This window comes from Panicum hallii, chromosome 6 (genome assembly GCF_002211085.1).
Source record: "Panicum hallii strain FIL2 chromosome 6, PHallii_v3.1, whole genome shotgun sequence".
Lineage (NCBI taxonomy): Eukaryota > Viridiplantae > Streptophyta > Magnoliopsida > Poales > Poaceae > Panicum > Panicum hallii.
In genome coordinates, this window is record NC_038047.1 from 1,356,816 (window position 1) to 1,422,660 (window position 65,845).

Below are 65,845 nucleotides of genomic sequence, written 5' to 3' on the forward strand. Positions count from 1 at the left end.
AATCACTGAGACGCGTGCCGTGTCCCAGCTGCGTTGGGTGCTCGCTGCAGCAAAGCATCCTCGATCATCCACGTGTTCATGCAGTTCTGCAGCTCCTGAATGATTGAGCTTGCTACCTCGCTGTCATGTCGCGGTTAGCAGCAGCAACGAGCTCGCTCGAGCGTGCAAGATGCGCACGCTTTCTGCGGGTGATTTCTCGGAAAGGGGGAAGAGGGAGGAGTTGGTGACGGAAGGGGGAGGGAGGCGCGGCGCTGACCAGATCATCGCCGGAGTCCTCTGTCGCGGCGGCTCCCGCAGCAAGCCCGAAAGGCCGAGTCAGTGGCGGAGGTGACCTTGGGGGCGCCGCGCGGCGCCGGCCGCCGGTGCCCTCGCGCCTCTCTTGCTGTCGCCGGCGACAGGAAGGGGATTGGATGCGGCCGTAAAGCATGGCGACACGTTTTGCAGATTGCTCCCTCATTATTTACATTTAACCCCCTTATTAGGATCGTCATATTAATCGCGATCCGAATATTTACATTGAACCCCCTAATTCGGATCGTGATTATGAATCGCGATCCGAATGTTTACATAAAACCCCCTAATTGGATCTTCTATTTTCCAAATTAGTCCCTATTTCGCACCCGACATCCTCAGCGCCCTTCCTCAATGGCCGTCGCCCCCTTCACGTCCGCCGACAGCCGCCGCCCTCGCCGCCCCATGGCCGGAGTGCTGCGGCCGGTCTTGGAAGGGTATCTTCCGGTCGCATCTGCCTCTCCTCGTGACCTTCCTTGTGATTTCCTCGGCCAAATCTTGCAATCATCCCTGTTCCGGCGGCGGCGAGGCGCCTTGGTGCGGACGCTCGACGGAGCTCAGCTATGGTTCATCTCTTTATATAACCAAACAAGATGAAGAAATGGCATCATTGAAAGTATTAACAGCATCATTGACAATTTTTTTTTTTTGAAACCTGCTATCTGCGCGACAAGTTGATGCCTTTTCTTGTTGTTCAGGTAAGCGGCAGAACGATGTGCACGAGTGCCCAGTGTAATGCTGGGTCCAGATCGCGACAACGGTGAGCAAGCTATGCAATGGGATGTGAAGAGTTGTGCTGACGCTGGTTGCTACATGCTGGTGGAGGGAACAGCTGACTTCATTGTTCATGCCTGCTGCTCTCCGGTGCCTTGCAGCTATCTGGTTGCTAAATACTTGCCTATGCTAATTTACAATGCATCAGTCAAGTTAAAGTTTTGTCTGAAAGAACCATAATAGTAAGAAAAATATAAAATGAAATATCCATCAATTTATTTTGGTAGGTCTGGTTATTCTGGCAGATTAGCCATATTGACAAATAAACTAAAAGCAGACAGTATAAATTCCTGAGGAAAAAAAAGTATTGGTAACTACAATGTCAACTCGTAGTTTGGAGCTGGCATGTTTTAGCTGTGGAAAGCAAGATCCACTGTATCAGGATCTTGTGCTTGCTGTTGAGGCACATCCTCATGTGAACCAGAACATCATGACCAACTCGTAAGTTTTTCTTTTTTGAGTCAACCAACTCATTAGTTAACAATTAACAACCTGTATTCCTATAACAGTGGTGAGCAAAGCCATCCAAATTTTATTTATTATTTGGTTCCCTTTATATGATGTAAAGAGGATAGGAATCACAAGCAAGAATGAACACCATGAAATTAGTCACAAGGGAAATATGAACCGACAATAACAGGAAATGGACCAAAACTTTGCCTCTCAATTGAATAATTTTCTGTACACTTCATCTCATATGTATGTACATCAAAAATTTGCTTGGGTGATCAGCTAATCCTCTAAAAGGCGGATGCTAATCGCAGGGGGTTAGAGTTGTTGTATGATCTGTCTACAAACTAAGAGTGTTCAGAAGAGAAACTCTGCTCTGGATCAATGTCCTGAACAAAGTCCCAACTCCACCCTCAAGATCAACAATGTCCAACTCCAACTCCTGCAATTGCTCCTCGCACACAACTCTCTTCTTTTGCAGTGCCTTGGAGACAAGTGACCACTTGCTAGAACTCGGCATCACAAGTTGCTTGGACAGGATGTTAATTGTCGATTCAAGAGTTGCCATGGCAATCTGTCTTGCTTCAGCAAGTAGCTTGATCACCCTGCATCCTTCAATGTCAGAAGAAGCCTTGTTGCTGATCTTCTTGCACTGCTTCTGCGCCTTCTTGGCTAAGCGGGTGTAAGACTGAACCCTGGCTTGGACAGAAGCATCGTCTCCCCTTTTAAGAGCCAATTGCATCTCCTGGACACTGGCCTTGAGGTCCGCAAAGCTCTCTTGCATGGCGTTGCAGAGGTCAAGCAGAACGAGAGAGCGGTCAAGCTCCTCCTCCACTGTCTTCCTCTGCCCACGCTGGCTGCTGGGCAAGCATGTGAGCCCGTTGATGCGGTTGTAGATGCTCCCAATCTTGCTCAGATCATCAACCATGGTTTCGATGGTCGCTGACGGTGAGCAGACTATCAACTTGAAGCCCTGAAGCTGTTCCTCGATGCTGACTTCGTTGGAGCGAGGGCTTGAGGGCACACTCACAGATCTCTGGTGGCAAGCCATGCTTGGTATGGAAGAAGCCGTGAAGCCTCTTGTTGATGGAAATTGAAGAGGACGCAAGGTGCTGCAATGCTGTCTTCCGGGCTTTGGCTTCCTTCTTTATATAGTGAAAGAGGTGGTGGCAATTGGTCAGCTGAACCAGCAGACAAAAAGAATCATTCTCATGTGTAATCAAGTGCTCATGCACTGCAACCGAAGCCTCCCAAGAATCGAATCACACGGCTCGTTAAGCTCGATTACGAGGCTGTCATGTCTGCATTATGGCTAGCAATCTCGCCTGCACGGGTGAAGAGCCGTCGGGATTAGCATCTGATCAGGATTGTGAGATGGATCAATCAAACCTGCAAGTTGCCGGTGGAAGCATGAGCAGCTAGTTGACTTCCCTCACATCCAGTTCCAGGTTCCCAAGCATTCTGATCTGGTGGATCAATGAGAGGGCGTGCCGTGTTCCCGTGTCCCAGCTGCTGCGCCGGGCACTGGGTGCTCGCCTGCAGCGAAGCATCCTCCATCATCCACATGTTTCTGAAATTCTGCAGCTCCTGAATGATTTACTTGCAATCGCGCTGTCATGTCGCGGCTACCAGCAGCAACGAATTCGCTCGAGCGTGCAAGATGCGCACGCTTGCCGCGGGTGATTTCTCGGAAGGGGGGAAGGAGAAATGGTGATGGAAGGGGGAGGGGGGTGGGGCTGACCGTACATATCATCGCCGGAGTCTTCTGTCGCGGTGACTGAGAGCGGCGGCTCCCAGCATCCACCGAGGTCTGCGGCAAGCCCGAGAGACCGAGTCACCGGCGGAGGTATCTCGCTGCCGCCTCCTCATCCGGAGCAATGGCATGGCACCGGGAGTCTCGGGCTCTCGGCCTGCGCGACTCCTGCCGCCGCCGGCGACCAGAAGGGGATCGATGCAGCCGTGGAACATGGCACCCAATCAGAACACATTTTGCATAAAACCCCCTTATTATTTGCATATACCCCCTAATTTGGATCGCGATCTACTATTTACATAAAACCCCCTTATTTGGATCGTGATTGTTAATCGCTATCCGATTATTTAAAAAACATCCCCCACATCGGACTGACATTTTTCAAATTCGTCCCTATTTTGCGCCTGCCACACTCACAACGCTCTTCCCCCATGGCCGTCGCCGCCTTCACGTCCGCCGCCAGCCGCCGCCCCGCCGCTGATATGGAGTTGCCGGAGATCTGAGGCAGGCCCTGGAAGGTCCCGTTCGCATCTTCCTCTCTTCGTGGCCTTCCTCGTGCTTTTCTCGGCCAAAGCACGCATCCATGTTCCGGCGGCGGCGAGGTGCCTTGGTGTGGATGCTTGGTGGAGCTCAACGGTGAGGTTCTCCTGTCGTTCTCGTCGCGCATCCATCTCAGAAACTACATCTCTGGTTTCAGCAGAGCTGAAGCTGCTAGACTTCTATGCTTTCTTGTGAAATTAGTCCTGCAAACGCTTGGTAACCTGTTTAATGTTTATACACGGGAAAGATGAGCTGGTTCTGCATAAGTTCAGATGCTTGGTAAAAGAAAATTCTTATTTACTTACCTGGAATGTTTCGCAATGCCAATGGAGCGCTTCTAGGATTAGTTTTATGTGCTGTAAGGGGCTTCTAAGATTTGAATCATGTTAAATGGCAATGATACAAAATGTAGATGGCAGTGACATCTTCAGTTGGGATGCCTGGCTATTTACCTGCATTTACTGAAGAAATGGCCTTGTTGACAGTATCGACAGCAAGAATCTCATCGATAGAAGGTGCTGTGCTGCTGCAACAAAACCACCCATCTGCAGGACAAGCTGATGCCTTTTCTTTTGTTGTTGTTCAGGTAAGCGGCAGAATGATGTGCCTAGTTCAATGTTGGGTCCAGATCACGACCCTGGTGAGCAAGCTATGCAATGGGACATGATCATATGAAGAGCTGTGCCGACGCTGGTTGCTACATGCTGCAGTGCTGGTGGAGCAGTTGACTTATTGTTCATGGCTGCTGCTCTGTTGCCTGGTTCTGACCTCTGATGAATCCTCATGCAGCATAGCTGGCATCTTTAGTTTTTTTCGTTCCTAAGAAAAAAGTGTTGCAGCATCAAACATCTTTGGAAATCTGAAGATGATCCACGTATCTGCTGTAGAAAGTTTTTGGATTTCCTAGTGCATTCTGTGCTCCAAGTTAAGATTATCACGTTGTCATACTCCAGTTGCCGGCAAAAATAATCACCATGAAATTCAGCCTAGCGCATACGTTTTCTGTATTTTTTTTGCGATTGGTGTCCTGTAAGTTATCGGGTTGCTAAACACGTGGCAAGAATGCAATGATCATCCTTTGGTGGGAGAATTAATTTGATCAGTTGTAACCTCTACTTCCCCTTTCCACCCCCTTTTCCCAAAACAATGCATGCAAAAACTTGGCATCAATAAATTTGTTCAGACCGGCTTCTTGCCTGCAGTAGTTCCCCTAAAAAAATTACTATATGCGCCAGTCAAGTAAAAGTTTTGTCCGAAACAACCATAATAATTAGGAAGGGTAAATGTAAAGATCCATCGATTTATTTTGGTAGGTCTGGTTATACGGATAAAGAATTAGCCATATTCATAAATATACCAAAATAAATAATAGTATAGTTTCCTGAGAAAACAAAACATTTTGAGAACCACACATTTTTATTTTCCAAGGGATTCAACACTCATTAGTAACGACAATATCAACTCTAGTGATTGTAGCTGGCATGTTTTAGCTCAGGAAAGCAAGATCCAGGATCTTATGCTTGCAGTGAGCAAGAATATCATGACCAAACTCATTAGCTAACACTGAACATCCTGTATTTCTATAACAGTGGTGAGCAAACCATCCAAATTGTATTTATTATTTGGACTCCCTTTAGATGATGTAAAAAGAATAGGAATCTCAGGGAAGAACGAACATCATAAAAGTAGTAACAAGAGAAAATGAGAAATACGGATTGGCAACAGGAAATGGACAAAAAAACTTTGCCTCTTAATTGAATAATTTTCTGTACACTGTCTCATATATATATGTACACCAAAAATTTGTTTGGCTGATCAGCGAATCCTCTAAAAGGCGGATGCTAATCACAGTGGGTCAGAGAGTTGTACGATCTGTCTACAAGCTAAGAGTATTCAGAAGAGAAACTCTGCTCTGGATCAATGTCCTGAACAAAGTCCCAACTCCGCTCTCAAGATCAACAATGTCCAACTCCAACTCCTGCAATTGCTCCTCGCACACAACTCTCTTCTTTTGCAATGCCTTGGAGACAAGTGACCACTTGCTAGAACTCGGCATCACAAGTTGCTTGGACATGAGGTTCAGAGTCGATTCAAGAGTTGCCATGGCAATCTGTCTTGCTTCAGCAAGTAGCTTGATCACCCTGCATCCTTCAATGTCAGAAGAAGCCTTGTTGCTGATCTTCTTGCACTGCTTCTGCGCCTTCTTGGCTAAGCGGGTGTAAGACTGAACCTTGGCCTGAACAGACGCATCATCACCCCTTTTAAGAGCCAATTGCATCTCCTGGACACTGGCCTTGAGGTCCGCAAAGCTCTCTTGCACGGCATTGCAGAGGTCAAGCAGAACGAGAGAGCGGTCGAGCTCGTCCTCCACTGCCTTCCTCTGCCCACGTTGGCTGCTGGGCAAGCATGTGAGCCCGTTGATGCGGTTGTAGATGCTCCCGATCTTGCTCAGACCATCAACCATGGTTTCGATGGTTGCTGACGGTGAGCAGACGATCGACTTGACACCCTGAAGGTGTTCCTCAATGCTGGCTTCATTGGAGCGAGGGCTTGAGGGCACGCTCACAGATCTCTGGTGGCAGGCCATGCTTGGTAATGGAAGAAGCTGTGAAGCCTCTTTTTGCTGGAAATGGAAGAGAAGGCAAGCTGCTGCAATGTTGTCTTCCGGACCCCGGCTTCCTTCTTTATATAGTGAAAGAGGTGGAGGCAATTGGTCAGCTGAACCAGCAGACAACAAGAATCATTCTCATGTGTAACCAAGTGCTCATGCTCTGCAACCAAAGCCACCCAAGAACCTCAGCGCTCATTGATCTCGATTACGAGGCTGTCATGTCTGCATTATGGGTAGCAAACTCGCCTGCACGGGCGCAGGGCCGTGTGAGATTAGCATCTGATCCAGATCGTGAGATGGATTAACTAACCTGCAAATTGCCGGTGGAGGAACGAACAGCTAGTTGACTTCGCTCATCTCCAGCTCCAGGTTCCCTCGCAAGGAAGCCGCGTTCCATCACCCGATGCCGATCTGGTGGATCGACAACAGTAGGTGACTATGTCCCAGCTGTTCATCTCTGCGTTGTGCTCTCGTGTCCTCATTCATCCACGTGTTCCTGCAATCTGCAGCTCTGAATGATTAGATTGCCAAATCGATCTGTCATATCGCGATTAGCTGCAGCAACAAATTTGCTCGAGCGTGTAAGGTGCGCACGCTCACAATGGATAAAATCTTTTTTTTTTGGGGGGGGGAAGCGAAAGGGGAAAAGGAAGAAGAAGAGAGAATTTGGTATTGGAAGGTGGAGGCGGAACTGACCAGATCGTCGCCGTAGCGTAATGCTCGGTTGCGGCGACTGAGAACGGCGGCAACCACCTGACGAGTTCTGCCGCGAACCCGAACAGCGGCGACGGCGGTCATGGGGTCTTCCCGCCGGTGCCCTCCCTGCTTGGTGGCCATGGGGTTGTACCGCCGGATGTGGTGACCTTGGCGCTAAATGCATCTCCATCCAGAAAAGGGTCAGCGGAAGCCTCCGCCTGCGCCGCTCTCGCCGCCGGCGACCGGAGGGGGAGCGTCACGGCCGTAAGAATGTGATTGGTACTCGGTTACGTATTTTACAACTTGCCCCCTCATTTGGATCGCGAATAATAATCGCGATCCGAATATTTTCAAAACAAACCCTATGTTGGATCGCGATCCGAGTATTTGAATCGCGATGGTGTTTAATGTAAATATTAGGGTCCTAAATTTACATAAGAGCCCTTATTTTGGGTCCGAAAATTTTCAAATGAGTCCTCTTTTGCGCCTGCTATCTTCCACGCTCTTTCTCCCCTCCGTCGCACCCATTCCCGTCCGCCGCCGCCGCCGCCCCCGCCGCCGGTGACAAGGACTTGCTGGAGGGCTGCCTTGGGTCTTGGAAAGGTATATTCCGGTCGCATCTTCCCCTCCGCGTGACCTTCCGTGTGCTGTCCTCCGCCAAATCATGCACCGTTGCGTCCTTGTTGGTGTGGACGCTGGACGGGAGGCCTCGGCCCCACCGCGCCCTACACAACCGGCCTTCTGGAACGGGATCCACTCCGTGAAGTTCCTTCAGGACTGGAGGTAAAGACTACACAGTTCAAATTGCTAGGATTTGGATGCATTCTGCAGCTTTTGCTTACTGCTTGCGTCCTGTGAATTGATACAGCCGATATCTGGAGATTGCTGCAATTGGTAGTATACAGATGTGCCTATTTTCGTTTCATCTCCTAAACTTGCTTCGTTGGAGGAAACATGGCAAAGTGTTCTCCAAACTGTAAGAAGTTTTTGCAAAAACAAGAAATTGAATATCACATCAGGAAATGGACCAGAAACTTTGCTTCAGAATTGAGTAATTTTTCTGTACACTTTGTATCATATATACATCAAAAATTTGTTTCATGATCAGCAGATCCTCTAAAAGGCGGATGCTAATCGCAGGGGCGTCTTACTTGGTTGCATGATCTACCTACAAGCTAAGAGTATTCAGAAGAGAAACTCTGCTCTGGATCAATATCCTGAACAAAGCCTCAACTCCGCTCTCAAGATCAACAATGTCCAACTCTAACTCCTGCAGTTGCTCCTCCTCACACACAACTCTCCTCTTCTGGAATGTCTTGGAGACAAGAGACCACTTGCTAGAACTTGGCACAATTTGCTTCATCAAGAAACGTGATGACATTTCTAGCATGGAGATGGCAACCTCTCTGGCTTCAGACCATAGCTTGATGATCCTGCAGTTTTCATGACCAGCTGCAATGGACTTCTTGCTGATCTTCTTGAATTGTTTCTGCGCTTTCTTGGCCAATCTGATGTAGGAATGGATCATGACTTGGACTGCCGCATCTTCTCCTCTCTTGGGAGCCATCTGCATGTTCATGATGGTTGTCTTGAGCTCTCCAAAGCTCTCTTGCATGGTGTTGCAAAGATCGAGCAACACAAGTGAGCACTCCAGCTCTTGCTCTACTGCTCCCCTTTGTCTTGTAACTTGGCTGCTGGGTAAGCAGGCGAGCTCAGCAATGCAGTTGTAGACTTCTCCAAGATTTCTGAAACCATCACACATAGTTTCAATGGTCACAGATGATGAGGAGACTGTTGTCTTCATGCTTTGGAGCTTCTCATCGACATCGATTTCGTTGGAGCGAGGACTGGAAGGCAAGCTAGCAGATCTGAGGTGGTAAGCCATGGCTGTAGTGGAAGATGAAGTGCTTTGTTTTCCTCTAAGAATGGAGGAGAAGAGAGCAGAAGAGAAACTGTTGTGATGGTGTCTTCTTGGCTCTGGTTTGCCTCTATATATAATGGAACAAGCCAAAGAAGTGGCATCTCTGACCTTGCAGACAGCAAGAATCTCATTGATAATGAGGTGCCGTGCTACTGCAACAAAGCATCATATCTCCATGACAAAGTGAGGCATTTTTCTTGTTATGGTCATAATGTCTCGTCTCAATTAGCAGGGGCAAAAGCATCTGCACGGGTGTGTTGTTTAATGTTAAATTTGGATCATGAGATCTGTCAATTAGCTTTCCATGGAGGCTAGTCTGGTCGATGCATGTTATGCTAGCAAGGAACATTGACTTCATAATCCATGATTCTTCATGTGGAAATGCATCACTGGCTTGCTTAGGGTGTGTTTGTTTCCTAGGGTCTAAAGTTTAGAGGTGTCACATCAAAGAGAATCTTGTCATTTAGAAGTATTAAATAAAGTCTAATTACAAAACTAATTGCAGAACCCCAGGGCTAATTCGCGAGATGAATCTAATGAGGTATATTAGTCCATGATTAGCGGATAATTACTGTAGCATCACTGTGGCAAATTATGGATTAATTAGGCTCATTAAATTTGTCTCGCGAATTAGCACCCATCTGTGCAAAAAGTTTTATAAACAGATTTTATTTAATACTTCTAAATAGCAAGATTCTCTTTGATGTAACGGGTCTAAACTTTAGAGGGGGGAAACGAACACACCCTTAGTCTGCCTGTTGTATTTATAACAATTAGAATTTGAATTTTACAATTTCAGGATGATCCACATGCTGTCCAAATTTATTATGCATTGGGTCTAACCAAATCGCATCACCATGTTCCAAGTATTGGCAGCAAGAATCAGCATGGCAGCTTACTCTAGTGCTGGTTAGTGTCATATGTGTCCTGTATGTTATTCGACCTGCCTGAAGCAGTGGAGCTGGCAGGCTATCAGTTATTGAATTTGAAAGCAAGATCCACTTTGTATGGATCTTCCGCATGTTGTTGAGCCACATCCCATCTATGATTTGCAAATACAAACATGAACTAGTACTAACTACTTTCACGATGCTAGTAATGATTAACATCTACTGAGGAAATTATTTTTGCCCTGACCAGACTCCTAATGAAGCCCCTGATTTCAGATGATTTTTAACTGTTTAACTGCTATCCATGTAAAGTTATGGAAAAATTAACAAAGCGAGCACAAGGACTAATGTCATGAAATAGATCAAAACTCGCTTTTTTAATTGAGTACTTTTCTGTACACTTTGTATCATATATACATTAAAAATTGGTTTCATGATCAGCAGATCCTCTAAAAGGCGGATGCTAATCGCAGAGGCGTCGGATTTGGTTGCATGGTCTGTCTACAAGCTAAGAGTATTCAGAAGAGAAACTCTGCTCTGGATCAATGTCCTGAACAAAGCCTCAACTCCGCTCTCAAGATCAACAATGTCCAGCTCCAACTCCTGCAGTTTCTCCTCACAGACAATTCTTCTCTTCTGGAATGTCTTGGAGACAATGGACCACTTGCTGTAACTCGATACTGCAATTTGCTTCGTCAAGAGACGTGACGATGTTTCCAGCATGTAGATAGTAATATCTCTGGCTTCAGACAACAGCTTGGTTACCCTGCCGTTTTCCTGATCAACTGCAATGGTCTTCTTGCACCTCTTGAACTGTTTCTGCGCTTTCTTCACCAATCGGATGTAGCACTGGATCATGACTTGGACAGCTGCATCATCTCCTCTCTTGAGAGCCATCTGCATGTCCATGACGCTTGCCTTGAGCTCCCCAAAGCTCTCTTGCATGGCATTGCAGAGATTGAGCAAGCAATGCAGTTGTAGACTTCTCCAAGCTTTTTGAAACCATCGCAAATGGTTCCAGTAGTAACAGATGATGATAAAACTGTTGTCTTCACACTCTGTAGCTGCTCATCGACATCAATTTCATTGGAGCAAGAGCTAGAAGGAGAGCTAGCTGATCGGAGGTGGTAAGCCATTGTAGTACTGGAAATTTTGGTGCTCTTCAGTTCTCTAGAAATGTAAGAGAAGAGGGCAGACAGGAAACCAGGCTATGGCTTGCCTCTTCTTTATATAACCAAACAAGGTGAAGAAATGGCATCGTTGACAGTATCGACAGCAAGAATCTCATTGATAAAGGGTGCTGTGCTGCTGCAACGAAACCACCTATCTGCACGACAAGCTGATGCCTTTTCTTTTGTTGTTGTTCAGGTAAGCGGCAAATTGGTGTGCACGAGTGTGTAGTTTAATGTTGGATCCAGAAATGGACATCGATGATTAAGCTACGCAATGGGATATGAGGAACTGTGCTGGTTGCTACTTGCTGGTGGAGGCAGCAGTTGACTTCACTTCATGACTGCTGAACCATCATGTGCCTCCTTTGGCAATCTCGAGAGAATCCTCATGCTACCAAATTTTCTGTTGTCCTGAAGATTTCATTATTCTAATCAGGATCATCACGTTGTCAGGTTCCACTAATCGGCAACAGGAATCATCAAGAAAATTCAGCCTAGCGTTTACGTGCCCTGCTCTAACACTTCTTTAATGGAAATTTTTTTCTAAGATTATAATTTCCTGAGAAATACAACTCTAAAAGAACTATTGCTCCGTTGCACAGGATTTGACACACTTGTAATAATAGTTAAGGTACTGGTTTCTTGGAAGTTGCATACTTGCATGTTTTAGCTATGGAGAGCAAGATCCAACATATAAGGATCTTGTGCCTGCTGTTGAGGCACATCTCATGTGAACAGGAATATTATTACCAACTCATTTTCTCTACTAATGATGTGTATTTTCTATTGTTTAGCTTCCTTTATATGCTGTAAAAAAAACGTATAGACAACATGGGCATTGGGCAATCACAAACAAAGTAAAAAATCTTCACAGGAGGAAGAAGAATGGTGAAATGCAACAGGAAATAGACCAAAAACTTTGCTTCTCAGTCAAGTAATTTTCTGTACACTTTCTCTCATATATATATATGTATACACAGCCAAAATTGTTTGGGTGATCAGCAAATCCTCTAAAGTTGGATGCTAATCGCAGGGTTAGGGTTGTTTTATGATGGATCTACAGGCTCAGAGCATTCAGAAGAGAGACTCTGCACTGGATCAACCTCCTGAACAAAGTCTCAACTCCGCTCTCAAGATCAACAATGTCCAACTCCAACATCTGCAATTGCTCCTCCTCACACACAACCCTCTTCTTCTGGAACGCCTTGGATACAAGAGACCACTTGCCAGAACTTGGCATTGCAACTTGCTTCGACAGGAGTTGCAGTGTTGATTCGAGGATCACGAGCGTGATCTCTCTTGCTTCAGACAACAGTTTGACCACCCTGCCTCCTTCAATGTAAGAAGCAGCCTTGCAGTTGATCTTCTTGAACTGCTTCTGTGCCTTCTTGGCTGCGCGGGAGTAAGACTGAACCCTTGCCTGAACAGCCACATCGTCTCCTCTTTTGAGAGCCAACTCCATCTCCTGAACACTAGTCTTGAGCTCCGCAAAGCTCTCTTGCATGGCATTGCAGAGATCGAGCAGGACGAGAGAGCGCTCAAGCTCCTCCTCTGCCGCCTTCCTCTGGCTGCTGGGCAAGCAAGTGAGCTTGTCGATGCAGCTGTAGATGCTCCCCAGCTTAGTCAGACTGTCGCTCATGGTTTGGACAGTTGCTGAAGGCAGCGCAATGGTTGCCTTCAGGCTCTGTAGCTGTTCCTCAACGCTGGTTTTGTTGGAGCGAGGGCTAGAAGGCGCACTGGTGGACCTCAGATGGTAGGCCATGGTTGCAATAGAAGCCGTGAAGCGTCTTTTCGCTGGAACAAGAGAAGGCAAGCTGCTACTGCTTTGCTGCAATGGTATCTTTCTGGCCATGGTTTCCTCTTTATATAACGATAGATGGTGAAGCAATTGAAGAGCTGAACCAGCAGACAACAAGAATCATTCTCATGTGTAATCAGGTTGGGAGCTGCAACAGAAGACACTGCCCAAGAAGCATCCTTAATTGAGCTTGATTATGAGGCTGTCATGTCTGTGTTATTGGCGACAATCACCTGCACGGGTGAAGAGCATCAAGATTAGAACCGCCGCATCAGATCCAGAATATGATGGATTAATTAAGAAGCAAGTTGCCGGTGGACGAGTGAGCAGCATGTTGACTTCCCTCATCTCCAGCAGTCCAGCTCCAGGCTCCCAGGCAAGCCGTGTGTTATCATCTGATTCTGATCTGAACACAGAGTGATTTCGCTCATGCCATGTCTTGGCTCTCTATTGCATGCTCGCAGTCTCCTCGATGTTTCTCCAATTTTCTAGCGCATTGGGTGCAGGTGTGCGGCTCCTGGCTAACCAGCTTATCGCGCTGTCATGTTCAGATTGCCAGCAGCAAAGAATCTGCTCAGGATCGTGCAATGTATGCGAGCTTTCCGCAGATCCCCAACCCTTCAAAACAATCTGAGAAAAATTCAAGCTCTTATGAAGGGAAACAAGAGTTGGAAAAGAAAAGGAGAAAAGAAATTGTTAGTTGTTGTGTCAGCTTAACCCACTTGTTTCCCCTCAACTTTATGGGCCGAAATGTTTATACTCTCTGAAGGGACAAGCAAAAAAGTCCATGGGCTCATGTTTAGCTAGGAGAGATTGCAAGAGCAGGTCCTCACTGTCAAGTTTCAACAGATACTTTCCTAAACAAGGGCACACCATAGTACCATACCAGGGTCTAGTTAACTAGATGGCATTTTCTTTGCACCTCCCTGATAAAGGACAAGATGCACTTACCTTCCTCCAATATAGGCGGTGGACACACTGATATCTGAAATCTTTTTTTTTTCCTTAATGCTGGGAGGTATTCCAGTGCTCCACCTGCTTATCTTCATATTAATATATGCTGAATCTTTCCATAGAAAAAGGTTACCCTTCAAATAACTAGGCTTAGACTTTATTTTGTTTTCAGTGGGTTCTGGTCACTGTTTTTTTTTTGAACATTCTGAATCTGATTGGAATTCCCAAGTATTTAGGACAGTGAGCACCACACTCACAGGTAAATATTACCTCAAGTTGCATTTGATTTCCTAAGGCATCAGCTATGCAGAATATTTCACTCTAGAAAATTTATCTTCACTTTTGATATTCAATAGCTTTTCGGTATCTACGGTATCTAGGATCAATGCTTCAGAAAGATGGAGACATTGATGAAGATATTAGGCATAGAATTTCAGCCGGTTGGTTGAAGTGGCGGCAGGCTTATGGCGTCCTCTGTGACAAGAAGGTGCCACAGAGGCTAAAAGGTAAGTTCTATAGAACGGCGATTCGCCCGGCGATGCTATACGGTGCTGAATGTTGGCCTACAAAAAGGCGACATGTCCAGCAACTGAGTGTAGCAGAGATGCGTATGCTGCGTTGGTTCTGCGGGCATACAAGAAGGGATAGAGTCCGGAACGAAGAGATTCGAGATAGGGTCGGGGTGGCACCTATCGAGGAGAAGTTGATTCAACATCGGTTGAGATGGTTTGGACATGTACAACGGAGGCCTCCCGAGGCGCCGGTGTATAGTGGAGTTTTAAAACGGGGCGATAATGTAAGGAGAGGTAGAGGTAGACCTAGACTAACTTGGGACAAGACGGTCAAGAGAGACCTTAAGGAGTGGAATATCGCTAAAGAATTAGCTATGGATAGGAGCGCTTGGAGATTAGCAATTAACGTACCTGAACCGTGACCTTTGTTAGCTTTTGTTTAACTCTTAACTCTTCCTTTGGCTTGTACCCTTTTTGTGTTTCTTATTCTTGTTTTCTGTGGGTTTCATCTCTAGCCTACTCAACTTGCTTGGGACAAAAGGCTAAGTTGTTGTTGTTTTCATATTCAATAGCTCTCCAAATCATTTTGTACGGAGAAATTGTATGATAGACATACTCACATACAAAATGGCAAGTCACTCATCTACCAAATGTGGGATTAAACCCTTCAAATGCCCACAAGTCCGTGTATTTTAAATAAAAATTGCTAAAGAACCTGCAGCTAGATTATAAGAAAAAAAGGGATCATTGACCGCGCTAACTGAATCCCTTTTGAGTTTCAACTCAGAACTTGCTTATAAATAATTTTGCACATTTCCTCCTCTGACGCCAAACATTAAGTCATACTTGGTAAAACAGTCAGTATATTTCTTTTCATGCTATTTTTATGCGCACCAAAATCTCACCTCTGTTTCAGTTGATCAGTTCAATACATCATTGAATCTCAGTTCACTCACAATTTTGTCTGAATCCTAATCTTTTTTTAGGCACTTGTGATCACAAATTTCATCAGACTGTGGACACTTTCAGTCTTCGAAAAGATGCAGCTCTGAAATGAAAAGCAGAGCCAGGGTAAACGGAAAGGGGGAGGTGGGCTCACCAGATCGTCCGCGTCTTCCTCGCCTAAGGCGGCTGAGGGCCGCGAGTGACGCCGGCAGCGGCACCGGCTTTGACGGCGGTTGCGCCCTTGGGGAGTCCGTCCTGTGTAGCCTCGGCTTCCGCTGGCGTGCTCCGGAAACTCCGGTGAAGAGCTGGAACAACGAGACGGCGTGATGTCGGAGACGCTCTCCATCTGGAATAAGGGCGGCGGGAGCCTCCGCCTCCGCTCAGTCCGCTGTTCCCGCCGGCGGCGGCGACAGAAAGGGAGTACTGACGTGGACTGGGTCAACTATTTTTGCAAATTGGCCCCTGTTTTCGATCGTTACTATTCTCCATGTCTAATTATTTGCAGAAAACCCCTAAGTAGTATAAATTATTTGTAGAATCTTCTTGCCGCGATTGTCGAATAATTTTTGCAAAAACCTTCAGGATTGGATTACAACCATTAATTGCGATCTAAATATCTGCAGTTCAGTCCCAAAAAATAATTGCCTTGGATATTAGAGTATAGCTATAGTACAACAATACATTTTTGAGGGTTTTTCTTCCTAACAGTATCATATTTTGCATCCTAAATGGCATCCTTGGATATTTAAGTATGATACTCTGAATTGTGATTAGCCTAAGAGCTTCTTCTTCTTTTTTGAAAAATAGAGAACTGCTTCCAATTCTGAGTACAACGATTACTCACATTTTCTTTGTGCATAATGTCCCGTGCCATGCTTGCATTGAGAGCCTCCTAGCTCCGTTTTTTTTAATTAAGGAATAGTTCCGGTCTTGATTATTCACAGACGAATAACTACAGTCAAAGAACCTCCTATCTCCTGCGTTTGCTTTTATTTTTAGTCGGCCTCCAAACCCGGAGTAGGTTTCAGACTTTCAGTTAGTTGCTCGTTTAAGTTGCAGACAAAGGCGCACATGGTTTTGAAACGAAACGGCGGCCCTGGTCTCGCAGCGGCTGGTTTCCGTCAGCCAGGTATGGAGGTGCACTGTGGCTCAAGAACTTTGGAGCACAAATCCAAGATTGCATGAAATGCACCCCATGTGGTCTGCTCCTCTGATGGTCCATCCAATGCCACTCACTTGCAGCTGCTGTTCTTGCAGGGCTATAAACAATTCGGACAGTTTGCACACATGCTTGATGGCGGCCTTCAATCTATCTCCCTGCAGATGAGATCATCAAGAATTGAAGGTAGCAAGCACACACACTTACATGAGCAAGTGGCTCTGCAATCGTTCCTGCAGAGGCAGTAGTCGTATCTGGGATTTCTGGCCCATATCTCTGGGATAGATTCTACTAGTGCATCCGTCTATCTTCTATCTGAAAAGATTGGATTGGTGGATGGCTAGGCATGTGTACGGTGCAGCATGTGACATGTCCAACTTACCAGCAAGTTGCTGATGAGCAGATGCTCTACTTCTTGATTGCCTAAAGTTTTGCTTTCCTTTTCTTTTCTGGAGAGCACTGAATTCCTAAAGGCTGGCTCCATGCCGATGCTCAGGTGTACAGCCTTGCTTGGCTGTCACCGCTGTATTCATTCGTTACTGTTCATGCTGCGTTGTTACTGTTAGCTGTTGCCCACATGACAGCCTTCAATCGCTGCAGTCATTCAGGCAGAGGCAGTAAGTAGTCGTAAACAACCAGGCCGTTCTGAAGGACCGTTTGTCAATTGTAAAGACGAGCCCTCACCTGGACACCTCACACTCAGAGGCTCAGATCAGTATAGAGCATCTGTATGAGCTCTGCCTGTGTCTGTGTGTGTCCTTTGGATCAGTGTGTGGAACAGTGGAAGGCATGCCCGGGAGGCCAGGACAGGAGCTGGACGGGCGGTCGGCACCTGATCCACTCCTGTCCGTACGTGGTCGGCCTCCTGCGGCGGCGAGTCACCGGCTGCTACCAACTTACCGTGCAAAGTACAATGCACCCGTGCTGCTACCTCCCAACACACTGGCCTACCATTTATCCCTGCACTAGATTCCAGTGCTGCATCTGTCCATCTGAAAGAATGGTAGATGGCTAGGCTTGTGCACAGTGCAGCATGTGACATGTCCAGCTCCCCAACAAGAAACTGCTGCTGCAAGTAGTAGATGCCCTCGATCATTCTTGGTGGCCTGAAGTTTTTGTTTTCCTTTTTCTGGAGTGGCACTGAATCCCTAGATAGAGGCTGGTTCCATGCCGTGTGCTCACTCAGATATAAGTATCCTGCCTTGGCTGTCCACCACACTCCAGTTCACTCACTCTCGTCGAGTAGAGAAAAACTAAGAGCAGCAACAGCTCAAGCTCAGTGCTCGGTAGCCTTGTTCAGTGGTTCTTCGTGTAGAGAGAGGAGAGATCGAGAGAAGCGGAGGTCGATGGCGGGGAAGCTGGGACAGCTGCTGACGAGGCTGCACCTGGCGAGGAGCCGGGCGTCGGCGCCGTCGGCGGCGGCGGACGTGCCGCGGGGCCACCTGGCGGTGTACGTCGGCGAGGGGCGGAAGCGGCTGGTGGTCCCGACGGCGTGCCTGAGCCATCCGGCGTTCGTGACGCTGCTGAAGCGGGTGGAGGACGAGTTCGGCTTCGACCACCGCTGCGGCGGCCTCACCCTCCCCTGCGCCTCCGAGGGCGAGTTCGCCGACATCGTCGGCGGCGTGGACGGGCGCCACTGACGACGACGATCGCCGGCTTCTAGGACAGTTTTGTTTTTCTTTTGTTTCGGCTGATGATTATTGATTCTTCTTGGGATGAAGTAAGATCAATGCACAAGCGATTGGGTCTGCTTTGGACCCTGTAAAGATCATGCATGCTACCCACACCATATGGGGTTTGTGTCCTCTTGAATGGAAGTAAAGAATCGATTTGAATCTGTAGCAAAAAACTGAATCTGACTGAATTTTGCAATGTCCACATATCTGATGTAACTCAAGAGAAGGAAGGAGCAGCAGCAATACAATGCAGTCTGCCAACTTCTCCTGTTTGCACATACAACAAATACGTCAAACAGAGAGATCGGAATGCATACCGCGCAAGCAATGAAACTCTAGCAGATTAGGGACACATGCAAGGCTACTGGAACACAACCAGGCCATCTGCCGGCAGTTTTATTTGACAATCTAAGAACCACGACAGAGAAAGAATAGCATCACTGTGATAACCTGCCATCAAGAGTTGAGCAGCATGTTAAGAGATATGAGACAAATACAGCACAGTTCAGTTGCATGCACAGCAACTGAAATTTGGCGAAACACACACATCCATGCGCAGCAAACAGAGTAGATAAAGTTACTAAATTAATCTCGTCACAGATCTTTCAATTGCTTCCAAAATTGGCATAACAAAGCCGTACTTCCATTTGCTCTGAAATTTCACGTCAAGGCGTTTGTAGTCCAACGGTTAGGATAATTGCCTTCCAAGCAATAGACCCGGGTTCGACTCCCGGCAAACGCATATTTTGTTTTCTTTTCCATTTTTCATCTCAAGATAATCGCCAATCTCAAATTCTTTAACATGGAGTTTAGTTTTTTTTTAACATAGGGATTACATGACTATCACTGATCTGACAAACTCGATAACTTGATCGATTGGGGTAGCTCAATAACTTGACAAAAGGAAGAGCATAAATCAATACTGGCCTACTGGGTATGAATGCCTCTTGTTACTTCTCATCACTGTGTTTACATCGTATTCTTTTCCATTTTCATCTCAAGATAATCGCCAATCTCAAATTCTTTAACATGGAGTTTAGTTTTTTTTAACATAGGGATTACATGACTATCACTGATCTGACAAACTCGATAACTTGATCGATTGGGGTAGCTCGATAACTTGACAAAAGAAAGAGCATAAATCAATATTGGCCTGCTGGGTATGAATGCCTCTTGTTCCTTCTCATCACTTGTGTTTACATCGTATTCTACTTTCTTTTTTATCCCAAGTGGTGATTATCAAGTAACTGAATAAAACCTCGTATCATCATGGTTTTGTCCCAACCGTTGGATAATTGTGGAAGTCTTTTTTTGTTGTTTTCCCTCTTGTTATATGAGTTTTTCATCAGCAGAAGGTAGCCCCCGGTGCAATGTTGTGTGAATAGATGGAGGGAGGAATAACTCCTCGCATTTATATTAAGTGAAAGCCAGATGCCTCTATGCATGTATTATCACACGATAATACTTAATATGATTTTGTAAAACTGTAATATATTACACTGTATACATCTTTTTATGATGTTTTTGGAAAATTAAAAGGGTAATAATTGTAGTTTGATTAGAATATTGTATGGACGAATCGAATCATTGATAAATAGATCAAAATCGACATTCCTTCTACTCTTGATAATATTGCGCAGAGTATTGACTCTATTCCCAGTAGCCTAATTTTTCTTTAAAAAACTAACCTAGGTTTGTCACTCCCATCCACACAATTCTTTGCCTATTAATTATAGTCGCTGCACAATGCCATTAGGGTGCACCTTCCAGTGGGCTGAGCAGGCTGATTGAAGCCCTATGTTCATTCTCTCAATGATTTATGATGCTTCGGACAAAGAACGGCCTGAAGGTGAACACAATGCCAATGACAGTGACCACATTTAGCATAAAGAACACCAAGTGGTCGCCTGCAAGAATCATCAGAGCTGATGTTAGCAGATAGGCAGAGCCATGTTTCGCATAGAAAGGCGCATGATCTTTTCTTGCTTATGTTGTGTAGTAGGGATCAGCATGATAGTTCATCTACAGGCAGTGTTTCAAGTTCAGTTTGAACTTCGGAGGGCCATCTGAAGAATGTGTACGGTATGGATTCAAATGTTGTCATACTATCACGATGTGATGTCTGTTAAGCAAATTTCTCAAATAAAAACTATGGCTTAAAGTTTTCAGTGAGAACAGATGCAACCGTATTTATAACCGAGAAAAGAGTACCAGCCGTCCATAAACTTGTTCAGGGGTGTTAGCTAGGTCCTGAACTATTACTTGGGTCCCTAAACTTCTTAAGTGGTTTATTTGAGTCCAAACCCCTCAAATTAGTGTTGATCCGCTTACTTGGAATTAAGGGAAATACACAGATACAAAGATGGATGAAATAAATTTGATAAAGTGATAACTACACCATTCCAAAAAAGTAGAAAATAAAATATTTCATCACTTACAAAAAAGAGTTAAAACCCCTTGCACTACCTGGAAGAAATGAAGCTTTTTGACGCTTTTGAGCCCATGAAAATCTGAAAAGTGGAGAAACAAGTAAGGTGGCATTTCACCACTGAATTAAAAAAACGAAATGCACCATCAGGTGTGCAAATTGGGGATGTTAATTCCAAGTTGAATACCAGCTTTTGCTATGGAAAATATTTCATAATTGTAGAGCAGATCTGGAACTAATTTTCACACAACAAATTTTTTATATCTGACATAATCAAAGTGCCTAATTGTTAAAGAGAATATAATGAATAGTGAATAATACTCACATGATTCCTGCAACAGCTGGTGCGATAGCTTTAGAGATGGACATTATTGTTACAGCAATACCATTAGCTTGACCCCTTACATCTTGAGTCTTTTTTTTTTTTTTGCATAGTCACGTTAAGAAAAAGAATTTTAGCATTACCAATATTCACCAGGCATTAACATAGGAGACAAAATTATTTATTGTTAGTAACTTACCACAGCATCATTAATTAAGACATTGAACACGGTAATGGAACTTACCTGAAAACAGTTTAGAATCATGAATAATTTTTTAGCAACTAATAGAGACTGTTTTAGATGAAATATATATGTAAGCATCACATGTTAAGCAATCACTCAGATATAAACAGAACCTTGAAAGTTTGAAATATTTGTCAAAATATGGAATAACGAGTAGCTTCAAAATTGCCTCTTAGTTATGAAAAAACAGCAATAGTACGTACTAGGTCTTGCATACACAGAGGAAATTTTGTTTAGAAAATTTTTATGCGATATGAATAACATGAAATGGTTATCGGCACTAAGATGAGTAGTGTTAAGCTGTACTAGTGAAAGCACGATTTTGCACTCACTGAGAAAGCATTCTTCAGAAAAGATGCGCAATTTACTACCAAATGTAGAGGGAATCCTGATAGTACTGCTGGCATGATCGCATAGCTAGAAAGAAGCGGTACAGTCAATATCTGCATACCAGAGTAACTAATAAGTCCCAGTGTTAGAATAGATCAATAGAATGAAGCCGAACGACTAATGAGTAGTGTCTTACTGCTGTTATGCGAACTAATGTGATAGGTGCTACAAATTTTGCAACTGATGGATAGATAAAAAGTTGATATAACATGAGGAAGAGACCTGATAAAAAAAAAGGTTTGGTCAGTCTACTTAACTTCGAATGAAATATGAGTAACCAAGTTCAAATAAGTTTACATTATAAAATTATTTAATTTAGCATATATTACATCATTCGCAGTTATGGGCAGTCGGCTGGGCCGACTGGACCTATTGGGCTCGCTAGGCAATATTATCCATTAAGGTTAGGATTAGAGCTATAGCTTAGGCGTCCAGTAAGCCTCTCTCTATGATGATGAGAGATGTATCAATCAAAAGCAAGCAATGAAGATAAATCAATCTAGTCTCAATCCCCAGGAACCAAACGTTCCCTTGGTCCCTATAGATTTATCTATGGGCGGTAAAGTGCCCTACATTTTAGCCCAGATAATCTAAGGGCCGGGCCTTAAAAGAGTCGGGCTCTAATCTTATTCAATTTTAAGCTAAATATACATAAAGGCCAAGTTGGATTGTGAAGAGAGCACTAGGCCCATGATCCGTTACCACCCCTAGATTTATCAGGCCTTTCAAACTCTGTTATTATCCCTCAGGCTCAGATTTCAGAAGCAGTCTCTATTGGATCATAAAGGGCACTTTCACCCCCAAAAGCAAGTCACTGAGATGAGGCAGTAAGGACACACTCGCTCAATTTTAAACAGGGTCGCATCCCTCTCTGAAGTTGTATTGGAGTACTCCAACACAAATTTTAGTGAACTTTCTTCTTGGGCGTACTATGAAATACCTGAAATTGCAAGAACGTTGCCCACATCTGTAGTGGAAAAGCTTAATCCACCATATCTCCTGTCACTGATAGCCCAGAGAGAAAATACCTGCAAGGCTTTTTCTGATTCAAATACAGAACAAAACACAATGGAAGCAAGACTAAAAAATTATACATTCCAATAAAAATGACACGGAACTGAAATAAAAAAAAGACGAGACAACAGACGTCTGGTAATTTCACCTCTGCGTAAGCCACATCTTGGAGAGAGAATATAGAATATAAAATTATAGCTGACATCAGCGGCCAATTTTTGAATAATTGTAGAAACGCACCACTTCCACCCTGGCTCTTTTCTTGAGCATCTGTACTAGCAAGAGGATCTTCTACAGTTTCAATTGAATTGTTGGTAACATCTCCGGTGTGTTTATGCAGAGTTTCCTGTATGATGGCAAGCAAATAATAAATAAGTTGTTATTGTTATTAGTAGATGCAGTGCAAGAGGTGGAGACGTTCTTAGTTTCATGAACCACTATTTACTTCTTAATTTTTCATGTAGTTCTTCTCCCAACATCGATGTGAAGCATTTACTGACCTTCACTAAAAATGTGTTCGTACCACGCTGACAAAGGAACCACTATTTTTTTGGTAATTTCAGAAATTCAGATGTGCTGGTTTTAATATGAGTAGAATACCCATCTGCATGAACCAGTCATAGACATATGTATAGGTTGACCCTGCTCCCCTTTCTATCGCAACAAAACTAAGAGAAATTTCAATCGAACAACAATGCATGAATATTTAAGATAATGTACTTGCATTTACTTATAAACAACAACACTGAAATGATACCCTTATCATTATCATATACTTTGTCTCAGCTAACCATCACATTCCTAATTAAATTGTGGGTCAATCATGAAGAGATATGGTCTCAGAGTTAAAAGGGGTGGCATTTCATCCAAGTGATCAAATTATTAGTTTACAGATGTATGCCTTTATGTATTTAAAGAATTACAAAGAAGTGTTCATTCTAGATCCTGCATAACGGACTCATTGATCAATTGTTTTACATCTAGGTGCAGAATTAATTTCATAGAGTTTACTAGAAGTAAAATATTTCAAATTATATCATTTTGCATTAATAGAATAAGATAAATACTGAAAAAACTAGTACTCTTTACAACACTAGTAATCCCAATTCACAGATATGGTACCTGAGTAGTTCATCCAAAATCTAGAAAAGTACAAGAACAATGGCTTCAACAGGTCATCTATTGATGTGGACCCTGATGTACAACATTGATACAACAACGTTGTTGACATATTCTCCTAAAATGATGTTTTTTTCCAAAGAAAATTGTAGGAATATAGGAACAGCAAACTCACCTGAAGCCAAAAGCAGGAAAATAGAGCGACAAATGCAAGGATTGATACGGATAGGCTGGGTAGAAAATATGGAAACCTAGAATGCTGCACGTTAGAACATAAGCAGCATTACAGAAGTACTGACATGAGAAGGATGCATAAAACCTGCTCACCTCCCAAATATGGACTTCTTAGAGAATATGCCTGGATATTTATCTGCTGGCTGATATACAGGAACAAGTAGACAGTCATGTAAGTTCAAAAGGATCGTATTGTAGATTTTTTTTACTCAAAATTACATGCAAATACAATAATAAAATATAGAGTAAATTTGTGCAAGATCATCCTAAATGTCTATAGGTTGAATAAATCAGCCTATATGTATCAACATTGTTGTCTGTAGAATATTGAATACTTGCCATATTAAGGTCACTATAAGTAATCACTAATGTAGATCAGATAAAATAAGAACTCAAAAATTTATGCATAGTGGATAAGTGCACGTTGTAAAGGATCACCGGAAACAAAAAAGAAAAGTGCATCCATGAAATCCCTTGGTCATTTATACAGTTATTATGATTAGGTTTAAATAGATTTATGGTCAAAAGAGGCAGAATAATAATATCACATACTATATCATAACAGGTTTATGTACTAATGCAAAGATAAATTTTCTGCGGAGATGGCAATAAACTGTTACCTGTGCAAGATAACCACCAATAGCTGGTCCAACAACGAGGCCTATGCCACGTGAGGAAGAAACCTGGTCCATCCAACAATAGAAACTCGTTAGCCATATGTTGCGGCTTCAGGTTGAAAAATTGAAATAGAAAAATTCGAACATCTTACAATTGCTAACCCCAAATGACTGTATTCTTTTCGGCATGCCTCTGTCGCGTAAGCCTGAAGAAAAAGAGGTAAACAACATTTAATAACATGATTTTTTTTTGTTCTACCTAGCATGCACCGTACTGACAAATTTCAAATCGAGAAATACAATTTCATCTAATTAGTAGCAGTACATTTCAATCATAAAAAACTTACTCTTTTAAAAAAAATAACAGTGAACTATTGTTCTATTTGAGGTGGCCATGACAGTTGTCAAACAGGAGTGAAGCGTAGTGCTAGAAGTGATCCATTGAGTAATCGAAGACCTCAGCCTTATGTTTATTGGGTTAGTCCACAACGGATGGGTCTGCCCGCAATCTGGTTGCGGGTTGAGCTACACCTTTAGAAAACTAAAATAGTCCAAAAATGTTGATGGGTGGTAGTCTGGTAGACGTAGGGATCATTCAACCAAACCCGAGCAAATTGTGGGCATATAGTAGTTATCGTAGAATATCAACAGATAAAATTGAATCTGAGTATCTGAGCAGTCTGTGAGAACGAACCTTGATTGGTCCGAGCATCCCAGACAATAACCCAAGCAGAGCTCTTGTGAATATTGCCATCCAATACGTTGAGCTTAGTCCAAAAAGAGTATTGAATATAACTCTGAAACAGATAAGAAAACATGCCCAAGCTCTGGATGCATCAGCCAAAGAACAACTCATATATGACAGCCTGAGACTATTTTTTTTGTTGAAAGGAGATCCTTTTACATTGCAGCAAGTGTGATTACAATAACTTGTTTTCGCCCATGCTTATCAGCCACCATTCCCCATATTACAGCGGTGAGTGCTCGACCAGCCATAAATGAAGCACCTTCACCAATAGCAAAAATTCAGTATGTTTATCACGATACGTAAAGCATTGGCATAAATCATTCACAATGTTATGCGTTATCACCCTGCTCTGTTCTCGTTGTTTGGGCAGAGAACAGGAACTGTTAGTAGAAAACTCACCAACAAAACCAGCATAAAATCCAATATCCTTTTCATCTCTAGCAATATGTAGGTCCCTTATCTGAAGCATAAAGTCACGGAGTTGATAAACAGAGTTGATAAACAAGAGAAAAATGTTAAGCATAGATCTAAGATAAATTAACCTGAAGAGGATACATAATTTGAAGACCATTCCTAAACACTAAAGGTTCAAATCTAGCTACCTCTCCATATAAACATTGCATCATTTGTTGTTATACTAGACCATTATGACATAAAAAAACGTTATGATATATCACCTCTATTTCCTGCACAGACAGTTGCAAGTCACGACTGCACATGAATTTAGTTATATGTCCACAAGAAATGGGGATAATTCGACGGGTGAACAAGTCACGCCTGACAACTCGTTCCCTAAACAATCAGCTAACCTTGTTGAGCCATACAAATCATGAACAATCTAAATAATGAGTTGTCTTATATAACTAGTGTCCTTTATTTGCAAGGATCATATTGTGATTCATGTATTTACTTAAATTGGTCAATTGCCACAGTACCATCAGCACAACACTTATTGATTAGTTATATTTATGTAAACAATTCCTATAAAAATTCAAATGCTACTTGCAGCTCTTTTATTTTTTCGATGAAACAAAAGACAATCATGTTGCATGCAAGTCATAAAAAGGAAAGGAAAGTAATGTTGCTCACCATAAAATACAAGAAGGGAAACAGCATCTGTATCGGCAAGGCTGCAGGTAGCAAACAGATAAAACTATGTGAATTTCTGGGTATTACAGATAGTAATGTCAGGATAAAATTTCAGAGATTTACAGTTAATAGCGACATTGTCAATAGCGAGAATACAGTTAGCGAGCCGAGAACTCTTTAACTGTTCCCGTAACAGACGCAACGAACAAGTTGGATTGTCGGCCGGTGCGGTAACGAATAAACTGGCATGGGAGTGGGCGGCGATGGATCACGCACTGGAGCAGAGGGTGACGAGCCATATGAGGAAGAGCTCCTTGTAGGGGAACATCCCCTCCCGCTCCGCCTTCCGCTGGTCCAGCCGGCACCCAGGGCACCGCAGCCTCCTCCTGGCTTCGCCGACGACAGCGTTCGAGGCCGCCGGGACAGCAGGAACCATCCCGACGGCGGCGTCGGGCGCGGCGGCCATCGGTCGGTCCATTCGCGCGACGCGATCGTCAGAGGAGAAGCAGCTGATCGAGAGGAGTGTTGTTTCAGTGTTGGTGCGGGGGGGGGGGGGGGGGGGGGGCGCATGAAGTCACTCTAGTGCGAGCGAGCCAGCGAGCACGATCGTGTGGGGGATCAAATGAGATCCTAACAGACTCCCTAAACTTAGGAGGCGCGCATTTGACCATGATCTCGTACACGCCAGCCAGACGAATCCTAACAAACTGCTCCAGATTCTACCTGTGATCTGACTTCGTCGAGACGAGACAAATAATGTCTCTACCTGCATTCGGCAATTGGAATGTCACTGACAGTCGCGTTGCAAATCTCGAGCAACTGGAAAGGAGCGCTTGCCGAAGTGTTTATCTTCGCAATTCACTCCACACGGCAGTATCCCTTTTGTACACAATTCCTAACGCAGAACGAACAAAGATGCAAATCAACACGGGTTCCCATTTGCATGGTCAGCAGAGACAGCAAAAACACAGCAGCGAGTATAATTATTCTCGTCCAACAAAAACAACACATAACAGCAGGTTTTTACGACAGGGCATATGCGCATGACACAAATACTATTCCGAGACATAGCAATATAGAACGTTTCCCCAAAATATGCAGCTCTAGATAGTAGCAGCAAAAAGAAAAACACTAGTTGGGCCTCGGCGTTGCCCACTCGACGCGGAGGATAAGGTTATCATAGCCGTAACCGTTGAGCTTGCTGATCGCCTTCTCCGCATCCTCTCTGTGCACAAAGTTGACGAAGCCGAACCCCCTGCTCGACCCAGTCTTCTGGTCCACCGCGACGTAGACGCGGCTGACCGGGCCGAACGCGCGAAACAGCTCGAGGAGGTCGGGCTCGCGGGTGTCCTCCGAGAGGTTGGTCACACGGACAGAGTTCTCATCGTTCCTGCGGCGCATCACATCTCCAGCACTCCTATCAGCGCCACCTCTCATGGTTGGGGGGACGTACGCTCCCTTAACAGGACCGCCTGCGGCAGGAGGGCCGTCAGACGTCGGGGGCCTGTCAGTGAAACTTTCAGTTGGCGGTGCAAGGTCCTTGTAGGGACACTTTGAGGTCCAGTGGTCGCCCTTCTTGCCACAGGTTCTGCAAACCATGAGAACAGCACCTCCCTTGCTTGCCATAGCCAGTGGGTCACCAGATGCAGCTGGCTCATCAGCTTTGCTCCCTACAGTCGAGTACAAATATATGAGCACAAAGGCATAAAGATAATAAGATTACCAAAGTTTAAAACAGGCCACAGTCCAGAGGCCCCACAACCAAAAAGAAGATGAAAACTAATGCAGATCGTTAACAATGCCTGAATGACATGTCTGTATCCATAAGATGTACGTTATTTAGATGTCAAATGCTTTAGCAGGTATTGACAAATGTAAATATGCCTGAATTTGTGAATGTTGGAAAGAGAATTAGTAAGCAAATCGAGAAGAACTGGTGTGAAATGTGGCAGTCACGCTAGATTTTTGTGGTACCGGAGAATTCAGGAGCTCATGTATGTTGTAACATAACAATCCTTAATACTGAGATAACTTGCAGTTGGTGCTACAACTGCACCATATGGGGATCACAATCATTGAAATATGGGGAATTCGAGTCTTTGAGGCGAAACAGAAAAAAAAAATGATCTGCCACAATTTTGTTGAATGGGTGCTGATTGTAATTCTATTAACATACTAAGCAACAACAGGTGTCACCAGTATGAAAAATAATGATCAGCAAGAATAAAACGGTAATTTCAAGTGCTCTATGACACTATTCTTGCATCACTCAAGAGGCAATTGCATAGAATGAATAAAATCATGAACAAATTTCGTGCTCCTACACATTCTAATTAGAAATGTTTGATACCGCAAACCCTATGTACCTAGATTAGAGGAACATGTGAACAAAGCAATCAAAGGTCCCCAAATTTCATTAAAAAACTGCATCTTTGCAGTAGTAGAACTATAAGATGACTCGAAACATCTGAGATAGACTGATCGCGTCTAGTTGCTACCAATAGAAAGAAGAGATGATGAATAAAAATACGATGCAACAGATAAGTGATGGGGGCAGCGGATCAAGGAGGGCGGGGGGATCCAGACCTGGGGCGCGGGGGCGCTCGAGGAGGATCTCCTCGGTGGAGACCATGGTGAGCCTGGAGCCGGCGTCCTCCTTGACGGCGTCGCCGAACTTGGGCCACTGGCGGCGCTCGATGGCGCTGCGGGAGAGGCGGGCCTTGGCGAGCTTGCGGACGCGGGTGGTGGTGGTGACCTTGACCTTGTTGCCGTCGTCGTCGAAGCGGTACTCGATGACCTTCTTGAGGCCGTTCTCATCGGGCCCCACGACGATGCGCGGCGGGAGGAGGAAGTCGAGGTCGCCGCCGTCGTCCTCCTCGAGCTCGCCCCACCGGATCTTCTGCTGCGCCGCCGCCGCCGCCATGGTGCCTGCGCTAGGGTTTGGGGGTGCGCACGGCGGTGAGGGGGAGGGATATGGGTCGGCCGGGTTCGCGGCTTGGTGGAAGGAAATGGGTAGGGTGGCCCGAATTGTTTTATGGGCTGGCGTCACATCTTCCGTGGGCTTTCAGCCCCGAATTGGGTCTCGAACCGACTTACCGACATACACAAATTGGTCAAGGTCAGCTCAGCTAGAAACTCTAGTGCTTTCAAATTCTTTTTTCTTTCTGTTTGAAAAAGGAGCAAAATCAGCCGCCTCACTGTTTTGAAAACCTAGAAGATTTATTTTTCAAGTTTTCAAAATAATGATACAGTTACAAATATGGAAGCACCATACATTACTGCCTCACATGCATCCGCATATGTGCGCCTCCTACACGCGCTAGAAATTCGCACTGATTTAAATTGCTCATGTCCCAATTTTGCTCTATCGGTCTAGCCGCTCTAGCACCTTTATCCCGCGGCATAGATCCTCTCCTGATCCCATTATATTGTCGCGCATCTGAATACCTATCTTTCCTTGTGGTTTACAAGATGCTTTTTCAGCATCATTTTTCCTTTTTTCCCCCCTTTGCTACCAAAGTTGAGCATTGACTTTAGGACTTTGCACATTTTCTTCACGGTCATGAACTTCTATATAAGATATGGCACCCCACTGTCCTCAAAAAGGGAAGAACGAAATATGATACACCTTGACCATTGTACAAAAATCCTGGAAATTCCGTACAACCAAAGCGTTTGTAGTCCAACGGTTAGGATAATTGCCTTCCAAGCAATAGACCCGGGTTCGACTCCCGGCAAACGCATGTTTTTCTTGTTTTATTTATTTTTGCCCTTTTCCTTCTCCGTCTACTCAGCAGCTTAATGGGAGTACAAATAAAGCCAAAAAAAATTGACTAAATGCACTGAACGAAGCATTCCGGCAGCACTAGACTACAAGTAACCAGTTGAATGCACCGCGCGTGCCACTTGGCATGCCAATCCCCGCGTCTGCGCCCCATTCCACGAGCACAGGTGACCGAGCACGTTGGCCGGGAGCGCCGGATCGCAATCCACACGGCCTCGCCGGCATGCCGCGTGGCCTGCCGGAGGCGACTTGCACGCGTCGGAGACCCCGATCAGGATGAGGCGGCGTCCTGGCTGTCCGACCAGGTGTGCTCGCTCGATCCGATCCGGGCAAGTTGGCCCGGCCGGAGCCGCTAGCTAGATCAGGTGCACCTCGACCTACCTCGCCGGCCGGCACGCCGCGTGACCTTGCCGGAGCGGGAGAGACGACGACCTCTCGCGCGCGGAAGCCTCACGCGCGAACGGGCCGCGATCCGGATGAGGCGCGCGCGTCGCGAGACGATCCCCGGCCACAGATCGACGATCGCTCGGGAATGCCATGGTCCAGACCGCCGATGGATCCCTGACACTGAATTTTCTGAACCTTTTCCAGCATCAGGTGTCCTTTGGGGCCTCCTCTGTCTGAACTTTTCTCCCCAAGCGTGCGACCCTTATCTCTTCTTCCAGCCCGATAGCCACTGAATTCTCTGAACCTCTCGGCCCGGGCCCGTACCACGGCGAGCCGCCCTGCCGTGGCATCATCTCCGATCCGCCATCACACTGTCTGGCGATCGAATGATTGAGCCCTGCGAGAACGCAACTAGCTTCTTGGGACGCTCTGGAGTTATCGCCCATGCGGCCGTGTCCCCCCGCCATTCGGGCACGAGCTGAGTCTCGACGAGAACCTGGAGGTGAGGTGGTCCAGTTTGGGTGTACAGTTGCGGCGGCAAGTTGCGTGGAAGGAGAAGAGATTTCTTCGGCGTGTGGCAGGGGCCTGCCAGTCTTGCTTGATGCGAGCGCAGCGGCAACCACCAGTTCCTGTCCAGATATTTTTGCCGGCTTATTTCGCCCGCGGGAGGGTCAGCAGCGAGACAGCTACGCCCTCCTGCGGCGTTCGTGCACTGAACTTTCAGAGAATCACTGGGATTTTCAGACTTTCTTCAGGATGCAGTTTAACCGGGCTTTGTCACCTCAGAAGTGCAGAACAAACTAACTGAATGTTACACCGAGGCAGCCAGTAAGTACTTGGCACACTGGAATGCAAGCTTCATCTGAGCTGGAATGCACACTCACTCTCAGCTGGAATGCAAGCTTCGTCAGAGCTCTGAACCTCTCTTGACGAAACTTGCAACGATCGACAGTATGAAATCCAAAGTTTTAAATAGCCGGCTGTAGCTGTCGCTAAAGCCGGCTATAGCTACTAGGAAGAGCAGCCGTTATAGCGTTTAGCCCGCTAAAACTGACTATAACCCGCTAAATGCCGGCTATAGCCCGCTAAACGCCGTAACGACAGCCCTGCCGCTACACGACTTAGCCGGCGATTTAAAACATGATGAAATTCCAACTGCAGCATGGATTATCCAATACAAAGTCGGCACACCGAAGGCAACGATAACATGAAGAAATCTTGCCTGAAAACAGTTTGATGAGATTAGCAGTTGCAGCCTGCATTATCCATCCCTATCCAAGTCGGCACAGTGGTGAAAGGCAGCTGAACTAGCTACGGATAAACAAATAAAGCACGCCCGCATGCATGCAAATCTAGGCTTATCCTGACCTAACCTGGGAAAGCAACGCATCATAGGACCGTCATGTGACCTTGTCCATCCTCACACACCCTGGAGCAGGGAACGAGCATCCTCCTCCCTTTCAGGCTTTTACAACGCGCTCATCGCAAAAGCTCCCGACCGATCGAGCTCCCACCCCCCAGCAGCTGCAGTATATAAAGGGCGCCACCGTTGCGGAATTGCAGCAACACCATAGACGGCCACGCCTCAACACGACGACCTCTTCAGTCCATTCACAGTGTTCGTCCTCTTCTCTGAGCTCGACCGGATTCCAGTAACTGCCGGTGAGCACACGTACGTCGTGCAGCAGCAACCGGCAAGAGACAGCGAGATGGGCGCCGGCGGCAAGCTGCAGCAGCTGATGGCGCGGCTGCACCTGGCGAGGGGCGGCGTGCCGCGGGGGCACTTCGCGGTGTACGTGGGCGAGGCGCGGGCGCGGTTCGTGGTGCCGACGGCGATCCTGAAGCAGCCGTCGTTCGTGGCGCTGCTGGAGAGCGCGGAGGAGGAGTTGGGGCTCGACCACCACTGCCACCCCGGCGGCCTCACCATCCCGTGCTGCTCCGAGCGCGACTTCGCCACGCTCGTCCGCAGCCTCGGCTAATAACCTAGGCCTGCTGACTACTACCAGCAGCTCGGTCGATCAATGCTCGCCGCCGCCGCCATGGCCGCCCGCCAGGCCGGCGATGATCGATCCGTTCGTCCCGCCGATGAGCTCCGATCCATAGGCGCTCGTCGTCGCCGGGTCGTTCCGTAGCTCCATGTGTACATGTAGTGTTGACAGATGTAGCTGCTGCATGCCGGTGTGTAGTGTTCGTCACGATTCTTGGAATGACCTTGCAAAATTTGGATAAAGAGCAATCTTGTCATGTGCGTGTTGGACTTGAACGCGTTTGCAATGCTAGAAATTTAAACTCGGCGACCTCAGACGGGATGGTCAATGAAGTGAAGCCACGAGCTGAGCTGGCAGGGAAATGCTTGCGCTTTTTTTAAAAAAAGGGATCCATGCGCTTTTGTCGACGTCTCAGTCAACTTCGGCCGTGCGAGCCAAAAGGCGCCTGATTCTGACAGGCCACGTAATGTGTGATGTTCACATTTCACAGCCCATCAGGGCGCGTCGAAAAAGCAGCCAGCCTGCCCGGGGGTCCGGCCCAGCGTCATTGCCGACTCGGTCCACACAGTCTGATCAATATGGGCCGACTTGGGCTCTCGCCGTCCCAAACGGGCCGGGCGGGGCGAGTATGTTTTAGGCCGAAATACTGGCTGGTTTGTGGTGGGGGAAATTTTAGGCCGAACTTTGGCAGGAAATATGGATTCGTGCTAAAGCTCGGACCGTGGGCGAAACATACTTAAGGACCGTGCCACCTGTCATTTTTATACTGATAGTGAAATTAATTATTAGTTATTACCACTTACGCAAACGTTCTTAGGAGAAAATAGAAAATATATTTAAAGCGAAAGCAATACTTATGTATACTTCCTTTTATTTTAACAAATCAGATAAGAGAGCTACTGACAATATCAAAAAGAAAAATATATACTTACAGCATTCAAATGCCGTTAGAACCCTTTTCTAGCATGAGCCCTGAAGTGCTCTAAACTAAGAGAAACCCGCAATTTTCTGTCTCTTAATGTGAGAAATGCGCAAGTCCTGTTTATCCTTCAGGCAAGTTTCCAAGATGAAAAAAATAATCCTTCCATCTCTATAAAAAAAAATATATGGTCATAAATTTAATGCGTGAATGACATGGAGATTTAAACTCTTGCCGTCAAATTGATCTTGCTCTAAACGTACATGACAATAAAATTCGCACGAAGACCGTTCAAAATTTGAGGGTTTTTTCGTCTCAAATTTCGTGCGGATCACACCAAAACATCACTCGTTTAACCGCCTCGAGATTGCGGATCACCCAGGAGCCAGAGCCACTAGCCAGCCACGGCCAGGTCGCCAGCAGCCCACCATCACCATTCACCAACCAGCCAGCCAGAACGCCGCGACCTCGCCTCCACCTTTTCCCATTTCCAAATAAAAACCCCGCCACGAGCTCCGCATCCGCCCCCACCACTCGCCCGCCCCCAAAACCCTACGCCCCCGCAAACCCTAGCCGCCGCCAGCAATGGCCGGCCTCCTGCGGCTCGCCGCCCGATCCCTCTCCCGCCGCGAGCTCCCCCCGGCCCCGGCCCACCGGGGCCTCGCGGCCTCGGCGGCGGCCCTGGCGGACGACTACTGGTCCGACTGGGAGGACGAGGAGGAGGAGGCGCGCCGCGCGCGGGCCTCGGCGCCGCTCGCGGGGACCGACCCCGCCGGCGGGGCGCCCCGGGGCGTGCAGTGGGTGGTGATGGGCCGCCCGGGCCCGCAGAAGCACGCCCACGCCGCGCGCCTCGCGGAGGTGCTCGCCGTGCCCTACATCTCCATGGGGACGCTCGTCAGGCAGGAGCTCAACCCCGCCTCGCAGCTCTACAAGAAGGTCGGTCGGATTCGAGCCCCGTCCCCTCCCTCTCTCGAAAACCACTCGCCCGGCGGCGTCCCTGCGGTCCAATTCGGTGCGGAATCGGGTCGCTCTGCATCGGGTTCTCGGGTGATTTCGCGATCTCGGGGTCCTGCCCGCGGCACTAGCCTGGATCGCGTGGTTTGATTGATTCGAGCGATCCAAGTCGCGCTTTCCTCCAGCACAGTTGGAGGATCCTTTTTTTCTTCCAGAAATTTTGGGATTTCCCCCTTTAGGCGAGTTCTGGTGTTTATGGAAAGCCGTCTCACCCAATATTCCCGATCGATTAAACTAGGCTAGATAATGTCTTGTGGCCGCCTTTTGGTACTTCTGTAAATTTTCTCGTGACATACCTGTGGGCTCTTATGATCTCCGCGATAGTTGCCTCAGGTTGTGCAGAGCCACGGTTTTTTTCTTCGGACCAGCCAATTTATCGAACTTTTCCTTATTCCCACAGGTATTTTGCAAGCCAAGCATTTCCTCCGTTGGCCACGATTCCCCAGTCTTTGTATAAAGGTCACAATTCGTTTTTTTTTCTGGGGCAAGTATTGGATGATGATTGAATCTCATGGTGCGGAGAGAAGCGTGCTGCCATGTCTTTCCCCGCGTCCTCGCCTTCGTGGACGGCTGTGGGAGCAGCTCCGTAATTTGTCTCTGTCCACAAGAGGTTGGGGGTAATTTGGGTATTTAGCTTAGCTAGGGTAGTGTGGAAGATTCCAATCCTGCCGTCTTGTGTCGGCTGCAGCCTGCATAGGCAGCCTTCCCATTTTGCCCTCCTGTTGTACCCTGCATATGTCTGTTCCCTGCAGTCTCTTCGCACAGCTCAACCGTTAGTGTTTGTTATAAAAAAAACAAAACAAGAAGAAACGGATAGTGTTGGGTAGAGTCTAATTCTCACACTAGAAACTAGAATCATTCTAGAAACATATCTTACCTGAATACACTAATTTGTCTAAGGAAATGTTTAAGAGCTTTTGAAGTGGGCTGAGCTGGGTCTTGTTTCTTACGCACAGATAGCAAATTCGGTAAATGAAGGGAGGCTTGTGCCTGAGGACATCATATTTGGATTGCTGACAAAGCGGCTTGAGGAGGGATACAACAAGGGTGAAACTGGATTCATTCTTGATGGGATACCACGCACCCGTATGCAAGCTGTAAGTAACCATTTACCTTGTATTCGAGACAACTTAGTTTCATCCTGGTACCATGTAACCAGCGCAGTGGTTAAGATGCCTAATTACTTCCAGCATGGTGTGAGTAGAATCATTTCTGATATGTTCATAAACTCATATGTTTCAGGAGATTCTTGATGAGATTGTCGACATTGATTTGGTTCTGAATTTCAAATGTGCTGATGACTGTTTCATGAAGAAGTGGTCAAGGGGTGATATATGTTCCCACTGTGGTCAGCTCTTTGATATCAGCAAATCAGCATCTACGAACTGTAGCCCCTGTGTTGGGAGCTATACATGGCATTCTCAGGTAGAGCCTGCAAGTGTTCTAGGCCTCGAAGACTCAAGGTTGGAGAGGATGCGTACTTATGCTAAGCAGGTAATGGTCAACATTTGTCTCAGCCTTTCTTTATATATCGAAGAATGCCTAGAACTTTGTCCATACTGGCGAAGTGACCAGATGTTAGGCCTTCCAAACTTGCTCAAAATAAAATAAAAAAGAAAACCAAAATTCTTCAACTTATGATTTGAGGGTATTACATTATTATTGTTCTGACTGGAAAACCGTGATGATCTATGTATGAGGTTTTCAGTTTGGGTGATCTCTGATATGGAATTTTCATCATGCAGACCAAGCAACTTGAAGATTACTACAAGCAACAGAGAAAAATTGTGGAACTGAAGACATCGGCTCGCCCTGGGGAAACATGGCAGGGGCTTGTAGCCGCCCTGCACCTCCAGCATCTGGATGCACCCCCAACGCCACACAAACTCACCGTGTAAATATTATTCGTGCTACGTCTGAGTAGAGTCTAAGGGTCTGAATTTCGATCCTGCCTGCAGCATATCTAATATCCCTATGTTTGTGGGTTCTGGCTCCGGAGGGAGTCAGTCGGCTATGTCATTTTTTGTTCGTTGTTGTTGTTACTATAGATAAAATGTAAGCGATTTTGCAGACGCGCTTATATGGCTGTAACCGAGAGTTTTGGACTTGCAAGTGCAAGCGTACTCGCTTATGTGGCTCCATGGTGCTGATGTTTTGCACCTGTGCTATATTCTCTTGCTCCATTAGTCCATTATGGTTCTGTCCACATCATTTCACCAGATGTCTTGTTCTGCGCGTGATGTTAATATTGGCTGCTCTTTTGGAACCCTGGAGCTTACATATGTGATGACAAAAGGGAGAAGGATTTGTTGAAGTTTTAGTGTTTAACAGAACGGCCTTCTGAAGCTGCAAGGAGCCCCTGGCCTTCTGAACTCTGAAACTCCATAGAGTCTCTGAAGGGCAACAGAATCGAAAGAACAGCAAACTTCGTCTTTTTGATGATTGTGATAAACTGAGCATGGTCTGTTTTTGGTATGTTACAATCAGAGTAGTGTGGCCAAATTTTTCTTTCTGATCGAAACGCATTCATGTACCGTCGTCCCGTGTGTTTCACTGGTTACTTTGGTTCCTAGTGATGATCCAATCCATGCGAGGGGACAAACTCACTCAGAAAGCTGATCATGTAAGGTAGGAATTATGTGAATTTATCAACGGCGCAGATTAAATCCCGAGGCCAATCGACGTTCTGGATCCCACGGAAACCCCTAGAAAGAAAACAAACTCCCAGCCCAAGCAAACCCCAAGGCCACGCGATTCGCCGCAGCGCAAACGCAAACCAAACCCCGAAACCCCACCGGAGGCGGAGGGCGGCGAAGGCGAAACCTCACCTCTCGGCGGCGGCCTCGGAGACGACGAGGGCGGGCACGACGGCGGCGCTGGCGACGAAGCTGATGGAGTCCCTGGAGGCCCTCGTGGCGCACATCCAGGGGCTCTCGGGCAGCCCCGAGGAGGTGGCGCACCTCCACAGCCTCCTCAAGCAGGCGGACGGCGACTCTCTGCGCGCCCACGCCGCCGCGCTCGTCCCCTTCCTCGCGCACCTCAGCCCTGGGGCCCACTCCCTAGGCTACCTCTACCTCCTGTACGGCGCTTCTCTCCCTCCATCCGTCCGCCCCTCTCGCCGAACCCTAGCCCCCGACCTTCGGAACCATCGTCTTCCCCCCAAACTCTGGTCCCCTAACTTTCCCCCCTTGTTCGCTGCAGGGAGGCGTGCGCGACTTCGGGCGCCAATCTGAGGGACTTCGGCGGCGGGGACTTCCTCGTCACCATGGCCGATTTCCTCACCGCGTGCTCGTCGGACCAGATACGCCTGGCGCCCGACAAATGTGCGTGCCGTTTTGATCTTAAGATCGATTCCGATCGCAATGCTCTAACTCCCTTAGTGTTTCTGTTGGCAACGGGGTGGAATTTCACGATTTTTAACCTCGTTTTATGCGCAGTCCTGAATGTTTGTAAGGTGCTCAAGGATCAGGTCATGCAGATCAACCGCCCCATCAGGGGGATTGCCCCGCTGCGTGCGGCAGTGCGTAAGATCCAGGCTTCACCCGAGCAGCTGACCCCGGTCCACGCCGACTACCTTCTCCTGTGCCTGCTGGCGAAGCAGTACAAGGCTGGCTTGAGCGTCCTGGAAGACGACATATTTGAAGTTGACCAGCCAAAGGACTTGTTCCTCTACTGCTACTATGGGTCTCAATCGAAACTGTTGCATGCTTTATTTATGGTTTTGGAGCCCACGTGGCTTTTGCTTACGAGCTTGCCTTCCGTCGCAGAGGGATGATATACATTGGGCTCAAGAAGTTTCCTAAAGCTTTGGAGCTTCTTCACAATGTGAGGCCCCTATGCCAGTTCCCTGTTGGATTTGGATTGTGTCCAGTGCTTACTGCGGTGTTTTTCAGGCTGTTACTGCCCCTATGTCATCGTTGAATGCGATTGCTGTGGAAGCTTACAAGAAGTACATCCTTGTGTCGCTCATTCAGAATGGACAGGTATGCTTCCGCCGTTCTCTACAGATGTACATGTTAATGCGGACCTAGAGGATACACTTTTCTGGGAAATTCACCTGATGATCAGTTATAGCAAATTAGCAAGTTTATTCCCCACTAGATTTATTAGATGTAGCAATTGCTAAATAAGACCTATATTTGACATCATTGCTACCTTTATTTTTAAATGTAACAAGTATTTTCCTCCCAGCTTAGTGGATTTCTGCTAGTTGGTATAACTACTATTTTCCTTCTAGTTTTAAGGTGAAAAGATGTGATACCATTCAACTAGCATTCTGCTTCACTTATTGTAGGTCTTTATGCCAATTAGAAATATGGGCAATTCACAGTTAATACCAAATTCTATGCTGCTTTCAAGATTTTGAACAGCCTAAGAAGTCTTCAAACCAAGTCTTTATAACATATATCAAACTTATATTATCCTGCACCCGCTGCTAGATCGAGTTATTAGATTCCTTGGTCATGTACAACGAAACATCAAATTGATGCACAAAGCAGACAGAATTAGTCAGGACATTTGTGATCAATATTTTTCTGTCTTGGTATGTTCAGATACACTCCACAGTTTACTAAATGCCTCTTTATATCTGAATTCTAAGATGTGTTTTATTCTTCAAAATCATGGTATTTCTGATATTCAATTTTAGCTAAGGATACCAACATTTGTACTTGGTTTTTACCTTCTATAATTTTTTTTGTCTACTCAATGTATGTCCTTGTTTTATTGGTGTGATTTTACCTGTTTGTGAGAGTTAAACACCTAATCAGCTAGACATCACCGACGAGGTGATTTGGATATTCTTAGTTTTACTGTGTTGATAGATCTCAATCTGATATGTAATATTATTGTAATTTATATCTTTGCACTCAAAGGAGATGTTGTTTTAAGTTGAATTGGCTAATCATGAATTTAATTTGTGTAACAGGTCCCATCATTTCCGAAGTATACATCTGCAACTGCTCAAAGAAATCTGAGAAATCACGCCCAGGTCTCATCCCACCTAGTTTTAATTTCAAAATCATCATATGAATGAACTATGCTATGATATGTCAAAAACATTAGCCCTGCTACTTCTAGTGTAATTTATTCCTAAATTGATACATGTCATTCTTTGCCTAACAATGGTGAAGTATCCTTGTTTTTGTTACTTGTAGTGTAATTTTTCCTAAAGTGATATATGCCATTCTTTGCCTAACTTAGGACAATAATGAACTATATTTTGTAACTTTTTACTTTTAATCACGAACTGATATTTAGTAAGTTGTAGAAATAATCAGTGCTGACATTTCTCTTTGGTTTGACCACTTGTCATGCTCTAAGTCTAACATATATGGTAGATTTCTCTCGTATTGGTGATAGAACCTCAACCTTTTGACTCCCTGGATGCCCTTTTAGTTGGTCTAGAACTGTTATGATGTTAATCTCCTTCCATTAACATTTTCAGATTTATGTTGATCTTTGTACAAGCTATGGCAATGGTCGCTACAGTGACTTGGAGATATTCATTGAATCAAATGCAGCTGTGTTTCAATCGGTTAGCATTTCTCTGCCTGCTTCAGCTGCCATTTTCTGTACTATTGTCTTCTTTTTGCCTGCAACACTAGCTGCTGCCTTGTTTGAAACCACCTGTTGCCTGTTTCATATTTGTAATAATTATATGCTTAGTAAGCTAAGTTGGCAAATGATGCATGTATTTGATTTCCCTAATTATCGACTCCTCCCTGTTCCTGGCAGGACAACAACCTAGGGCTGGTGAAGCAAGTGCTCTCCTCAATGTACAAACGAAACATCCAAAGGCTGACCCAGACTTACTTAACTCTGTCACTCGAAGATATTGCTAGATCTGTTCAACTTGAAACACCAAGGGATGCTGAAATGCATGTACTTCGCATGGTAAGTGTTCTTCCTACAGCCTGTTTTAGTGAATACAGAAAAATGGCACATTTTGTCTTTCCTAATTTCTAATGGCCCAGATTGAAGATGGAGAGATCCATGCAACCATAAACCAGAAGGATGGCATGGTCAGCTTTCACGAAGATCCTGAACAATATAAAAGTGTTGAGATGGTGGAGCATATCGACTCTTCTATTCAGAGGTGTGTGCCTTTCTACCACTATTGACGTCAAGAATCATGGAAACCTCAGTTTTTTGTAGTCCATCCTAGTGCTTGCACTACGTAGTTAGCCTAATTTGGACTGAATTCATTCTGTAACAAATTCCCCCAGGTTGACGGCTCTGTCCAAGAAGTTGGCTTCAATTGATGAGAACATGACATGCGATCCTGCATATTTACTGAAGGTCAGTTCAGTAAGTGTTTCAGACAAGTTTTATTTGCTTCCCCCTTTTCCATTACCCGCGTGGTTTGCTAATTTCTGGATTTGATGCAGACTGGACGGGATCGTGGAAGATTCGACTACGAGGACTTCGACACCGTTCCACACAAGTACTTTTGAGATGGATCCAAGCCATGTGTGGCTCGAAAAGTGCAATCGTCAAGCTAGGGGGGCCATTCCTTACTATTAATTCGATCCATCTATGGCTTTTGAAAATTGATGAGATGCTGTAAATTTTGGTTTAAAGAACGGGTCCGTCAAGGACGTTTTGCGAGGGCATCGTTTCATCAGCATTTCAGCTCAGCACCTGCATGCTGTGCTGTCTTCTAGTGGGTACCGTATTTCTAGCCAATTATGCCGTGCTCAGCATTACGAACATATACCAACAAACATACGAAAATATTCTCCGCTTCTGAACTACGAAAATACGGGAATTACAGCACGATAACAAAGACGTCCATATGATGGTCCGATGCCAATCAGGCCTGATCCGCACCCTGATTCATCGAGAATTGAGTTTGTCTTCCACGAAATTTCTGCAAAAATGCTGCCAAAATTAAGCTCGTGAGCTTTTCCGTTGATATGTTTTGGTGAATTTTGTAGACGGAGGACTCATAAACCTCTTGCTCAACCCTCGCCTCGTGCCCGCCAATGGCGATCGCCGGCGGCTCGCACTGTTCGCCGCTCCTCCTCTCGAGGACGCGCCGTCGCGCGCCGCTTCCGCCGCCCAACCCCTGCTCCTGCCTCCCTGGCGAGCCACGCCACCTCCGCCCCTGCCGCGCGTCCCTGGCCACGGCCACGCCGCCATCTCCTCCCGACGAGGAACACCGCAAGAGCCCGGTCGATCCCGCTATGCTACTCGCTGCTATCGCCGCAGCGGCGGCGGCAGCCAGCCCGCACGCCGCGCTCGCCGCGTCCGGCGGCGCCATGGGAGGGCGCTCCTACTCCTCGTCGTCGCGCTCCTCCTCCTCGACCTCATCTTCGTCGTCCTCGTTCTCCTCCTCATCGTCTTCCTCCTCATGGTCGACTCCCTCATCATCATCCTCTTCCGCCTCTTCATGGTCGAGGCCCTCGTCCTCCTCGACGGAGCAGCAGGAGGAGGCGACTCACGTATCCGTCGGCACGGCTCCCTCCTCCTCATCTTCTTCCGCCTCGTCATGGTTGAGGCCCTCGTCCTCCTCGACTTCCTCCTCGCCGGAGCAGCAGGCGGAGGCGACTCACGTATCCGTCGGCACCGCGCGGCCTCCCTCGGTGGCTACGGCCGCCCAGCGCAACGCGGAGATGCGGTTCTGGGGCTACCTAGCTTCGGCGTCCGTCAGCGCGGCTGCCCTGTTTCTCGCCGTGCGGCACTACACCCGCCCGAGGACGACCGTCGTCAAGCTCCAGGTCCTGCAGATTTTCCCTGTACCAATTTCTTGATCAGTTGACACTCAAGCTGACACTAGTTAGTAATTCAATCCTGACTACTCGCTGTAGTGCTATACAAGTCGGTGGAGTAATGGGGAGTTTGTCATAATTCAGGTTGCGTTGCTGGGTCTTGCAAAGTCACTCCAGAAAGATCTGAACGAGATTGCCGAGAAGGTGGAAGCTTCTAATCAACGATGGTATAAGTTCATATTGACAGGTAATGCAGATTTCTATATTATTACAGCTCGTGTGCTTCAATAATCTGCGTCTCCTTTCAAGATTAGTTTCAATTTGTTAGTTTGGTTGTGACCAAACACTTTCTTGTAGTGTTAAAATGCTCAGACTGGATCCGATTGTTTTGTCAAGTGCATGATATCAATAAAATACTGCACTCACAATCAATGCTAGCGATGCAGCAGAACATGAAACTTTTAAGCTTGGACAGTACATTAGGCATCTCCAGAATACGTAGGGAACTGCAGAACTGAATCTGCTATAGTTCTGCATACAAAGGTGAATTATTAGAAGCAGGAATACATAGCTGTGGTTGCAGCGAAGTTGACAAATATCTGCAACCATGAGTTTGTATGTTCTGTGTAAATGAGTGAATAAAAATAATTTCAAGAATTGCAAATGTTAGCATCTGTAGAAACTATCTGCTTTGAGGAAGTATTTGTAGAAACTATCTTGTTTATCAATAAGAAACAATGTGATTGTAACAGCATCTCTGATACAGGTGCACTACAGTTTATACATACGAAATGACTATCCACACATTGTTGATCAGAAACTTGTATATAAAATATTTTCGTTGAATCATTGTTATTAAATCATGTTAGGTCTACAACTGCTATTATGAGTTGCCCATTAATACCTGTGTGTTTACCGTAAGTTTTCACGTGAATAGAATCATAGTAAGCAGTAGCTTGTTTATCATATTCTGATAAATGACCATTTTTTTTAGAGACCATATGCTCCTTGCGCCGCCACAATAATTGTTGTATCTCTTCAAGCTTATCAGTAAGAAACATGTCCAATGTTAAAAAACCTTTTTTGATAGATCCTGTTTATATGCACTCCCTCCCCTATAGGGCAACTCGCTAAATCTTGCAATTTCGCACACCATTTATTTTAGGTTGATGTGAAAGATACAGGTGACTCATGGGAGCAGCATTTTGACAAAATTTCTATCGAGGAGAGGAGCAAATTTGATGAAGAAACCCTCTACAACTTGGAAGGAATCAAGAGAAAGAAAAGTTACTCTAGAAAACCAGATGGCTTCAGAAACGAGTACATAGTGGTATGTGTACTTCTCATGGTAAAATTCTACCATGAAAACCATCGTTATCTATTGTTTCTTCACTATGAACCGGTTTAGGCTTGTTATCTAGAGAATTATTTTGAACTCGTGTTTCTTTGTTGATTTCTCTGATTATTTCGTAATGCTCAGCTAACCATTCTGGTTGCTGCCGATGGAGCACTGAAGTTCCCTGAAGTCCGAAACTACGCAGATCTGGAAGCAGCTGTGGAAACGCTCAACTCTATACCCGCAAGGCGAATTCAGGTATTAATCGTACATAACGCTGATTTTTCAGAGCTTCAAAGTATGTTTGGTTCCTGATTGGGCCTGTTATTTCAGGGCATTCAAGTTTTATGGACTCCCCAAGATGAGGACGACGTTCTTTTGGCAGCGAAGCTGCTGGAGGATTATCCTTATCTGAAACCCTTGTGTGATGACTAGAGTAATGTTCTTGGAGGTCGTCGTACGGACAGATATAGGTTTTGGTAGCTGATTGAATGTTTTGTGCCGGCCACATACCTTTGAAAGTTTGTGGCTGCTGATTCGCGGGGTGCACCGTGCTGCCCGAGTGTCATCTTACGTCATGGCAGATTAGTTGATTCGAACTTAGAAAAGGAAGTTGTATGAATCGATATTTATAAAATACAATAGGGAAATGCCAAGGACAATCGACTGTTTTCTTTTCTCATTTCTTCCTCCCCTGGCCGTCCACAGTCCTGCTCCCATGGTTCGTCTATGGGTTCATGGTCCATTTTTGTGATGGAATTACCCCTATGTAATGTCGCAATTGCTCGTCGCTGTTTATCCCATATTGGATGTCAAGCAACCATCATTCGCCGTGCAGTGCAAGAGAGCACATTAGATCTTACAAATTCTGCAGTTAACCATTCTGATCGCCGCTGAGGGAACACTGAAGTTCCCCGGAGCCAGAAACTCTGCGGATCTAGAAGCAGGAGAATTTCGGGTACGGACAATTAGTACTTCAATGCAGCATCAAACCTCTCTGTTCATCCAGATCCTAACCTGGGGCTGTGCTGCAGCCATGCAGGGTGTTCATGTCCTGTGGACTCCCCAGCAAGAGAAGAGAACGGCGTGCTTTCTGAGGAAGAGCTGGAGGAGGATTACCCGTACTTGCGTGATGCCTAGGCAGGTGATCGATGGTTGTTGGCAGGTGCAGGAGACATGACGCATGAGGTACGATCGATCAGGATCCGCCATGGGTTCCACGTCATCAGGCGTACTACGGCTTTCAATGCACCAGCTCATGCACCGCACAAATTGGTTTGAGTGAATTCTCCACCGCGCTGCGGACGACGGTGGCGTGGTGCACGGTGGTACGCGTACCTATTTTGGGCTATAATTGTGTGTTGCTGAGATCCGTTTGGATCCAAGTACTAATACGTGAAAATATTAGATTTTATCATCAATTTATCTAAACGGGAGTGTTAATGGACAGATTAAACTTTAGCCAATCCTGAAAAGAGTGTCTAAACTTTAGCACAAGAAGAAAGCTAATAAGTGCTAATGAAATTTTATCAATTGTCTAGCTAAAATTTAGCCGTAGATCAAAATAAACATGTGCTAAAATTTAACAGCTATATTCTAGATAGGATAGAATTTAGCAAGTACTTAAACTTTAGCTCTAAACGATTCAAACGGGACCTTAGTACACACGAAAGACGGTTCCAGGCTCTTCAACGAGTCCAAATCTCATGTTTTGGACATCGACATGATGTTGTCAGATATTGTTTGGAAGTGCTAATGTCAAGTGCTAAAGATTAGCACCCATTAGATCCTTTCCCCCATCTAATATTTTCCTCTTATTTTAAAATTTGGCTAAATTTTAGCACCCTCGTTAGTATTACTGTTTGGAAGTGCTAATGTTAAAGTTTAGCACTTTTATCCATGAGCATTAGAATCCAAACAGGATCTTAGTCTAATTAGTTCTCTTGTAAATTGATTTTCTAAACATATCTTATAAGTTGATACGAAGTACATATCTTATAAATTGATACCAAGTAGTAATGATCAAGTAGCACTAATGACAGCGTTTATTAAAGTAAGCCATGAAATAAAGCACAAGGGAGCATGGGTTAGATTGGGGAGGCTACCGGGCCCACCGCATCGCGCTACCCCCATTCCCATTCCCATCCCATCGCGCACAGCTCACGACAGCAGCGTCGCTCGCGTCCGCACCAGACCCAACCGCACCGCCATGCGGCGGCCGCCCTGTCCCTAAACGCCGCCGCCGCCATGCCCGCGGACCCCAAGCCCCCGCGCGCGGGGGCCCTGCCCGCGCGCCCGCTCCTCCTCGCGCTCCCCTTCATCTCCATGCTCCTCCTCCTCTACGTCTACTCCACCTCCACCGCCTCCCCGCCCTCCGCCGCCGATGCGACCGTCGCCATCGCCTCCGCGGGCGTCCCGCTGACCCCGTCCCCGCCGTCGCCGCACATCCGCATGCGCCGCGCCCGGTTCCGCTCCTACGACGACTACCTCCGGCACCAGCTCAACAAGACCCTCGACCCGCGCCTCCGCCGCGTGTGGGCGACCCGCGACTGGCGCCGCAAGGTGGACGCCTTCGCGCGCGCCTTCGCGGGGCTCCGGCGCGAGGGCCTCCTCCGCAACGCCTCCCGCGCGCTCTGCGTCGGCGCGCGCCTGGGGCAGGAGGTGGCCGCGCTGCGCCAGGTCGGGGTCGCCGACGCCGTCGGCATCGACCTCGCCCCGGCGCCGCCGCTCGTCATCCGGGGGGACTTCCACGCGCAGCCCTTCCCCGACGCCACCTTCGACTTCGAGTTCTCCAACGTCTTCGACCACGCGCTCTACCCGGACCGCTTCGCCGCCGAGATCGAGCGCACGCTGCGCCCCGGCGGCGTCGCGGTGCTCCACGTCGCCGTGCACCGCCGCGGGGACAAGTACTCCGCCAACGATCTGCTCGACGTCCAGGGCCTCGTCGGCCTCTTCCGGGGCTGCGACGTCGTCAGGGTCTCCAAGGTCGACGCCTTCGGCCTCGACACCGAGGTCATCCTCCGCAAGAAGAGGTCCGCTGCTCATCATCCCTAGTGCCTAGCGTAGCCATCCATTCTTCTCCGTACCAAGCACCACACACGATCCAATCCATCTTAGCTTGCAAATTACGCAAAAGAAATTGAAAGGGAATTTTTTTGGGGGGCATTGATCTTTCTTTCTCCTTTGTGCTCGATTTGTTTTACAATATATTGTACCCTTGTAGTTAGGTAGGTAGAAGGTGATTTTTTGGTGGCCATTCACGCATGCATCCGTCTTGTTCGATCTTGTACCTAGGCAATTGGTAGAGAAAGAAGTGAAATCATTTGGGTAAATTAAATTTGTGCCAAGAAAAGCAGTTTGAGGAAGGAATGAAAGGATGACTAGCTAGGAACGGAATGCGCTTTCCCTTCTTTTCCTGACCACCCACTTTGCTGCTTGTTCTTCGCTTTCTGGACTTCTTTTGGGAAAGATTCTTTGATCGATTTCGGCAGTGCATGCGCCTGATGATGAGTAGTGCTTGTGAGTTGTAGATGGTAGCAGCTTGCAAAAATGGAGGGGTCAGGAACTCAGGACCGTTGGGAGTGGGAGCCATGGAAATGCGCAGGTGATTGACACTTTGCACACATGCGTTGGACCCCCTGCCCCAACCTGCCTGTAAAGACTAAAGAAAATACAGAGATGGCACGGTAACCTGCATCTGCCTGCCCCAATCTGTGTAGTAAAAAAATAAAAAAAAAATACAGAGATGGCATGGCACATTGGCACCGCGGATAGCCAGATACCAGCACTGTTTAGGTTAGGGTTGTTGGAACTTGGGAAGCGAGAAAGCTTCACGCCTTCACGGGCAGAAAAGAGACAAGGGGCAAGGGCGAAATGTTATAGTTTTGAGTCCTCGCATGATTTATTTCAGAAAAAAAAGGGTCGGATCATGGCTGCATTGATGGCGCTGCATGCCTGAACTGTCGGAATGTAACTGAACTGGCTGAATTTTAGCTAGCATTTGTTTGATGTAACAGAATGGCAGCTTAATTCACATGTCATGCTAACGGCAAAGGGGAACCTTTTCGTACTGGTGGTATTCTACATTTGTGAAACGGCAAAACGTGCCAGCACAAGTTACCAGGATACCAGTACCTGCTTGCACCTGCAGCATTTTTTTTTTGTTGAAAAGGACCTGCAGCAAACTTCCATTGCATGGAAAAAAAATAAAGCATCAGGAAAGCAACCTTCCCTTATGATGGGGAGAAAGAGAGAGATGCTTGTCACGAGGAAATTAAATTCGTAGAATGGATCAGGAGCGCAAGGAATGGCAACGCAGATGCTTAATGAGCAGGTTTGGCACGTAATCGGTAGCTGCACTTTCATGATTTGTTCTCCCTAATTACACACTCCAGTGATGAACACTCGAGACCTAAGCATGAGCCCAGTTGTAAAAATGTGATGATTTGACAGTAGTAGATCCGATTAATTTAAACGCCTACTGGGTGTGTACTCAGTACCGTAAGCCATACATTATGCTACATTTTACGCAGTGCAGTACTCCTTGGCCAAAAAAAAGGGGTAAAAATTATGTAGTGGAGAGTACAGGGAGGTAGCCAGGTAGGGAACCTGTAACGTGGCCAGCTCACATGCTCCCCCTTCGCCTTTTGACTTTGTTTTTTTTCTTTTTTTGGCAAAATTATACTTATTTATCATAAAGGACAACAAGAATTCACTATATAAAAGTACCGTGCCAAAACAGAGAACTACAACAAAAATTTGATTCTTACTGCTTAGTTTGAACCTGCGGGAGTATGAGCTGTGGTAATTAAGCTTCTAATTCCCTACGATGGAGGCCAAAGACCAAAGTTGTCACACTTCACACATGTAAATCACTCGACTGCTTAGATGCGTACGATGAAGATGAAGAATTTGCTGCCGAACGCTTTGGTTAGCAGCCGGCAATTTAAAATCACGATGTGAACGCCGCCCGCACGCGAGTCCGCCGATTTGTGTAGGACAGCGAGTTCAGAGACCGTGGGCCTCATCTATGTGTATTCAAAATTGGGCCCAACAAGGTCCTGCATTTTCACTTGATGTGACGGCTCGTAAATGGGCCATCGCCAAGCCCAGACATGAACAAGCAGCCAGGCCTGCTCCGAACCTATGATGAATTCTACAGATATTTTTGCTGTAATTTTAGACTAACGGTTCAGCTCCTATAGATACAAAGGAAATTCACAAGTCAGAGCTTGAATTCTAGTCTTTTTCCTTTGACAGTGACGAAAATTGAAAGGTTAGCAGTAAAATCTTCTCCAGCGTGGCACATGCACATCGATTGACCTCGCACGCTGCTCACCGGACGCGGCCAAACCGCCACCGGTGGTCCAAGACGGAGCCCGACGACCTCCGAGCCGTCACCGACGACGTGGCAGCCAAAAGGAACAAGACAACTCTCTCAGCCGGTGGCCCCGCCCGAGTCCACGACAACGCTTGACAGGTGGGCCTCGCCGCCCGGGAACGGCCTCACATGACTGATAGTACCCTGACTCTAGCAGGTGCAGCAGAACGGGCACGACGGAGTGGACCGACAGATCCCTCTCCATCAGGTCGACTGCTCAATTCACATGCTCTTGCCATTGCAACAGCAGCAGTTTACAGTTCTACAAGATGTCAGTTTTTTTTTTCTTTTGAGGATAGATGACAGTTAATTGCAGCTCCCGTGCCAAGTACTAGAAGCAGGCTCTGAAGAATTATGTATCCCCTTGTGATGTAAATCCAAGAACAGGCATCAGTTTTCCACTGACCAGAAAGCTCAAATCTCGAATGCTTGAATCCTTGCCATTTGCCAACATCTCAATTGTCATTTTTTGACAAATCAGAACTGATCCTCGTGAAATGCAAGATGCAACAATGAACAGACTCATCGTGCATCACTAGGAATACCCAACATATTTTGCTGGTTGTCATTGGGAAAAAAAAACAGTGCCAGGCACCGGTTTTGCAAGAACGGCACATGATTCAGCGTTACTAATGGATCCTCTGCCCTTAGAATTGCGAATGCTGCTATAAACCATTTCACTCTGCGTGCAAAGTAATGTTGCCGGTGGTATAGATATGAGAAACACGGGTCATTTTTGTGCTCATCAGATGGCTCACATATCAAATTCTCAAGCCCTTCCTGAGAGGAAAGTTGATTTGCTGCCAACTGAGCATGCCCTTGTTCTCAGTTTGCAAACTAGTATCCGAACTCGGATCGAACAGATCGTGAAAAGACTAACAGATTCATCGTCAAAGGTCTTCAATCACTGATCTCATGGTTCATCCTAACTTCTGTTATTTTCATCCTACGAAACATAACTTTGCATCTACTGATCTACGCCTGAAGCTTGCAACTTGCCCAGGGTAGAGGATACAGCAATTGGAATAATTGGGATAAGACAACAAGGCGACTAACCGTATATATACGCGGGATATCCTTGCGGTGATGAAAGAAGCCAAGGGAGCTATGTAGGCTGGAGCTCGCTTTCCTCGTGTTCCTTGATGAAACGGCCCTGCAGTTCGGTAATGCAAGATATGCAATGTTTGATCAGAACAGAATTTAGTAACAAATGGTGAAGCAAATGGGTTATTAGTATACTGGAATAATGGAAAGATACTGGTTTATGTGCAGACTGGTTGCTAGTAAAAGTACATAAGATGAAGTATTTTTACAAAGTTTTCATTTCCTGAATCAAAGGGTTTACACTGTAGTTCATGCATTCTCCTTAGATACAACATATTATGAGCATTAAATGTTCCTCTAAAATAAGCAGCAATGAGAAAGAAAACACAAGGCATGTTGATGTTAAGCTTGTCAGAAGGTGAAACAACTAGATAAGGATTCAGGGCAGAGTTTTCATCTGTTTTTCATATGTGTGAATGTATGCGGTATTAGAACTGGACAGGATATAATGTTTGTGGATCCAGCTATCACTATTCGTTTTGCTCCTGACAGACAAATTGCAACACCATTGTGCCCATTTGCAAACCACAGAAGCTCTGTTTAGAAAAGTTGGACAAAAGATCCTATAGGAACTCAAATGAGAAGTATGCTTTGGGTACAGTTCTCCCCTTGCAAAACCAAATTAGCAAAATTTCAAGCATCCTGTTTGAGCTGGAGACATGCATGCCCAAAGACACAAGGTATCCAAAATTCCCAACTCCAAACCCAATCGCTTTGCAGTTCAAATATGGATTCAGACAGTATTTGTGTGACAAATTAGATCACAGCAACTCATGTCTTGGCACATCAGTAATGAATTAATGTGTATTAATAGTGCAGTGAGACCACGGCAGCTCGCAGCCCATGTGATGCTCCTTGACTCATCAGATGGCGTATCAACGCAAAAAGGGATATCATATCGTTGTCACCTTGAATCGCGGCCGCTTGACGGCATTGACCCGGCGAACCTCGTACCGGATCCGCTTCGCGAACAACCGGTTCCGCCGCTTCTCCTTGTACCGCCTCACCTTCTCTGCCCTCTCCGGCCCCGCCGGTGCCATCTCGGGTGCGCTCCACGCGCACGCCGCCGGCGCACCCGCGGCGTTCTCGGACGGCTCCACCTCCACCAGCACCTGCACAGACGGCGCCACCACTGTCACAGCCGCGTCTCCAAGACCAGTACGGGCGACCCGAAAGGCTGTGCCTTTTGCGAGGGGCGGATGGACTTACGGCGTCGAGTCCCAGCTCCGGCGCGGCGTCGCTGTCAGCGCCGCCGCCGCCGCCGCCGCCAATGTAGAGCGACCCCCGGTCCGCCCATGCGGCGAGGATCTCCTCGTAGTCCAGTTTGAGCAGCAGCGACCGCGCCGAGGCGCCCGTGCTCGCCGCGGACGAGCACGGCGACGACGACGACGTGGTGGCGGTGGTAGCCGTCGGCGAGGAACCGCTGCTGCAGTACACCCACCGCTCCCTGCCCCGGAGCGCGCGCCGCGCCAGGTCCTCCTCCTCCGCGCCCGTGAACCCGGAGCCTCCGTCCGGCGACGCGGACGGCGACGGCGACTCGCCGACGCCGCCGGCGGAGGCGCCGAGGATGTCGGAGAGCGACGGCGCCGGCAGCGCCGCGAACAGGGTGGACGCCTCGTGGTGCAGCGCGAACTGCTCCACCTGCTGCTGCTGCTGGCCGCCTCCATCCCCGCCGTCCCCCCGCTTCACCTCCGCCTCCTCCCACGCCGGCGCGGGCTCGTCCCCCGGCGACCGCGGCGGCGTCCCCACCTCGGCCTTGACCAGGAGGTCGCTGAGACTGAGGTACTTGGTCTTCTTACCCTTGCCCCGCGCCCTCGGCCTCGGCTTCCGCCGCCGCCGCCCGCCGCCGCCACTCGCCATCGCGCCTCGCGCGGCCCGAGGACGCCTTGTCGCGAGCGAGACTGTTTGGAGGGAAAGCGAGAGATCTCCCGCGGCGAGCGCGAGAGAAGCAGGGGTGGCGGGCGAGGCGCTTTCCCTCGACCCTGCGCTGACGTGGCGGCAGTTGGCTGACGTGGAGCGAAGCCATTGGTGGGCCGGATTGCGGTGCCCCCTTTCCGTCGTACAGGATGGGGGAGGGTAGAAAGGGAAGGGTTTGAAGGGCGTCACGGGGGTTTTGTGATGGGTGGTCTGTGGGTGGTGGTGGTCGATCACATCATCGCCGTTGGATGAGTAGATGCAAATTGTCAAGAACTTTGATTGGTGAGGGAAATCACACGTTTCATTCGGAGATCATACGAATTTTTGTTTAGTTACATGTAATTCCATCAGCATGATTTTTGGAAGTACAAGAGCACGTATAGGCGCTAGATGAATCTATTATAGGTTTGAAATGTCCAAAAAATATTTAGAGGGTGGTTGGCAGGACTCCTCACGAAGGGCTCCAAAGTGGGAGCCGGAACTGTTTTGGAGGAGCTATAAATTATGGCTCCTCTCCGGCTTCTCTATTTTTCATTAAAAACGGCTTCTCAAATAAAATGTTTGGTAGAACTTCTGTAGGAGCTAGAGCTAGAGCCATTGCAAAAGCTCTACCAAGCCATCAATTAAAGATTTATGACCGGACTAAAGAGTAGCATGTGTGGATGGTTGCGATGTGGTACATCTTTCAACTTATTGTCACCGACCAGGTATCATTTGGCCAGACCGAAAATACTCGATGTCTCAACCATTATCGTGAATCAAGTAATTTGCCAACCATATCTAAATGGTTTCGCAGCTTGGGTATATACATGTGCAGCAAGCTGACCTTGACCTGCACTAACTTATAGCGATTGCTCTCCGTTACTACAATCAAGTAATATAGTACAATCAAGTAATACAATCAAGTTGGATTTGGATTGTGCTTCCTTCTTGATTCTTATATATTTTTCACTCAAAACTTCATAAAATAAAAGTCCACCTTTTTTAGAATCCGGATATAAATTCCCTAGGCTAAATATTTAGACCCTTTATTACCTCTAAATACATGTCCTGCTAAAAATATACCCTCCATCCCAAAATAAGTGTTGTTTTATAAAATTTTAGACACATTACTCATCTTAGGAAATGACCATGTTAATCCTAATTATTTCTAGCAATTGTGGTTGAAAACCATGTTATATATTTGGTTCTGGATCCTTCATGAATACATATCCTTTGGAACTAGAAAAGTAACATCTACTGAGTATTTGATTGGCTCTTTACGTTTTCCTATACAATATTTTCTTGGTATTTAATATTACTTTAATTAGATGAATCTCATTACGATCTAAAACAACACTCTGTGGGATAAAATTTGAATGCTAAAATAATACTTATTTTAGGATGAAGGGAATACAATTTGCACTAAATATGATCAAACTTGTGTTGACAGTCAAGGAAGTTTCTTGTTCGGCCCTTAATTTCAAATTCTGACCATCCCTACTGTATACTACGACATAAGTACACTGGTAACAAACATACACAAACGCACTCTACACAATCAATTTTCAACACTTTGAATTCACTGGGTGCGTGCATTGCTATGGGCGGCAGCAGTAATTTTGGAAAAGGCAAAATAGTATGGTTCACGAAAATATATTTTATAGGTATGATATCTATCTGACTATCTGCTTTCCTACATGTTTTATCTCTAAAATTTAACGTGTCATCCAAGAATAGACAGGCAGATAGTAGCAATATGTATATCGAGCGTGAAAAAACAGCACGAATGAACAACACTTGCTAAGCGAAAATATAGTACCAGGCATGTACTAAGCAATTGAACTAAAGCTGGGATGATTTCGGGATGCTAAGAATTTATTTGAAGGCTCAAAGTTTGAAGAAAATGCTGAAACAGTTCAGCACTTAAAATATTTCTAAGTCTGAAATTTTCAGTGAAAAGGGGTCAACTTTGAGGCCAAATAAAGTGTCTTTGCATGGGATAACTATGGATGATAAGTACCCCATTTCAAAGCTGGTTGGATGAGATATGAAAATATGTCATTTTTTACTATGAAAGAGTTTTGCAAGGTATTCAAATTTGAATTCAAACAGAGATAGCTTGACAGGGTTTAGCTGAATATTCAGAAAAACAGCATAAACCCTATCTGTTTAGAGCAAAATTTGGAAAGATTAGAGGACAAATAAGCAAGGGAGCCTGAAATAAAAGTTGTATATAATTTTCAAACCTAGAACTTTATTTTTTGGAGATTTTGAAGTCCAGTGAAAGAATTTGGAGAAAAATGCACTGCAGTGTTCAGGTTCAGTAATATTCAGTTCAACTCGGTGCAAACAGCAATATTCAGAGCCATTTTTTAATGGTTTCAAGGCCAAACCAAGGAAGGTACCTGTAATGAAAGTTGTAGAAGAATATCTGGGCTACAACTTTTCTTTTGACAGATTTTGAGGTTGAGTAGTAAGCTCTGAAGATAACTGATCTCAAACTTGCTGGTTTAAAGGGCAATTGTGACCATTCAGAAAATTCAGAGACAGAAACTGATCAGCTCGAGCTTATCCTCTCGACATGGCCGCTGCTGATCAATGACGGTAAAAATTGAAGTGAGCCATGCGTCGATTCGAGCGAGGGATAGCAACAATCGAGCAAGCAGGAGGTGGGGGCTGCTCAGACGCTGCAGATGAGAATAAATGCTGCCCGAAGGGCCATCGTCTTCCTCCTCTCGCCAGTCTACTCCTTCTCGGTCAAGCTCGCTTCGCCGCCAAATTCGTCTCTGAGGAGCGGTCTCCCATCGATTTCCTGCCCCAATAGTCTCAGCGCCACCTCACGCATCGATTTGAGCCGTTCCCGAGGCAAATCCCTCGTTGCAGCATCCCTTCCTCCGTCATCTTCTTCCTTTAGTCCGCTGGGGTACAGAGTCACGGTAAGCAAAGGGTTTTCAAGACGGTGAGTCTGTTCTGGTAAGCAAAGGGTTTTCAAGACGGTGGGTCTCTTCTGGAGGCGTGTGTAACGAGGCAGAGAAGGGCTAGGAGCGGTTGACGGTGTTGTTTCTTGGCCGGAGTGGCCGGATCGCGGCTCTTGCCGTGGTTGCCCCCGGCAGCTGCAGAACCACCCTGGTGATCGCGCCGTCGGGCAGCTGCAGAATATATTTGACGCAAGGGATCGCATGAGGCAAGGTAAAAGTGCAGCTGCAGAGGGAACACGAACACTTGGAGACTGCACGATAAAATTAATCAGACGATGCGCGGGTTTTTCCGGCGGGACGTCGGTTTTGGCAGCGGCGACGTACCAGCGCGCCACTAAAGTTATTTTAGGCCCCGTTTAGATCGCAAATATTTATAACATTTGGAACTTTTTGGTACTGTAGCATTTTCGTTTGTATTTGACAAATTTTATCTAATTATGGACTGATTAGGCTTAAAAGATTCGTCTCGTGATGTACAATTAAACTGTGCAATTAGTTATTTTTTTACATACATTTACTGCTCCATGCATGTGTCCCAAAATTGATGTGATGGAGAGAGAGTGTAAAAAGTTGGAAGTTGGAAGGGATCTAAACAAGGCCTTAGTTGTAGATAGAGATAGAGACATGTTCCAATGCTTTAATGCAGCGTATAGTTGTTGTTGGTTAAAAGTTGCCACCACTCACGGGGCCGGGCCGGGAGGAGGGAAGGAGGATCTCGTGGGCCGTGCACTACTGCCGCAGCCGCCCTGGCTCGGCGCAGCAGCAGCCTCTGCAGCAGCTGCGAGCGTACGCCGACGGCTGCCACGCGCGGGGCAAGGCAGGCAGCACGCGGGGCAAGGCGCACGCACGCAAGTGCTTGCTTTGACCTTGACCGCCTTCGTCCTACTGTCCTTGGGCCTTGGCTTCCTTTCCTTTCTCGTGTCACGGTGAGCCGGTGACCTCTTCTCGAAAGTGATGCTGATGCAGCAGACCACCAGCACAGCCGCCCACAAGGACGCTCGGTACGGCCGGCCAGGGACCCAACCCAAGCACAAGCAAGCGTTGAACTTGGACATTATTACCACGACCGGTGCTTGAGTTAGGGCCAATTTGATTAAAGGATTAAATCCATCATATCAGATATTTAAATACCAATTAAAAATAGTAAATATAGTCTAATTATAAAATCAATTGCATAAATAGAAGTTAATTCACGAGACGAATCCATTGAACCTAATTAATCTATGATTTGATCATATTGTGCTGCAGTAAACATATGCTAATGATGAATTAATTAGGCTTAATAGATTCATCTGGTTAATTAGCCTCCATTTATACGATTAGTTTTATAATTGGCGTATATTTAATACTTCTATTTTGTAACCAAACATCCTATGTTTAATCCGGTACCGGCGGATCCAAACATACCCTTAGCTAATTTGTCATGAAATGGAACGACTGTAGTTAATAGTGGCTGAGGCCACGGACGTGGTAGCCACCTCACCGGTGAGGATCTCCGCGAGGTCTAGCTAGGGTGAGCTCGACATGCAAAGGTCGGAGACGTGGAGTGCGATGGCGCAAGGCTCCGGCTGTAATGACCGCAAGGCAGATCGTTGCGGATGACGAGGCCGCCGTGGAGTGTGGCCAGCCAAGTGCCAGCAGCGTGACAGTGTCGATTTGTGGTGGATGGAGGGAAATCTATTCATCGTATGTGCGAGTAGAGCTCGCGACGCTGCACACGTACTATTCATCTTCCCCGGTGAGCTGCGGCGGCCGGACTTCGGGAGGGTCAGATTGTCGGAGGAGGGGGTGGTCACCAAGTCTTAGAAGAGGAGGGAGAGGGTGGAAGGGAAGACCGGCAGCGGTGACGGGTTGCGGTCGGTGACGTGCCGCCTGGGACGGCGGCTTGACATTCGATAGGCCAGGGACCAAGTGGGGGAGCTCGGGCCGGAGGTGATTAGCGGAGGCGACGCTGGAGCCTAGGAGGCGAGGGAAACTTCTTAGAGTATGACTTATAAGCTCTAAACTGCGGGGATGCTTATACAGCCTAGTATCAGTGTAGTGCTTTGGTAAAGGTTGTTTGCACAAGACTGACAATTCAAAGCATAGTTCATTGTACAGTTGTGAATAAGTGTAGTCTTTGTTTTAGATGAAAGTTCAACTTAGCGGTCTCCGTCAAATACTGATATATCAAATGAGTACGAGAGCATTTTCAATATGGCTTGAAATTCTTGGTGGGGATTATTGGAATACGTGGGCTTATGCCTAATATTTGCAATTAAAGAATTAAAAGCCCACTATTAAATGTTAGGGTGCTGTTGTGTAATCTCGTAATGAAAGTGGAAGATGATTTCAACTGATTTGAAAGGTGGACTGTGTGTACAACGCTTGTGAAGCCGTTAAAAGAGGATTGGCGAGCCACACGCGCATGCACGCTCCCTCGCCTCGCCGGGCCGGGCCGAGGGCGTGGCGAGCCGAGCCGAGCCGAGCCAAGCTTGACGAGCGGATGTTTTGCACCAAGTAATGGCCATTATGACCGTGATTCATTCACAGCGATTCATTCTGGTGATTGATTTTGCGCGTTGCTATTACGCTGTTTGATGGTATTGATGACGTCCAAGTGCATCCTCCCATCCCTAGACTCTTATCTATATCACCAGGTGTCTTTTCCTCTTCCTTTGTACGCGAATACACCTCTCTTCCTCTCTCTCTCTCTCTCTCTCTCTTCTACATTCCCATCGCTGGCGGTGCACGCACATCTTCAGCGAGAGCAGGTGCCTCCGGAACCACAGCCCGCTAAAGATCCTGCACGGGATAGAGTGACAATCAGGTTTTGGGGAGTGTTTTCATGCAACCGCTCGCCCAGAACCGTTACGTCTTCACCGGCGTATTGCTCACCATCCGTCCCTATGCACCAACTCCGTCCGTCGATATTGACGCCCATACCTATTCGTCGCCTGTGTACGACTATTTCCTAAAGCTGTGCGACTACTTCCTCAATAGAGGTACGACTACTTTCTCAACATGTACGACTACTTGGTGCCTCGATCGATTACTTCTTGAAGCTCGATCGACTACTTCAACAACCCGTACGGCTACCTCATAAAGGTATCTTCACTGCACCGAATTCATTTAACTACTTCAAGCAGGCCAGTCGAGCATGTGTGCTCCAGCAAGTAATGGTAGATCCGGTGCCTCAGTCAATGGACTCATCTTAAGATATAGTCTGATACTTCTCTATTTTATTGGATTCATCGTTAAATTTATATTAACTTTAAACACGGGCACATGCCTTGTTTCGCTTATCATAATAATAAAATTATTAATAAATTGTATATGTAATTTTAGAATTAAAATGTACCCGAAAATACCTATTTTCCTAAGGGCGAAGGTCGACGAATTCCAATCGTATATGCCTCCGTTGATGGTGCCGCGTATGCAAGCGCCGGCGCATGGTCGTATTCTCCGCGTGGCGGCGGGGTCCCTGACTTCCGTGGTGACGCTAATCGAGGGAGACGGCGGCGCGGAGGGAGAGGCTGGAGAGCGCGCCAGCGCGAGGCGATGGTGGTGAGCAGTATACCGAATTACCGACCGACCCGCCCTGGACGGTGTTTCATTTACCGTCCGGGGTCTGAAGTGGCCAATTCGTATGGAAACATAGCAATAGCAATCAGCTCAGTTTTCAGAACCTAGCTGACGCTTGAACTGAACTTGGCAGCAGAGTAGCAGACCATCAGCTTGCCTGAGTCAAAAAGGAGTTTAACAAATAAAGGTGATATTGACTCCAGAAACTGCAATATATCACAAAACTGGTCATCGACCCACTCTGCTCGCATTAAAAAAAAATGGAATGACTCGGCGAAACTGGAGCTGGGCAGGGAACTGGTGTCAGTGGCCAGTCGCGGTCACCATGGCCAACGCCGTTCGCGGAGACCCAGCAGGCCGCGGCGGCGAACATGGAACGCGCGGTGGGGAGGAGAAGACGAGGATTGGCAATGTTTCGGTTCAGCGCCGCGCCATTGGTGCCGGCGAAAGAAGATGGCCGCGAGGATGGTGGACCGGCCGGCCGGTTGCTGTGCGCGCGCGACGCGGGGAAGGGGAGGATCCGGTCCGGTCCGTCGAGGGTGTCGGCGCCGTCCGCCGAGGCGGTGATCGAAGATGCATGAAAGAAAACGATGAATTAGAAGCGCGCCTCTTCATGGCGGTGTTGCCGCCGCGAGGTGGGCGCGACGGCTGCGTCGAGCTTGGCGAATGTGAAGTTGCCAATTTGTATGTGAAATGAGCTAGTCAGTCAGCTCACGTTTCAACATCGAACCGATGCTCTAAGACAGTGAACTAGGCATCGATCAGACCACCTAGTCGCCTGATCCGAAAAGCAAAGGTGAAATTGGCAAAGTTGCAGCTCCTAGCCGCCTAGTCCTAGTACTGTAATACTATCGGAGAAGTGGCCATCGACCACTCTGCTCACCGTGCGTCCGTGGCGGCGCAGCGCTCCGCGGACGCGGTCGCCGTAGTCAAGGCCGTTCCCGAGTGCGGCAGGGAGGAGAAGGCGAGGATAGGTGACGTTTCGCTCAACGCCGCACCACTGGTGCGGAGTCCGCTGCGGACGGAGAAGGTGACCGCGAGGGCGGTGCCGCCGTGCCGGCCGGCCGCTGTGCGCGCGCGGCGTGGCGCGGGATTGCAGGGAGGGGTGGGTCCGGTCCGCGAGGATGGCGTCGCGCCGCCGAGACGGTGATCGGAGATGCTGGGAGGAACAGCGACGAACAGGTAGCGCCTCCACATGGCGGTGTCGCCGCTGGTGAGGGGAGCGCGACGGCCGCGTCGAGCTGGGCGAGCGCGCCGGCGAGGAGTCCCCAGTCCAGGGGTGGACGGTATTTCATTTACCGTCCAACCGGTCGGTATTTTAGTTACCGTCTAGGCGAGAGGAAATATGAACCGCCAGATCCAGAACGGACGGCCGCGATTCGAATCTGAGGACGTTGCGTTGCCTACGAGCGTTTTCTGGGCCAACCCGAGGCCCAATTACTGGACTCGGCCTGTCGTCGGCGGAGGCCCGCAGGCCGCAGCCAGTAGCTACTACGATCATTTCCAGCAGCAAAGCCATGGCCGGGCTCCGCCGCTGCTCGTCGCCGGCTCGCCGCCGACGAGGGATCCCGGGCTTGGAGATCGTGCATGACCGACGACGGACTCGTGAACGCACTCCTCGGATCGAGATCTTCAACGGCTGGGCAAGCACAAGCCTACAGGTTTCAGAAACATCTCAAGCTGTTCTCCTCCTCTAATTTTCTCCTCCTAGCAAACAGATTTGTGCTAAAACTTCAGCTCAAAGTCCCGAGTTTTCTGCATCTCTTTCAGAGATTCTTTCTTTCATTCATTTTTGCTGGTTCTCGAGGTTCTTTCTCTGTGGCAAGGTGCCTAGCTTGATCCTGATATTTGGCATGTTCTTGCAGCTTGGCATCTTTGTGGGCTCTGACAGAGGCACAGAGCTTATATGATGCCTGAAATACTGAACTCGGAAAAATGCCAAATTCCCTGACTGCAATGCTTCATGTTCAGAGTATTCTCAAGTCTGAAGTGGCCAGTTTGTATATGTGAAATGATAGCAATATATAGCAGTCAGCTCAGGTTTGAGGACCGAGTTGGTGCTTGAACTTAACTAGGTATGAGATCACCAACTTGCCTGATTCACAAAGACTTCAACAAAAGTTCAATTGACAAAGTTGCATCTCCCTGTTCCTAGTCCTAGGCACTGTAATACTATCACAAAAGTTAAATTTGACAAAGTTGCCAATTGCCATCGACCACTATGTTCATATTTTGCATGCATGCTCGCATTCACAAAAACTGGCTCGCTCAAAGGCTTGCAGGTGATGCCATGGCTCACCGTTCGCGGAGGCCCATACCAGGATCATTCAGCACAGTAGCGAGCCCGTCCGTGGCCACGCTCCTCCGCCGCTCGCTCATCGCCGTCGCCGCCGACGAGGGATTCCGGGCCGCAGCGCACGCCTCGACAGTCGAGTGCCCCTACCGACGACGGCAGCGGCGAATCTGGATGCGGCGCCGACACCATTCAGGTCGGGTCGTTGTTCACTGCACCAACCAGTCAACCGCCATGGAGCTGTTGGAGACGAAGATGTTCTCTCGGCAGAAACGAAAAAAGGGGGAGAAAGAGCTTTACTTGATCTGTTCAAGAATGAAGATCGAAACACAGGGCACGCATGCCACTCTTCACGTTCTACCGTCCTTCATTAACATACACGAACGCCACTCTATAGTCTATTCACCCGCGGTTACAGTGTCGCGTGTGCAGTAATTCAGACAGAGACAAAGGGTCGTGAAGAGACCTGCCCAGCTTCGAGATTCAGCAACGTCTCGAGCTGTTCTCCTCCCCTAATTTTCTTCTGCTTGGAAAGAGATTCGTGCCAAACTTCAGCTACCTCAGAGTCGCGTGATTTCTGCATCTCTTTCAGAGGTTCTTTCCTTGTGGCAAGGTTGCTCGCTAGATCGCGGCATGTTCCTGCAGCTTGGTAGCTTATGTGATGCCTGAAAGACTGAACTCTGAAGGCGCCAAATTCCTTGACCGCAAATGATTGCTTCATGTTGAGAGTACTGTCAAGTCTGACGCGGCCAATTTGTATGTCAGCGATTGCATTGAGTCAGTCAGTTCAACTTTTTTTTAGCATGTGTCATCTCAGGTTTTAGTGTTTTACAATGCATGAATGCATTGAGAACTAGGCATCAGACCAGCAACATGCCTGGTTCACAAAGACTTCAACAAAAGTGAAATCGACAAACTTGCAGCTCCTAGATACTATCTCAAATCTGTCCATCGACCACTATTTCTCACATTTACAAAGAATTGACTCGGAGAAACGCTTGCGACTTGCGAGTAATGCCGTGGTTCACCGTGAGCGTGAGTCCGCTGGTGGTGGTGGTGCCGGCCACGGACGCGGTCACCATAGTCAAGGGCTCAAGGCCGTTCGCGGAGGCCAAGCAGCCCGCGGCGGCGAACATGAAGCGCGCGGCGGGGAGGAGAAGGCGACGGTAGGCATGTTTCAGTCAGCGAAACGCCGCTGGTGCCGGCAAAGAAGATGGCCTCGTGCCCGCGTGGCGACGACGGAAGGGGAGGGCCCGGCCGGTCCGGCGATGGTGGCGCCGTGCCGCCGAGATGGTAATCCAAGATGAAGGGAAGAAGAACGATGATTGAGAAGCGCATCTACATGGCGGTGTCTCCGTCGGCGAGGCGACCGCAACGGCGGCGTCGAACCGGGCGAACGCGCCGCCGTGGAGTCCGGCGGCACCCCGTCCAGGGTGGACGGTAAATGAAATACCGTCCACCCAGGTCATCTGAACCGTCAGATCCAGAAGGAACGGTTGAGATTCGACCAAGAGCCTTGCCACTAGGCAGCAGAGCCATGGCCGGGCTAGCTCCTCCGCTGCTCGTCGCCGCCGACGAGGGATCCCGACCGACGTCGTCGCACGCGCTCGTGAGTCGTGCCCGGCCGACGGCGGCGTCGAATCTGGAGGCCTCGCCGATAGAATTTAGGACGGGTTGGTGTTCGGCGCACCAACAAGGTCATCAACCGCCATGGAGTAAAGATCCGTCTATGAACTGATCGATCAAGACATGTTCTCTTGGAGACCAATTAAGATGTTGTCGGCGAGAGCTACATGGAAATGGGGGAGAAAGATCTGTACTGCATTTGTTCAAGAATGAAGGTCGAAAGACAAGGCACGCGGACCACGCTTCACGTTACTACATACCGTCCTTAATTAATACACGAAGGCATGGCGCATGGCGCGGCGGCCGCACGGGCGGCGCTCTCAGTCGGACCGCATGCGGTTGAGCTGGTTGAGCGCCGGCTGGAGGATGTTGTAGAGCACCCAGCCGATGGCGGGCGTGACGACGATGAGCAGCAGCAGGCCCCGGTTGTCGTCGGCGGGGGCCGTGGCGGCGGCGGCGGCTAGCGCGGCGAGCTCCTGCGCCGCGGAGGCCTCGGGCGCGCACGCCATCCCCGCCGCGGCTGCCGCGCCGAGGCCGACGCCGGCGACGAGCGCCTGGCTGCGCATGCGGTTCAGCTGGTTCAGCGCCGGCTGCAGGATGTTGTAGAGCACCCACCCGATGGCCGGCGCCACCACGAAGAGCAGCAGCTGGCCCCGGTTGTCGCTGCCCGCGTCCGCCGCTGCCACGTCCGCCACCCGCTGCGCCGCCAGCGCCGCGTCCGACGACGCCAGCGCCTGGAAGAAGGCGCCCGCCATCGCCGCCGCGGCCGGGGACGGCGCCGACACCGCCAGCCCGCCCTTCCTGGCCGCCGGCAGGCTGCGCAGCGAGACGCCGCTGCCGCTGGTGGACGGCGGCGCCGACCGCGCCACGATCTTGGCGGGCTTGAGCATGGTCATCGTGGCTATGGTCGCCATCGGAGCTAACTCCCTGCTGGGCCGCGTTGTCGCGAGAGCGGCGATGGCAGAGGCGAGGTGCGCGCGGCGATGCTTCGCGAGCTCGATCGGCGTTGTGAGGTCTAGGTGGAATGGCAAGCTAGCTCCTCCGCGTGTTTCTAGAACCGGGGATCGGGCTTATCTGCGAGGGGTAGGAGGCGGCCAGTGTGTGCTCGAGGATCGGCGCCTTATCCTGCGACTCGGAAGGCCATTGGTCGGGGAGCAACGGGGTGGGTCCCGCATGAACGCAACGGGGGAATCAGAGAAGGGTTCCCCGGAAGCATACAAATTGTAGATGATGAATGGAATGAATCTAGGACGCTCTAGAATATGGTTTCATCACCAACTCGTCTCATGGCTCCCTGAAGATCCTGAGTTCCTGACATGATCTAGTTTTTTTTTTTTCCTTTTTTGAGAAGACATGATCTAGCTGCTCAGGTCAATTCGTGCTCACTGTTTCACTATTGTATCATGTAGTGCAAGACTTTTAGCATCGGTGATCAGTTGAACACTGCTTCATTAGTCTAAAGATTGTAGTTTGTGATGCCTCCGTGCAAGTTGAGCATCCCAATGAGCATGCCTTCATTAGTCTAAAGACATGCTGGAAGTTCGTTTAAATCTCTAATGAGCATCCCAATCGTTCAAGTTTTACTCAGATGTTGCTCTTCATGGACCTCTTTTTTTGGAGGCTCCAGATACGTAACATTTGGGCTGAGCGGGCCCAAATATATCTTGAAGGCCCGGTGCCGGGGGCAGGCAGGCTGCCAACGTGGTGGGCCAGCCCAGCGTGAGAAAGACATGGGCTGAGGCGGTCGGAAGCAAAGCATCAACGGGCGCCGGAGAAAGCATCAAACTTCGATCACATCGTTTAAACAAAAACAATGGCACGATAACACCTCAAACTCGAAAGGTAAAATACAACTCGGTAATGGGCCACCAATATTAAAGTCAATGACAATCATCCATGAATGACTGCATCCATAAGAGCATACAATGCAACTATGCAAGGCAAGGCAGACGACCAAATTAGATACAGCATAAAAATAAAATATGGTAGCAATTATTCACTCCCTAATCTACCTCCACCTGATGCTATCATCAGAGTGGAGGCCCCAAGCGGGAATTATTTGTCAGGTAGACACCACGACGCAAAACAAAAGGGAATGTTCATCGCAAATTTTCGCAGGTCTGTTCCATGTTCGTTTTGAAGGGACGGTGACGGCACCATCACTTTTAGGTGTCAATCTGGAGCTTCTTGATCGTGTCGATCTGCTTAGCCGGGTTCAGCCCCTTGGGGCAGGCATGAGTGCAGTTCTTGATGGTGTGGCAGCGGTAGAGCTTGAACTCGTCGTTGATGGCATCCAGGCGCTCCTTGGTGAACTGGTCACGGCTGTCCTGTATCCACCTGGAGAGACAGTGCACATTTATAGCACGGAGCAATCGTGGTATGCCAAACATTTACACCAATGCATCACAATTTCAAAGTTCAAACTGGACCAAAGGGGCATGTAATAGAAAGACTCCATTGCAGATGCAATCTAGAACATGAAAATAAGTGAAATAGCTCCTCTTGAATTTAAATGTTTAGTTTGCACACACAAGACACCTGTAACATAAACAGATGTAGCAAGATGATAATGTTTGTTCAACAAGCAAAACCAGTTTATGGTAATAGTTAAGCACGAGAAAACCAGTTTATTATAATAGTTAAGCACTTACTCACAATTTATAACCAAAAAGGTGATATTGAAAGTTTTAAAAACACTTTATGGTGCATAATGTTACGGAAGACCAAACTGCCTCTGTTAACTCATTTTGATTAATCTCAGCTTGACTACAGCTTCTCAGAAAGCAGCATATTGTATACCAGACATCATTTATACTGATTATCCTAGCTGCAAACAAAGCTAAACTGCATGTTCCTATTAGCTAAAATAAATTGAAGTGGATTAATAATCAACAAGTGAAGTAAACAGCCAATGTGTGAATCCTGTCACAAACAAATAATACACTGGAACAATAAATGGCTAAACATATCAGCAAGATACACAGTGCAGAACTGACTTGCTAAAATACTAGTCCAGAAGGTAGAATAAAGTTGGCAGACAACACTAAATCAAACAACATTAAGTGAAAAAATCACAACACAAAACAACTTCTCCACTCAGGTTCAAGATATCAAGTACCCAAAGCATACAATGCTCACAATCATTCAGAGCACAAGATGATGCTTTGGAGCGCAGTAACTACTTCATTAGCAACATGGAAGTGTTATGAAAAGATACAAGAAACAGGTACAGCGAATTCATGAATCCAAGTGTGAAGATAACCCAAAAAACATTTTCGCATTGAGAAACATAATACGGGACAAGCCTTTAACTTCATAAATGCTGAATAGGCACAAAGACAGCACAGTACACTGATTCAACAAAAATGTTCAAATAAAATTGGCTGCTGGTCAGAAACCTTAAAGATAGTTTCAGGGATCAAACACTGAAAGATTGCATGAAAACAACCTTATTAAGCTAGACTACTGCAGAGCTAGCGCTTTGATCTACTGGTTTGTTAACTTCTACCAAGAT

At 47.3% G+C, this 65,845-nt stretch overlaps 15 protein-coding genes, 2 non-coding genes and 1 pseudogene across 24 annotated transcripts in view; 7 read left to right on the forward strand and 11 right to left on the reverse strand.

Annotated features, from left to right (window-relative positions):
* The window catches only part of LOC112897909, a 1,265-nt gene extending 1,239 nt beyond the window's left edge, over positions 1-26 (reverse strand). The window contains exon 1 of the mRNA XM_025966309.1: positions 1-26. This exon is cut by the window's left edge and continues 80 nt beyond it. The gene's annotated coding sequence lies outside the window, so the exon portion shown is untranslated.
* Positions 27-1,720: 1,694 nt separating this feature from the next.
* Positions 1,721-3,475, reverse strand: LOC112897636. Of its 2 annotated transcripts, none has more exons than XM_025965984.1 (2): positions 3,262-3,475; positions 1,721-3,051 (listed from the first exon to the last, which is right to left on the reverse strand). In XM_025965984.1, exon 2 carries the CDS (start codon positions 2,564-2,566, stop codon positions 1,856-1,858), a length of 711 nt encoding a protein of 236 aa, XP_025821769.1. In that variant the 5' UTR covers positions 2,567-3,051; positions 3,262-3,475; the 3' UTR covers positions 1,721-1,855. The 2 variants fall into 2 exon arrangements, with proteins under 2 accessions (XP_025821769.1, XP_025821770.1); XM_025965985.1 differs by having other exon boundaries at positions 3,257-3,475.
* Positions 3,476-5,570: 2,095 nt separating this feature from the next.
* LOC112898449 lies at positions 5,571-6,395 on the reverse strand. Its single transcript, XM_025966769.1, has one exon. The coding sequence runs from the start codon at positions 6,393-6,395 to the stop codon at positions 5,685-5,687; it is 711 nt and encodes a 236-aa protein (XP_025822554.1). The 3' UTR covers positions 5,571-5,684.
* Positions 6,396-8,235: 1,840 nt separating this feature from the next.
* Positions 8,236-9,000, reverse strand: LOC112898460. The gene has a single exon (XM_025966790.1). It carries the CDS (start codon positions 8,998-9,000, stop codon positions 8,284-8,286), a length of 717 nt encoding a protein of 238 aa, XP_025822575.1. The 3' UTR covers positions 8,236-8,283.
* A 1,427-nt stretch (positions 9,001-10,427) lies between these two features.
* On the reverse strand, positions 10,428-11,062 carry LOC112898524 (annotated as a pseudogene).
* Positions 11,063-12,029: 967 nt separating this feature from the next.
* LOC112896846 lies at positions 12,030-15,677 on the reverse strand. The gene is made up of 2 exons (XM_025964970.1): positions 15,462-15,677; positions 12,030-13,526 (listed from the first exon to the last, which is right to left on the reverse strand). Exon 2 carries the CDS (start codon positions 12,948-12,950, stop codon positions 12,156-12,158), a length of 795 nt encoding a protein of 264 aa, XP_025820755.1. The 5' UTR covers positions 12,951-13,526; positions 15,462-15,677; the 3' UTR covers positions 12,030-12,155.
* Positions 15,678-17,812: 2,135 nt separating this feature from the next.
* Positions 17,813-18,255, forward strand: LOC112896848 (auxin-induced protein 15A-like). Its single transcript, XM_025964972.1, has one exon. The coding sequence runs from the start codon at positions 17,813-17,815 to the stop codon at positions 18,104-18,106; it is 294 nt and encodes a 97-aa protein (XP_025820757.1). The 3' UTR covers positions 18,107-18,255.
* Positions 18,256-18,812: 557 nt separating this feature from the next.
* On the forward strand, positions 18,813-18,884 carry TRNAG-UCC. The gene has a single exon. It is a non-coding gene; the product is annotated as a tRNA-Gly (tRNA).
* Positions 18,885-19,768: 884 nt separating this feature from the next.
* Positions 19,769-26,690, reverse strand: LOC112896847 (probable peptide/nitrate transporter At3g43790). The gene is made up of 17 exons (XM_025964971.1): positions 26,624-26,690; positions 26,348-26,388; positions 25,658-25,718; positions 25,415-25,517; positions 25,205-25,307; positions 24,663-24,716; positions 24,514-24,576; positions 23,987-24,036; positions 23,835-23,910; positions 22,689-22,886; positions 22,467-22,554; positions 21,663-21,748; positions 21,469-21,579; positions 21,092-21,136; positions 20,896-20,984; positions 20,609-20,652; positions 19,769-20,049 (listed from the first exon to the last, which is right to left on the reverse strand). The coding sequence occupies exons 1-17, from the start codon at positions 26,673-26,675 to the stop codon at positions 19,952-19,954; spliced, it is 1,362 nt and encodes a 453-aa protein (XP_025820756.1). The 5' UTR covers positions 26,676-26,690; the 3' UTR covers positions 19,769-19,951.
* Positions 26,691-27,302: 612 nt separating this feature from the next.
* Positions 27,303-29,355, reverse strand: LOC112896845 (eukaryotic translation initiation factor 3 subunit G). The gene is made up of 2 exons (XM_025964969.1): positions 28,934-29,355; positions 27,303-28,017 (listed from the first exon to the last, which is right to left on the reverse strand). The coding sequence occupies exons 1-2, from the start codon at positions 29,268-29,270 to the stop codon at positions 27,479-27,481; spliced, it is 876 nt and encodes a 291-aa protein (XP_025820754.1). The 5' UTR covers positions 29,271-29,355; the 3' UTR covers positions 27,303-27,478.
* A 663-nt stretch (positions 29,356-30,018) lies between these two features.
* On the forward strand, positions 30,019-30,090 carry TRNAG-UCC. The gene has a single exon. It is a non-coding gene; the product is annotated as a tRNA-Gly (tRNA).
* Positions 30,091-32,097: 2,007 nt separating this feature from the next.
* On the forward strand, positions 32,098-32,681 carry LOC112896849 (auxin-induced protein 15A-like). The gene has a single exon (XM_025964973.1). The coding sequence runs from the start codon at positions 32,228-32,230 to the stop codon at positions 32,495-32,497; it is 270 nt and encodes an 89-aa protein (XP_025820758.1). The 5' UTR covers positions 32,098-32,227; the 3' UTR covers positions 32,498-32,681.
* Positions 32,682-33,874: 1,193 nt separating this feature from the next.
* LOC112896173 (probable adenylate kinase 7, mitochondrial) lies at positions 33,875-36,625 on the forward strand. The gene is made up of 4 exons (XM_025964088.1): positions 33,875-34,361; positions 35,396-35,536; positions 35,682-35,933; positions 36,185-36,625. Exons 1-4 carry the CDS (start codon positions 34,011-34,013, stop codon positions 36,335-36,337), a joined length of 897 nt encoding a protein of 298 aa, XP_025819873.1. The 5' UTR covers positions 33,875-34,010; the 3' UTR covers positions 36,338-36,625.
* Positions 36,626-37,156: 531 nt separating this feature from the next.
* On the forward strand, positions 37,157-44,184 carry LOC112896715 (COP9 signalosome complex subunit 3). Of its 4 annotated transcripts, XM_025964825.1 has the most exons (13): positions 37,157-37,518; positions 37,641-37,762; positions 37,877-38,123; positions 38,207-38,264; positions 38,333-38,422; positions 39,367-39,429; positions 39,886-39,975; positions 40,176-40,334; positions 40,415-40,536; positions 40,667-40,739; positions 43,317-43,481; positions 43,632-43,745; positions 43,821-44,159. In XM_025964825.1, the coding sequence occupies exons 1-13, from the start codon at positions 37,331-37,333 to the stop codon at positions 43,920-43,922; spliced, it is 1,593 nt and encodes a 530-aa protein (XP_025820610.1). In that variant the 5' UTR covers positions 37,157-37,330; the 3' UTR covers positions 43,923-44,159. The 4 variants fall into 4 exon arrangements, with proteins under 4 accessions (XP_025820610.1, XP_025820607.1, XP_025820608.1 ...); XM_025964822.1 differs by lacking the exons at positions 43,317-43,481; positions 43,632-43,745; positions 43,821-44,159 and adding an exon at positions 40,829-41,048 and having other exon boundaries at positions 40,667-40,748; XM_025964823.1 differs by lacking the exons at positions 43,317-43,481; positions 43,632-43,745; positions 43,821-44,159 and adding an exon at positions 40,829-41,048 and having other exon boundaries at positions 37,169-37,518.
* A 1,392-nt stretch (positions 44,185-45,576) lies between these two features.
* LOC112896718 lies at positions 45,577-49,610 on the forward strand. Of its 3 annotated transcripts, none has more exons than XM_025964828.1 (2): positions 45,577-46,519; positions 48,747-49,610. In XM_025964828.1, the coding sequence occupies exons 1-2, from the start codon at positions 45,735-45,737 to the stop codon at positions 48,757-48,759; spliced, it is 798 nt and encodes a 265-aa protein (XP_025820613.1). In that variant the 5' UTR covers positions 45,577-45,734; the 3' UTR covers positions 48,760-49,610. The 3 variants fall into 3 exon arrangements, with proteins under 3 accessions (XP_025820613.1, XP_025820612.1, XP_025820614.1); XM_025964827.1 differs by lacking the exon at positions 48,747-49,610 and adding an exon at positions 47,002-47,032; XM_025964829.1 differs by lacking the exon at positions 48,747-49,610 and adding an exon at positions 47,018-47,479 and having other exon boundaries at positions 45,578-46,519.
* Positions 49,611-49,734: 124 nt separating this feature from the next.
* LOC112896716 lies at positions 49,735-51,942 on the reverse strand. The gene is made up of 3 exons (XM_025964826.1): positions 51,181-51,942; positions 50,880-51,083; positions 49,735-50,020 (listed from the first exon to the last, which is right to left on the reverse strand). Exons 1-3 carry the CDS (start codon positions 51,829-51,831, stop codon positions 49,973-49,975), a joined length of 903 nt encoding a protein of 300 aa, XP_025820611.1. The 5' UTR covers positions 51,832-51,942; the 3' UTR covers positions 49,735-49,972.
* Positions 51,943-62,431: 10,489 nt separating this feature from the next.
* LOC112897865 (photosystem II core complex proteins psbY, chloroplastic) lies at positions 62,432-63,393 on the reverse strand. Its single transcript, XM_025966252.1, has one exon. It carries the CDS (start codon positions 63,243-63,245, stop codon positions 62,652-62,654), a length of 594 nt encoding a protein of 197 aa, XP_025822037.1. The 5' UTR covers positions 63,246-63,393; the 3' UTR covers positions 62,432-62,651.
* A 792-nt stretch (positions 63,394-64,185) lies between these two features.
* The window catches only part of LOC112896994 (succinate dehydrogenase [ubiquinone] iron-sulfur subunit 1, mitochondrial), a 3,578-nt gene continuing 1,918 nt past the window's right edge, over positions 64,186-65,845 (reverse strand). Inside the window, exon 2 of one of the 2 annotated variants that reach the window (XM_025965150.1) lies at positions 64,186-64,668. In XM_025965150.1, coding sequence (XP_025820935.1) covers positions 64,497-64,668 — 172 coding nt within the window. In that variant the 3' untranslated portion in view covers positions 64,186-64,496. Of the gene's footprint in view, positions 64,669-65,583 lie in introns of those variants that run through there. The other variant, XM_025965149.1, reaches the window with a different exon arrangement.

Bases quoted from the DNA above. Each gene is read 5' to 3' on its own strand.
- LOC112896718 (XM_025964827.1), top strand. From the start codon at position 45,735: ATGCCCGCGGACCCCAAGCCCCCGCGCGCGGGGGCCCTGCCCGCGCGC.
- LOC112896847 (XM_025964971.1), bottom strand. From the start codon at position 26,675: ATGTTCCCCTACAAGGAGCTCTTCCTCATATGGCTCGTCACCCTCTGC. The intron at 24,717-25,204 runs GTTCGTTCTCAC...CTTTTTCTTCAG, and splicing joins GGATGCTCGGACCAATCAAG to GCTTACGCGACAGAGGCATG. The intron at 20,985-21,091 runs GTAAGTTACTAA...AAAAAAAAAAAG, and splicing joins TCTTAATTAATGATGCTGTG to ACTCAAGATGTAAGGGGTCA.
- LOC112898449 (XM_025966769.1), bottom strand. From the start codon at position 6,395: ATGGCCTGCCACCAGAGATCTGTGAGCGTGCCCTCAAGCCCTCGCTCC.
- LOC112896848 (XM_025964972.1), top strand. From the start codon at position 17,813: ATGGCGGGGAAGCTGGGACAGCTGCTGACGAGGCTGCACCTGGCGAGG.
- LOC112896716 (XM_025964826.1), bottom strand. From the start codon at position 51,831: ATGGCGAGTGGCGGCGGCGGGCGGCGGCGGCGGAAGCCGAGGCCGAGG. The intron at 51,084-51,180 runs GTAAGTCCATCC...CCGTCTGTGCAG, and splicing joins CGGAGCTGGGACTCGACGCC to GTGCTGGTGGAGGTGGAGCC. The intron at 50,021-50,879 runs GTGACAACGATA...ACCGAACTGCAG, and splicing joins TCAAGCGGCCGCGATTCAAG to GGCCGTTTCATCAAGGAACA.
- LOC112898460 (XM_025966790.1), bottom strand. From the start codon at position 9,000: ATGGCTTACCACCTCAGATCTGCTAGCTTGCCTTCCAGTCCTCGCTCC.
- LOC112897636 (XM_025965984.1), bottom strand. From the start codon at position 2,566: ATGGCTTGCCACCAGAGATCTGTGAGTGTGCCCTCAAGCCCTCGCTCC.
- LOC112896715 (XM_025964825.1), top strand. From the start codon at position 37,331: ATGGAGTCCCTGGAGGCCCTCGTGGCGCACATCCAGGGGCTCTCGGGC. The intron at 38,124-38,206 runs GTCTCAATCGAA...CTTCCGTCGCAG, and splicing joins TTCCTCTACTGCTACTATGG to AGGGATGATATACATTGGGC. The intron at 39,976-40,175 runs GTTAGCATTTCT...TGTTCCTGGCAG, and splicing joins ATGCAGCTGTGTTTCAATCG to GACAACAACCTAGGGCTGGT.
- LOC112896849 (XM_025964973.1), top strand. From the start codon at position 32,228: ATGGGCGCCGGCGGCAAGCTGCAGCAGCTGATGGCGCGGCTGCACCTG.
- LOC112896173 (XM_025964088.1), top strand. From the start codon at position 34,011: ATGGCCGGCCTCCTGCGGCTCGCCGCCCGATCCCTCTCCCGCCGCGAG. The intron at 35,537-35,681 runs GTAAGTAACCAT...CATATGTTTCAG, and splicing joins CACGCACCCGTATGCAAGCT to GAGATTCTTGATGAGATTGT. The intron at 35,934-36,184 runs GTAATGGTCAAC...TTCATCATGCAG, and splicing joins TGCGTACTTATGCTAAGCAG to ACCAAGCAACTTGAAGATTA.
- LOC112897865 (XM_025966252.1), bottom strand. From the start codon at position 63,245: ATGGCGACCATAGCCACGATGACCATGCTCAAGCCCGCCAAGATCGTG.
- LOC112896846 (XM_025964970.1), bottom strand. From the start codon at position 12,950: ATGGCCAGAAAGATACCATTGCAGCAAAGCAGTAGCAGCTTGCCTTCT.
- LOC112896845 (XM_025964969.1), bottom strand. From the start codon at position 29,270: ATGGCGGCGGCGGCGGCGCAGCAGAAGATCCGGTGGGGCGAGCTCGAG. The intron at 28,018-28,933 runs GTCTGGATCCCC...ACTCGACTGTAG, and splicing joins CGAGCGCCCCCGCGCCCCAG to GGAGCAAAGCTGATGAGCCA.